This window comes from Coffea eugenioides, chromosome 6 (assembly GCF_003713205.1).
Source record: "Coffea eugenioides isolate CCC68of chromosome 6, Ceug_1.0, whole genome shotgun sequence".
Classification (NCBI taxonomy): Eukaryota; Viridiplantae; Streptophyta; class Magnoliopsida; order Gentianales; family Rubiaceae; genus Coffea; species Coffea eugenioides.
Genome location: NC_040040.1, coordinates 43,478,709 through 43,543,518, shown reverse-complemented (window position 1 = coordinate 43,543,518; position 64,810 = coordinate 43,478,709). Strand labels below are relative to the sequence as shown.

Sequence of the window (64,810 nt, the reverse complement as noted above, 5' to 3'; positions counted from 1 at the left end):
TTACATAACTAAATGGTTATCCAATGAAACCTCAAGAAGCCGTTGGAGATTACACGGCAATGGGATCTTTTGAAGCGTTATATTCAATCGCAACAATAGGGAGTTACTATTTCTCTTTATCTTGATTTTCCTTTTTACACATTGAGGACAATGTGTATGTTAAGTGTGGGGGGAGAATTGAGATTATATATATTGTATGTGATTGACTTATTAGTTGCAAATATTGGACTTGTGTTAAAATTCAAAATTTTTCTAACATCTTGTCCAAAATTGCAAATTTGCCCCAAAAATTTTAAATTTTAAATTTCATCCAAAGGGGTAACAAAGTTCCATACCATTAGTAGTTCAAATTCCTTCTACATTTGAGATAAATATATATGATTTGGAAACTTCTTTTCTCATTTAACTTGGAAATGACTATTATGTGATTATAATTTTGCATTTGTAGGAAAATATATCTTGTGAAGTGGAGAAAATTATGCCTATATTTTTTTGCATATTTGATGAAATTTCTTCTCTTTATTGGATTTTATAAGTTAAGTGATAAATATGGTCAATAAGTGCAATACTCTTCTCATGATTATTTTTTTAGAAAATTATTATTCCCTTTGCTATTAAAAAAAAAGAAAAAAAAGAAAAAAATGATGAAAAATGAAAAAAAATGAAGAAAAAGAGAAAAACAAAAAACAAAAGAAAAAAGAAAATAAATAAAAATTCTTCTACTACAATGATTCTTGTACTTAGTAACCGGAGTTCTTTCATCTACAAATGTCGACTTCGCGTAAAACGGTAACTGTGGATTAAGAGTATGCAAAGCACTGAGTATGTGAAGTGTTCGAGTAACCGGTGATCTTCATCTAAAAATTGTCGATTCTCCGCGTCAAAAGGCATCTCCAACGTCTTAAGTATATTTTAGATTGTAATATTAATAATATCTTTTTAACAGAATTAAAAGATGATCATGGGTTTAGGAAGCATATTATTGACCATATGAGTTACTTACTTGTAAGATTGGGTAAGGATGAAAAATTGATTTGAATTTGTTATAATGACGGTATAATTGGCTCTCCTTTACTTGATATTATGAGTACTTGAACTTAATTGAATAATTGCATAATGGTTATTTACTTTGTTTTGAGGAAATGAAGTTGAAATGCTACATATGTTTATTTTCAAATTTTGGATCATTGTTGGTTTGTATTTTTATTGCTTGAGGACAAGCAATGGTTCAAGTGTGGGGGTATTTGATAAGAGTTTATTTTACGTATTTTTTGTGTGTTTTATTAGTTAATTTTGGTTTGATTATTTAGTTAAATAACTAAGGTTTTGGTAAAAACTAAATTTTTACTGTTAAAATGGCTAAACATTGCCATTTTATGGATTTTTATGGTAAAAACTTCATAGTTTGTAGGTTTAATGATTCAATCATCAAATGAAGTGCATTGAGAAGATATTTGGATGATTGAAGATGGATTAAAGTGGTGAAAATAAAATATGAAGTGTAAAAAGGAAAAATGCAATTTGAATCAAGAAAAGTCAGGTTTTGACAACTCTGACACGTTTTGGTATTTTGACTATATATGGAGCTACACTGATCGGATCAAGGTGATCTTAGTACCATTTTGAAGCTAAGAGATATATCTACATTTGGTATGAAGACATCAAAGTCCAATTCAGCCGTTTTCATAGTCCAAAAGTTGAAATACCGAAATTCAACTCAGCTGTCCAAAGTGGAAAACAGAGTTCTGACCAGTCTTTAGTATTTTGGTCATATCTCAGGCTAAAAAGCTCCGATCTGGATGATTTTTAGAGCATTGGAAAGCTAACTCAAAGGGCTACAACTTTGATGTTTTTCACAAAAGCCAGTTCAGCCTTTATGATAGAGAAAATTGCAGTTGAAGTAAGGACAAAGTGAATACGCGAGTACACAAAACGTGACTTGTAACCGCGTTTTGTGTAGGCGCGTTTTCTGGCCGCAATTCTGCAATTTGCTCAGTCAATTCTCTTGTGCTCTGACTACTTTCCATCTATAAGTTGCAAGAGAATTCGGTGCACATGCTTTAGAAGACAAAAGGGCAAGAAAGTTGGCATATTTTCAAGTCAAAAACAATGGCTATTGACTATCTTAACAATTTCAGATTTGGAAAACAAATGCAGCAAATTTGGACCAATGGAAAAGGAGCTTTTGGAGCAGTTTATATAGGGAGCAACCAGGACATTGAGAAAGATACGGGAGAAGCTTGAAGAGTGCAGAAATGTAGTTCTTCCATTTCCTTAGTGTAGGATAGTGTAGTAAGTGTAGTTCATCCATTCTTGTATAATGACTAGATTAGGATGAAAATGGAGATGAAGAAAGAGAAGTTGAAGCTCAAGTGACATGGGTTATCTCTTCTCCAACTCTTTATCTTTTGTATTGGATTCTTAAATATAGTTAATATGCAAGTTCTGGAATTTATGTCTATTATGTGTCTCTAAAGTTTATGCCTTGGGTTTGGTTGAACTTTCTATGATTGTTAGTGTTTATCATTTGGCTATTTAACTGCTATGATTTGAGCAAGTTATTTAGCACTTTAGCTCTTTAAATCATGATTAATTTGGTACCATTAATTGTGATTATCTAAGGTGTTATTTCTGCAATGAAAATTGAGATTTAACATTAGTTCAAGAAGTGCTAACATAGGGAGTACACTCACGAGAGAGAGGTGCACCTATGTGGTTTTTAGTGATTCATTTCATGTAATTTCACTGAAGAAATGAACTTGTAGCTAATTTCATAACCATGAGAATAGGTATGGATTAGTTATAAGTATAATTGATTCACTACGAAAGTAGGATTCAAATGCATAAGGAAATTACACCATAATTAGCCTAGATGTAGTACTCAATGATCCAAATATAGCACTTGCATGAGTAGCTAGGGATACCACAACCTAAGGAGCATTTATTTGTTAATTTCTTGTATAATTTCAGTAGGTTAAATTTGTTATAATTCATTGATAGTCTAAATAATAGAGAAGCTTTAGTAATACCGGTAATTGTTCACTCTTCCCTGTGGGATCGACCCGATATATACCCTAAACTACTAGTTGATCTGTATACTTGCAGTGAACGGGTGTAATTCGGTATTTTTTAGCTTGCACGTATGTAAAATACCCGTCAAGTTTTTGATACGAACGTCGCCAACCTTGTGACGAAACCCGTAAAAGATTAGATTCAGGATCGACAAGAGGACACCAAGTTTGGAGCGGATGACCTCAACCCGTTAATCACGTGGTTAACGAACCTTGGTATAATGGTAGAAGACGCCACAACCTAGTGCGATTCTAGATTGATAAGTCACGAACACCTAGAGAAATTCTAAGGTATTCAAGAAGCCTTGGAGAAACCAAGAAAACTCTCAAAATCTGATTTATTCATTGAATGCCAAAACCATTGGAAGTGTAGGCTATTTATAACCTTACATAGAGATGAACAACTAAATGTGGAACTAGTCTAGAGTTGTGGTCTTGGCTAAGACTAACAATTGTAGGCTTGACTATTTCCATAAGACTAAGAATGAGGTCATCCCTTAGGTAAACAACCTTATGAGGTCATCCCTTAGCTAAACAACCTTATGAGGTCATCGCTTAGGTAAATAACCTTATGAGGTCATCGCTTAGGTAAATAACCTTATGAGGTCATCGCTTAGGTAAATAAGCAATGCTATGGACCATTAAGCCCTTATTACAATGACTTAATTAAAACAGCAAATGTGACTAGAGAAGGGTCACACATGGTTCTCTTTGACGTGCACTACATGGATGGCTTTCATTCCTTCATGCTCAAGTCCCTCAATGACCTTGGGGACAATTTCTTGGCCTTGTATCTCATGAACAAGTCCTTGGAGTTCCTCCCTCATCTTCTTAGCTCGTGCTCGAGTTACGGGTCCTAGGGGAACTCGAATAGTTCGCAATGGTGTCTCTTGGTTCGTATCAGTTGGTAATCAGAGCTAGTTAAGAGGTATCACGTTATATCCCTTTATTTATTTCCTTTCGAGTCAAGTTGTCCAAAATTCTGTTTTCGTGTTCTAAGTTTGCTATCCGCAATTTCCAGATTTGTTGCATCGTGTTCTTGCGTTATTTTTCCAGATTTGTTGCATCATAAACTTGCGTCTAGTTGTTGTTAATTGCTGTGGTTAGCCTTGTTTGGTCCAGCCTTTTTTTTTGTGTCTTATTCTTGATTCTTTGTTTGTGTTTGTGTCTTGTTTCTATCCTGTTATATCCATTCAATTCCAGTCTTTTGTTCTATTTGATCATTCGAGGTTACTGTTCATCCGAAAAAAAAATCAGTTTGTAGCAAGGGTTTTAGAGTCCTATCTAGTTATTACCTTGTGTTCTTGTTTACATACAAAAAAAAAAATATAGCTGGCTAACCTTACAAAAATTCCTGGAAATCTGTCTTGATCAAAACTTGGGTTTCTTGAAGTTCCTGATTGTTTAAAACCACAATCTTGAAGTTCTTGGAACTTTAGTTGGGATTCTTGAAGCCAACCAAAATCTGTCTTGATCAAATCGTGAAATCTTGGATTGTTTGGGGAGGAAATCATCTTCAATTTTGTGTTTCTTGAATTCTGGAAATTAACATCTTGAATTCTTGAAAGAATCTTGAAGTTTCTGGGTTTTGGGAACCAAATCTTGGTAAACAACAAGGCTGCAAAATTTCAGCTGCCAAAATCCTTGTGTTCACTACAACAATCTTCTTTCTTGACTAAGAACATTTTAGCCACGAAATTTGACTCTTCTTGGCTGATTAGAAAACAAAAACAAAGGAAGAAGAAGAATATTCAGCCTATTCAAGTCAAATTTCCCAACCTATTCAAGTCAAATTTTCCAACCTGTTCAAAGTCAAATTTTCCACCCTTGTTCCCAAAAACAACCAAATCAGTTCCAATCTTGAACTTGACCTTAGAATTTATGGGAACCAGCAAATAGGAAGACTAATCCTTGTTTCCAAAGGATTAAGGAAGAAAAGTCAGCCTTGGGTTTCCAAAACAGTCCTACCGCAACACAAATTCATCTTCCATTCGGATTCCATCTTTGCAACCATTGGGGAATTTCTGTCCAATCATTAATTCTGGAAATTTTTGTGCATCATTAGGTCAGTTTTAAGTGTCATTCTGAATCCTCTAAGTGTCCATTTACCTACCAAAACACTGACCAGAAATGCAGCAACCAGCAGCTCAAAATTCCAGTTTTGGGTAGAGTTTTGTCTAGGATCCTTAAAATTCAACTCTGAGTCATTCATTGAGTCGTGGTCAGTCTCTTCATCTTTTGTTTTTTTTCGTTCAAAGTGCTACAATCTTGTGACCCTGGTTGGTAAGTCGATCCACACTAGAAGGAGTTCTAACTTCTTCGAGGAGTTGACCGAGGAGCCTTGAAAATACCTTGGTGAGTTCATTAGAGTGTTCAAACACGAGAGCGAGAGTAAACACGTGAGGAAGTGTGCGAGATAAACTTTGCTTCTTTCCATTATTATTTTTTTTACCCTACCATGGCTAACGAGGGGGGAGCAAGCTCCCAAGCTTTTGATCTTAAACTTTTCACAGAAGCAATCAAAGGCGAATTGGGACGCATGATGGACCAAAAACTTGAACTAATGCATCAACGCATTGACAGCTTAGAGTTGTCTCATGGAAGCTCCAAAGGCAGCCGTGGAAAGGCTTATGCACATGAGTCTACCGACTCTAACTCAGACAACAACTATGAGCATAAGCAAAGTAGGTCCAAGCGTGAAGCTAGGCCTTCAAATGACCACATTCCGGGCATAAAGATGAAAATTCCGCCTTTCCAAGGACGATCAGACCCCGATGCCTACTTAGAGTGGGAGAAGCGGATTGAACTTGTCTTCGATTGCAATACTTACTCGGAGGAGCAAAAGGTCAAGTTGGCCGTGGTCGAATTCACCGACTACGCCGTTGTGTGGTGGGATCAACTCTCTACTAGTCGAAGGAGGAGTCGTGAACCTACCATACAAACTTGGACGGAGCTAAGACGACTAATGAGGAAGCGTTTCGTACCAAGTCACTACTACCGTGACTTGTACCAAAAGCTTCAAACCCTCAACCAAGGAGCACGAAGTGTCGAGGACTATCACAAGGAAATGGAAATACTCATGCTACGGGCAGACATCATGGAGGATCGAGAAGCAACAATGGCACGCTTCTTGAACGGATTAAGGCCCGAAATTGCTGATCAAGTGGAGTTACACCACTATGTGGAACTTGGGGACTTGGTGGAGAAGGCCATCAAGATTGAAAGGAGGATTAAGAGGAAGGGTTCAACTCGGAGTTACTCCAACTTTTCACCCTCTTATCCCCGAACTACACCACCAAAGAAAGAGGATAAAGGGCCGAGTAATTCCATCCCTTCAAGACCGAGGCCGGATACGACTAAGTGGGAGTCTAAAGCAACACCAAAGACTGCCATTGAGTTGAGCTTGGGGCGAAATCGAGATACTAGATGCTTCAAATGCCAAGGCCGAGGGCATATTGCTAGCCAATGCCCGAACCAACGCACTATGATCATCTTACCCAATGGTGAGTTTCTCACTGATGATGAAGATGAGAAGGAGGAGTTGCCATTTTTAGAAGTCCTATCTAGTCATTACCTTGTGTTCTTGTTTACATACAAAAAAAAAAATCCCACCGCAACACAAATTCCTTTTCCATTCAGATTCCATCTTTGTAACCGTTGGGGAATTTCTAATTCTGGAAATTTTCGTGCATCATTAGGTCAGTTTTAAGTGTCTTTCTGAATCCTCTAAGTGTCCATTTACCTACCAAAACACTGACCAGAAATGTAGCAACCAGCAGCTCAAAATTCCAGTTTTGGGTAGAGTTTTGTCTAGGATTCTTAAAATTCAACTTTGAGTCATTCATTGAGTCGTAGTCAGTCCCTTCATCTTTTGTTTTTTTTTTTTTTTTTTTCGTTCAAAGTGCTACAATCTTGTGACCCTGGTTGGTAAGTCGATCCATACTAAAGGAGTTCTAACTTCTTCGAGGAGTTGACCGAGGAGCCTTGAAAACACCTTGGTAAGTTTTATTAGAGTGTTTTCAAGGCTCCTCGGTCAACTCCTCGAAGAAGTTAGAACTCCTTTAGTATGGATCGACTTACCAACCAGGGTCACAAGATTGTAGCACTTTGAACGAAAAAAGAACAAAAGATGAAGGGACTGACTACGACTCAATGAATGACTCAAAGTTGAATTTTAAGAATCCTAGACAAAACTCTACCCAAAACTGGAATTTTGAGCTGCTGGTTGCTACATTTCTGGTCAGTGTTTTGGTAGGTAAATGGACACTTAGAGGATTCAAAAAGACACTTAAAACTGACCTAATGATGCACGAAAATTTCCAGAATTAGAAATTCCCCAACGGTTACAAAGATGGAATCTGAATGGAAAAGGAATTTGTGTTGCGGTGGGATTTTTTTTTTGGAAACCCAAGGCTGACTTTTCTTCCTTAATTCTTTGGAAACAAGGATTAGTCTTCCTATTTGCTAGTTCCTATGAATTCTAAGGTCAAGTTCAAGATTGGAACTGATTTGGTTGTTTTTGGGAACAAGGGTGGAAAATTTGACTTGAACAGGTTAGAAAATTTGACTTGAATAGGTCACGAAATTTGACTCTTCTTGGCTGATTAGAAAACAAAAAAAAAAAAAAAAAGGCCCTTATTACAAACGACTTAACTAAAATAGCAAATGTGACTAGATGGGCAGAAGACGCATCCTTATAAAGCGTGTCTGTGCCTTATAACGTCTTTGCTGCGATGAACCTGAATGAACTGCTCGAGCTCGTGTAACCAGTCCTAGTGGGACTTGAACCTTATCCGATGGCATAGCTTGACTCGTATACTGATACGAACGTCGCCAACCTTGTGACGAAACCCGTAAAAGATTAGATTCAGGATCGACAAGAGGACACCAAGTTTGGAGCGGATGACCTCAACCCGTTAATCATGTGGTTAACGAACCTTGGTATAATGGTAGAAGACGCCACAACCTAGTGCGATTCTAGATTGATAAGTCACGAACACCTAGAGAAATTCTAAGGTATTCAAGAAGCCTTGGAGAAACCAAGAAAACTCTCAAAATCTGATTTATTGATTGAATGCCTAAAACCATTGGAAGTGTGGGCTATTTATAGCCTTACATAGAGATGAACAACTAAATGTGGAACTAGTCTAGAGTTGTGGTCTTGACTAAGACTAACAATTGTAGGCTTGACTATTTCCATAAGACTAAGAATTGTGGGCTTGACCAAACCTTATGAGGTCATCCCTTAGGTAAACAACCTTATGAGGTCATCGCTTAGGTAAATAACCTTATGAGGTCATCGCTTAGGTAATTAAAGCAAGACTATGGACCATTAAGCCCTTATTACAAACGACTTAACTAAAATAGCAAATGTGACTAGATGGGCAGACGACTTGAGCTTATAAAGCGTGCCCACACCTTATAATGACTTTGCTATGGTGAATCGATTAAATGGCAGAAGACGTATCCTTATAAAGCGTGTCTGTGCCTTATAACGTCTTTGCTGTGGTGAAGCTGAATGAACTGCTCGATCTCGTGTAACCAGTCCTAGTGGGACTTGAACCTTATCTGATGGCATAGCTTGACTCGTATCACATTGGCATTGGTTGAGTCCGATGGTTAATGAGTTCAACCAATATTACAACATATTGGTCGGCGATCATCATAGCAGGTGGAATGATGACCAGATCAAGCAACACGCACGTGAGCTATTTCATCATAATAATAACAAGCATTTTTTACATGAACATGTGTGCGTGTTGTTGAAAAATGATCCGAAGTGGAAGGTAAATACTCCTATGCAGCGTTCTTCAAAAAAGATAAGGACTGATGAAAGCGGGGGCATACACTTCTTCATCCAATACGGATTCACATTTTGACATCGATGATAATGAAGCACGTGAAGTTCGCCCACCTGGTCAAAAAGCATCAAAGAAGGGAAAGAGAAAGACAAAATCAAAGGTGAACGAGGAAAATGTGAGTGGGGAATTTGATCAAATCCGAAAAATGTTGATGAAGCAAAAAGAAGAAAAATTGCAAGCTATGGAAAACTTGGCAAATAAGTTAGAAAGTTATAATTTTCGAAGTGATTACGAAATCTTACTCAAGGATACCACGACATGACCGATCAATAGCTTCGAATTCATGAGCAAATGTGCTCCATTCTAAAAGCCAAATATAATATTTCTTAGTCTATTTTTAATTTTATTTTACCATACGGTGCAATAAGATGCAGATAAAACCATGTTGTATCATATTAATCACTTGTGTAGTACATTTATGGAGTAACTAGACACAAGCTATGAAATCCGACCATGGATTCGAAACCAAGTTATAAAATCCGGCCATGGATTTGAAACCAGGTTTTGAAATCCTACCATGGAATCGAAACCAGGTTATGAAATCCAGCCATGGATTTGAAACGAACCAGGTTATGAAATCCAGCCATGGATTCGAAATCAAACTATGAAATCCGACCATGGATTCGAAACCAAGCTAACGAAATTTTAAATTTCATCATTTTAAATTAATATAATATTCATGAATTTATAATTTATATTATATAAATATAATTATACTTAATTAAATAATTGTAATATATAATTATACTAATATTATAATAAAATATATTATATATATTCATTATACTAATATATTCATTATAATAGGTCAGAAAACTAGCCGTTGGAAAATTAGCTGTTAGAAAAATGAGCTGTTGGAAAAATAGCCGTTGGAAAACTAGCCGTCATAACACTAGCACTATATATGTATTGGCAGGATGCAATACATTGCCACCAAATACTCAACACACTCAAAAAATGTCTCAATATCCTGATATCTCTCTTATAGAAGAAATTAAAAAGTTTTTAGCCTATGAAATGATGGATGACACTGATGATCAAATTATGAAGATGTTGGAGCAATGGCAAACGCAACATACATCTTCAAGTCGTAACATCCGTCCACACAGTCGAAGATATTACAATCGAGAGCGTGGTGTCGGACATGTTTGACTTTTTAATGACTATTTCACCGACGAGCCAGTGTATCCTTCACATATATTCTGCCGACGATTTCGAATGAGAAGGGAATTATTCCTTCGAATTGTGGAGTCGATGACAAATCATTCAGAGTTTTTTCAAATGAGGGTCGATGCAACCGGCAAAAGACTTTCTCCACTTCAAAAAACTACAGCAGCTATCCAACAGTTAGCATATGGAGCACCTGCTGACCAATTGGACAAGTACATAAGGATGGGTGAATCCACTGCAATCAAATGTTTGTCACAATTTTGTCGGTGCGTGATCGATATTTATGGGGCACAATACTTGAGAAGGCCTAATATTAATGACGTTGAACGTTTACTTCAATTGCATTCTGAGCACCATGGTTTCCCTGGAATGCTAGGTAGCATTAACTGCATGCATTGGCAATGGAAGAATTGCCCAGTGGCATGGAAAGGTCAATTTACTCGAAGTGATCAAGGATCTCCCACAATAATGCTAGAAGCAGTTGTATCAGCAGATTTGTGGATATGGCATGCATTTTTTGGCGTCGCGGGGTCTAACAATGACATTAATGTACTCAATCAATCTCCACTATTTAACGACGTGTTACACGGATATGCTCCTGATATTCAATTTATGGTAAACGACACACAGTATAACAAAGGGTATTGTCTAGCAAATGGCATATATCCAGAATGGACAACATTTGTTAAAAGTTTTACATCTACTAAAGATCCAAAGAGGATCAAATTTAAGCAAATGTAGGAGGCTGCAAAAAAAGACGTCGAGCGAGCTTTTGGAGTGCTCCAATTTCATTGGGCAATTGTATGTGGCCCAGCTCGGTTTTGGCATAGAGCTAAATTGAAAGATATAATGTACACATGCATCATATTGCATACTATGATTGTCGAGGATGAGAGAGATGCAATAAGAAATTGGGATGATGATGATGAAGAACCAACGATTCCTGTGACTTAAGGTTTAGTCGAAAATTTTCACCATTATCTTCAAAGGAATGCGAAACTATGTGACCGGGAAGTACATCATCAACTTCGGTCGGATTTGGTCGAACATATTTGGGAACGATTCGGAGGCAATAATAATGAAAATTAGTATTTGTTATATTATTATTTGTATTTTATTTAATTTTAATATTATGTTGTGGAGTTAAATTTAGTAGATAGGGTATTATTAACTAATAATGGATGATTCTGATATTTTCACGTTTGAGGTGTCACGTCAATAATTTATTTTTAAAAATAACCATTTTTAAAATAATAAATTTATTTATTTATGGGTTATGAGTTGTGCATTATTAAAATAAAAGAGAGGAGAGAGTATAATAAAAGAGGAGATAGTGGAATGCTGATGTGGCATGTGGACCCATGCTATTATACTCTGTGAGTGTAATTCATTGTAGATGGGAGTGTAATAAAAAGAGGAGATAATGGAATGCTGATGTGGAATAGTGGAATGTTGATGTGACATGTGGATTACACCTTGAAGGGTGTAAACTATCGTGGATGCTCTAAGGGATTTGAATTCAAACCCAAACTAAGGGCTGATAGGGGCAAACCCATCCTAAGGCAAGATAAATAAGCGCTGTCAATTGGGCAAATCCTAGTTGGCATTTTTTTTTTTTTGGCTATCACGGTGTTGATGACTTCATGTGTCATTTAAAATTTGGCTGATAGGGGGCTCCTGCTCCAGCCCTTTGATGCCATCACTTGTTAGTCGTGGCAGTGAGGGGTTGCAGTTGGGATTAAACCAGGTGGGCTAAGGCACATATTGAATCATTTTAATTATGGTATCGTTGGGCTAATGCCCTAGCAATCCCTGTATGTTGTTATTTCAAATTCCCACTTTATTGCATTAGGCCCATCTTTTTATGCTTCCTTTAATTTAGAGAATATTTCTAATTGACACATTAGTACATAATATTTAAACACTCAGATTTAATCCACCTCTATATTTAAACACCTTTTCAAATTAGTTTCACCGTGGACAAAAAATTAGCACTTGAAACTTCTCTTAACAGGTGTTTCCAAGGTATTCCATAACCAAACCCTAATTTAAATCAACACTACCTAACGTTAACTAGTGGAGACTATAGCTAAAATAATCATGGCCTTCCTAACTCCTAGCTCGACCTTTAAATTTTCTTGTGTAATTGTTAAACAACTTTTTAGTCAATGGGAGATCAGAATCTCACCCAAAATCGGTCGGCTCATTGGTGGTTCAGTGGCAACAGTTACCGTTGGCCAATGTGGGGTGAATATAAGAATTATAAGGTATAGGTCAGAGCATGAAGGAGGATAAAAAGAAGAGGAAATAGGGTTGAAAAATGAATCAAATTACTCGGTATTCGAAATTTGGTAAAAGCTCGTTCGAGTTTGATACGCCAATTAGTTAAACCAAATTTAGATAGCATGTTATATTCGATAACATTCAAACTCGTCAACTAATCATACCAAACTTCAAACTCGATAAAAGTTCGTTCAAACTCAATTTAGCAAATAAACAAGCCAATCTTGAATAAAATTTTAATTTTGTTAAAATAATCATATAAGATTAAATATTAGAGTGTTTGATTTGATTAGTCTCGTTTAGACCCTAGGCGGAAATCAAAAAGTTGATAATAAATTTGATACTAAAAGAAAATGTACAAATATTTAGTAGCCTATGTGGAGAAAAATAAACTATCCTGGGTGGGTAGACCCATTTGGCCCATTCCTTATAAAAGCCGAACCAATCTCAGCCAATCACGAGCGGGCATAGCTTCAACATGGGATTCGTAGGCTCTTTAAACCAAAATTAAACATGGGATTTGGCATCATTTTCCCATATATTCTTTGGATTCTAATGGTATCAAGACATATATCAGACTCCTCAATCGCTATTTGTATCTTTTGAAATGTTAAATACTCGTAAAAGTGTCTGAAATTCAGACATAAAACTATCTAATATAAAAATAAAGAAACAAAATAATGATAGATTTGAAATTTTTTTGTAGTTAAAGAGTGATTTTCAAAATCAGCGTCTCTAGCATTTCTATTTTTCATATTCTTTTTTGCACCCTTCTGGGATGCTTTTCTACCATAGGTTATGGAAGTAGGGTTCTTTTCAAATCCAAGTATTGCATACCATCAAATTGAATTCTTAAAAGAGGCACAAGTTATGGAAGTAGAGTTCTTTTTAAATCCATGTATTGCATACCCATCAAATTGAATTCTTAAAAGATTGTCTTTTAAATGTTCAAATCTTACGTCAGATCAATTGTCACTAATACATGACTTCCACTAAATTGAAAGAATATGCAACAATGCACCCCTTTGGATTACAGATGGGAATAAATCTCCCTAATTCCCTTGGTCCAATTGAACCCTCTGTTAAATAAGTTAAAGTAAGAGTAAAAATAGAATTAGTGTAGAAGTTGATGATTGTCTCTAAATAGGCTAAATTAGAAATAGAAGTAAGATTAATGTAGAAGTCGTTGATTGAAAAAAAAAAAAAGAAGATTGATGTAATATATGGTAAGAGTAGAAGTAGGGTTAATGTAGAAGTTGCGGATTGAAAAAAAAAAAAATGGGCGATTGACGCAGGATACATGGTACATAGTACTATTTCAAGTTGAAAAGCTAGCAAATTTTGGACAAATTCAAACAACTCCCAAAAGGGACAGATGTGGTGATGCAATTCCATCAGTCAATAACTGAAAACCAATAATCACTTTGCACTGAATTCAAAGCAAATGCTTAGCGACGGGGGAAGAAAGAGTGCCAAACAAACGGGCCAAAATGAAGGGGCCACCGCTAAAAAAGCCAAAGCTGGCCAACCTCGGAAAGTGAAAGCTTACGCTGCATGACAAATCCCATTAAGGTATTGCTTTTTCCTTTTTGCCAATTAAAAAAAGGCAAAAAAGAGAAAAATTCTGCTAATTCTAGTTTTCTGGATCTTGAACTTAGATTATCAGTATTAATTGCACCATAAAATATATGCAATGATGCACTAAATCCATCAAATATAGACCTGTTTGGATTGCAATTTTTTGGAGTTTTTTTTATAGAAAATGTACTACAATGATTTAATATGTGTAAGATAAAAAAGTAATTGAAAAATATATTTAAAAAAAGGTCAAAATTTTTTGAAGAAAGATGGCTTTCGAAACAAGGCCTTAGTGCAAAAATGCAATGAATGTATCACTCATAAAAAATTTTGATATTTAAAATGGTACAAATTCAAATTAAGCCTATGTAGCCATCAATTATGTGGTACAGTTACTCTAACAATTATAGAGAACCCCACTCCCTAATTTTGTATCCAAGAAGGTCAACATCCCATCCAATGCGAACATTATTGTTGTCAAATATAACAAGTGCTATTACGTAATCTGAGGTATAATTTTTGTCATGAGATAATACTTAGCTAATCTTTTTCTATTAGGTACATACTCAAAAATTTGTAAATCTTAAATGTATAAATGTAAATTCAATTTCATAAATAACATGAAAATTGCAACTTGTTTGGCCCTAAATCCTAATCCATAGTCCACTAGCTTTACCTCTTAAGGTTGCACTAAAATCCCCTTTCTTTTTCATTTTCTTCCATCTTCCATCTATAGTACTCATTATATTGAGTACTATAGAACGGACATTCAACTACTGAGTTGCCAACCAAAGTGACAACACTCATCCACCTTATAAAATTCCACCACGTTCCTTGACAAATCTAGAACAAGTCTGAAAAGGAGAAATCCACATTAGCAAAATCTAGTCCTGTACGTCCACTGATGTCAATAGTTAAAGAAACATGCAAGACTAGATGATGTACAATAGAGGTCAAGAGAATAAATAAAGGGTTCTCTTCAGTAAGCATCTTTCCTTTTGTTTTTTTGCTTTTCTATTGGGTGGCTCATCAGTCGAATCAGTCCAACTGGAAGAGACCTTTAGAGCTTAAAAGCAATAGTATAATTTAGCAACATTGTGTCCACACCCCATATGAAAATATTGTCGGCTTATGAAGTAATTATGGCAGTTAAAAGTGGTATAGCTCACAAGTGTGGCACAGAGTTTCATGTCTTCATCTGTGCTAGCAATAGATGAATTGTTATTTCTCACAACTCTTGTTCAGAGAAGGCTCTCTGAGTTTACTAGAAAGATTCAGGGGTTTTGTCTCCATAGACACATGACATTTATTGCTTGAGAGTGAAAGGAAGATAGAAAGATGAGAATGAGTGAGTGCTGATGAATTTTTTGACTATTGTGTGGAAGATGTGGTAGGTTGATATGATTATGGTCAGCCTTTGTTTCTAAGCTACTTAGGAAGTTGGGATGTTGGAACTGTAGTTTATTTCTTCATTTGAAGGAAATGAAGGTTAAACTTACTTCACCAAGGAAAATTGGAGATTAACATTTGGCTTCTGTTTCTCAGTATAGAGGTTAGCCTTCTATCAGCTTCAAATTTTCATTTCAGTTGTTTCTTTTGTTTATAATGCAGACAAGATAGATTAGTCCCGTTCAGCATATGTAATTGTTGTAGTTAAGTAGATATCAAGAAAATCATTTGAGAACCAAAGAGTAGCAAGTGAAGGTGAATAATTTTTTATACCTTCAGGTATCCATGATGAAACAATAACTTGCTCCTTTTCCTATTGTCCCTTTTGTGCTTTCAACTGTTCCGCTGTTGCAAAAGTTGAGTTTTGAAGATGTTAGTGATTCATGTGTGGAAACAAGTGAATACTTAAGCTTTGAATTAGTCAACTCTGTTTGTGGGATCTCTTGTTCTGTTGTTCTGCAGGATGGGAAAAGAGGTAGGCCATGCAGCGCTGGTTCTGTTTTTTGCATTGTCAGTCTTAGTTGGCCATTCAGAAAAATTGCAGTCATCCCAGGCACAAACTCTTTTAAGGATTCAACAGTTTTTGAATTTTCCTGTGTCTTTGAATGGCTGGAAGAATGATACAGATTTCTGCAATTCAGAACCAAGGTCCACTCTTACAGTAGTCTGCTATGAGGAAAGCATAACTCAGCTGCATATAATTGGGGAGAAAGAGACTAATAAGCTTTCTAAGAACTTCTCTATTGATTCATTTGTTACTACACTGGTTAAACTTCCCAATTTGAAGGTCCTCAGGTTGGTTTCTTTGGGTTTATGGGGGGCATTACCAGATAAACTTTCCCGCTTGTCATCTCTGGAAATATTGGACATAAGTTCGAATTTCTTTTACGGTACCATACCTCGAGGAATATTGTCATTAACAGGTCTCCAAGCTCTCATACTTGATGGCAATATGTTTAATGGTAGATTTCCTGATGAGCTGGGATCACTATCAGTTTTGACAGTTTTGAGTATGAGAAATAATTCTTGTAGTGGATCTCTGCCCGATTCCCTAGGAAGTTTGGAAAATCTAAGAATCCTTGCCTTATCCAATAACAATTTCTCTGGAGAAGTGCCTGATCTTAGAAAGTTGGAAAACCTTCAGGTTCTAGACTTGGAAAACAATTCTCTTGGACCTCAATTTCCTCCAGTTAATAAAAAAATTGTAAGCCTTGTACTGAGGAAAAATAAATTTACCTATGGCATTCCAGATGAAGTGAAATCCTTCTATCAGCTTGATCACCTAGATGTGTCATCCAACAAATTTGTGGGGCCATTTCCATCATATCTTCTGTCCATGCCATCAATTACATACCTGGATATTTCAGCTAATAGATTTACTGGAATGCTTTTCGAAGATGTGTCTTGCAATACTGAACTTAAGTTTGTGAATTTGTCTGCTAATCTGTTGACTGGGAGGGTGCCTAGCTGTCTACTGTCCAATTCAAGAAACAGGATTTTTCAATATGCTGCAAATTGTTTGGCAACGAAGGATGTAACTCAACAACCGAACTCATATTGTCAGAATCAAGCTTTGGCTGTGGGAATCCTGCCTCATCATAGAAGGCAAAAGGAAGCTTCAAAAATAATCCTGGCCTTGAGCATATCTGGAAGTACTATAGGTGCAGTTCTACTACTCGCTCTAGCTTTTGTTCTTGCAAGAAAATTTCTTGCAAAGAATGAAGCACAAAAGCTTCCTGTTAGAATAATAGAAGAAAATGCCTCAACAGGGTACACTTCAAAAATACTTTCAGATGCAAGTAAGTCCTCAATCTTTTCATCTGCTAATGGGAAGTTTATTTGCTGGTGTGAAATGTGATTTTTACTTATAATAATGGAATTTGCTCTTTTTAAATTCACAAAATATTGTGCTCAATGGACTGTGCTTACAAAGTACAAGTTTTGCACATTCTTGAATTTTCCTTTCATTGGCATTCACCATACCTGACAGGTAATCTCAATGGACCAAATCCAGGACTGGTTTACTGGTTATGTAATGTGTGATCAATCTTGCATAGAAAAGCACAAGTTTTTGTAAATTCTTCATTGTACATTGAAGCTGTTGTAACGGCACACTCAATTTCAAGCTTCTGCAGTGGCAAGAGCTGAGTTTAAGGAAACAAAATTCTTTATCTTTGACCCTAAAGCCCAAAAAGGTGAAAGCACAACGACAACGTCACAAATTTGGCTTTAAATTTGCCTCTCTCTCCCTCATCCGATAGTCTGCACCCACCTTACAGGTTGATTAAACTGAATAACCATCTGGTCTCAGAAAGAGATGAAGTGATTCAACTTAAGAAAGAGAATGTAACAATCGTACTAATTGATTGCAGTTCTCTTGTTTTAACAATATTTCTTGGATCCATGAATATTCAGTCTAGAATGGAAATATATCTAGTCTTCTGGATATCTTTGATCCTAAAGCAGCTATGAAGCATTAATGAGAGTCTTAACAACTAATCAGCAAGTTCTCCAGGATATATTACACAAGCAATGAAGCTTGGAGCAATTGGTCTTCCAGCCTACAGGACCTTTTCACTGGAAGAGCTTGAGGAGGCAACTAACAACTTTGACACATCATCCTTCATAGGGGAAGGCTCTTGTGGTCAGGTAAATGTGTTATTCATAACAATTTCCCAATGCAAATTGAATTGTTGTACTAGCATCAATATGTTGGCTTTCAGTGTCTTCACTTCATCTTAGGGTTCTCCCGAACCGTTTATGAGAAGACAGTTGAAGAAAATATGAAACTGAAATTATTTGAGTATGAGACGGTGGAGTAATTCCCTCCAATTGATATTTCTTACTAGTATTCAACTCATTGTTTGTCTTTACAGTCGCCATTTTTATCTTACCCTCCATACTTTGTGATGATGAAGCCAATTGTGTAGAAAAGTTTAAGTTCACTTGTATAAACCCTATCTGCCAAAAATGCTAAGATCAATACTCTTCGTTCCATTGCTTTGTGTCTGCTGTATAGACAACTCTTCTCCTGAAGCAAAATCTACTTCCCTTCTATGCGAGTTAGGGGTGAATCCTTGCCATTGTCATCTGTAACCACAAGTTCTATCCTCTGAGCTACATTCTGATCTCACACTGATTTCTTCCTGAACATAGCTCAGTAAAAAGACCCACGTCTCACCAATCATTTCAGGTTAATTTGTAACAGATATTTTATCTAATCGGTAATCAACTTTCTGCAGGTTGTGAAGTTGGAGAGAATGGTTTTTTGGATATAATCGTAAAGAATTAGATATTTAATCTTCATGTTTTATATTCTAAGAACTGGTAAAAATAAAAGGTACAATTGGTATATATATTAATGCGTGGTTAATGAAACCTGAATCTGAAAGTTATATGCATACACCAACTTTGCTTCTGGTATAAATTGACTATGGTATGGCTGTAACCTGTTCTTCACATGTGGAAATTAGTCATATAGACTAATTCAAAATTACAGAAACTGTTTGCTGTGACACCTGCCGCCTATTGTGTTTTTGGGATAGTTCTTCCCAAAATATGAAGCCATAGACTACTTAAATGACTATGCAGTATGGCTGTAACCTGTTCTTCACATGTGGAAATTAGTCATATAGACTAATTCAAAATTACAGAAACTGTTTGCTGTGACACCTGCCGCCTATTGTGTTTTTGGGACAGTTCTTCCCAAAATATGAAGCCATAGACTACTTAAATGACTATGCAGTATGGCTGTAACCTGTTCTTCACATGTGGAAATGAGTCATATAGACTAATTCAAAATCACAGAAACTTTTTGCTGTGACACATGCTGCCTATTGTGTTTTTGGGATAGTTCTTCCCAAAATATGAAGCCATAGACTACTTAAATGACTATAGCTGAAATTTTCTTTGCCATTGACTCAGATGTACAGAGGCCAGATGACGGATGGTACCTACGTTGCTATTAGATGCCTGAAAATGAAAAGAAGGCACAGCACTCAAGATTTCTTGCATCACATTGAATTAATATCGAAACTAAGACATCAGCATCTGGTCAGTGCTCTTGGCCACTGCTTCGAGTGTTACTTGGATGATTCAAGTGTGAGCAGAATATTCCTTGTCTTTGAATATGTTCCAAATGGGACATTGAGGAGCTGGATATCAGGTATTCCAAATGTTTTATGATATCAGGATGCATATTCAAATCATGTTCTTTCATGAAAAAAGATTTGGCTGGATGCAGTAGATAACATCTTATAAGCCGACATCTCTTTAAAAGAATATCACTTGCATTAGTAGCATGTATAATTTTCTGATTTCAGTGAGTCATCCACCTAGAGGATTCACCATCAGCTAACTTTTAAAACTCTTTTAAGAAAAGCACGCTGTCTAATCAAATTACGAATTAGTTGATTATCTATGCTATTCAACTTGCAAACTGTTTTGATTTTCTGTTCTTTTACAATTTTAAGTGGATCTCATTGTTATATGACAGATAGACGTGCCGGATCGAAACTTAATTGGACACAACGTATTGCAGCTGCAATTGGGGTAGCAAAGGGTATACAATTCCTGCATACAGGAATAGTGCCTGGTATCTTTCCAAATTATTTGAAAATAACAGATATTCTATTGGATCAGAACCTTGTTGCAAAAGTTAGTAGCTATAACCTGCCTTTGCTAGCAGAGCATATGGGAAAGGTATAAACTTGAATGAAGAATTTTAAATTCTAGGATTGTAAGATGTTATTCTTGCACAAGATAGATGTTGAAGCTACTTAATTTTACAGGATGATGTTCATAGTTCGAATACATCTACACAGTTGAAGAACCTAAGGTTTGTTCTTGTCCAACTTTCAGCATTCTGGTCTCTGCTTAACGAGACGAATAGTTAACAACACAGGACTTCCTTTACTTGCAAGATTTCTGGTTACTGCTATTCATCAATAGCCAAATTCATACCTTTACACTATAAGCCTTTACTTGAAAACCTTGTGCTCAAATTGATCTGGGAATTTAACTTTCTCAGCAACTTTTTCTGCTGCATCTACTGTTTTTGACTAACCATTCATCTTTTGTATTGTCTTCCACATATATTTTCATTGGCATTTACTCAATATTCATTTTTTTTTAATTTTTGGAAGTCAAATACTTGAGAAAAATCTGCAAACTATCAGTTGTTACAAGTCCTCTACCTTTTGTATAAAGTCACAAGTGCTTGGACTTGTACCATCAATTACATAACTGATACCAAATAGGTGGTGCACTTCTTAAAATTTCGATAAGAAATGCTTAAACTACACTCTTGGTTCACAGGGTAATGCATCAAGAAAAGTTCGATATCTATGACTTTGGGATAATATTGCTGAAGATCATCTCTGGAAGGCCAATAATTTCCGAGAGAGAAGTGGTGGTTCTCAAAGATCAGGTATATAAATGTAACTTTATCAGATCTAACTTGTCTTTGGAGCCAACGCTCAGGTTTGGACTAGTTACAGATACTACTCAGCATCAATATTGCGAAATTTTCTTTTCTTTGTTCTCAATTTGCATAGTGTTGGAGTTCCATGTTTTGTTTGTTCTCAATTAGCAAACTCCACTTTGCAGAATGTTCTTCTTCTTTTCTTTTCTTTGAATTTTTTTGGGAGTTATATGATACAGAATCCAATTCTGCTGAAATCTAATAGTGAAATGCTAAATTTAAAGGAAATTTAGAAGCTGTAGACAGGTAAAAATGCTCCATAGGTCCTGAGGTTAATGAGACTTGTGCTCTCTCTATTGTCCGGTGCTGCTGGCTTTAAGTATATTGCTTTGCCCTTGAGACATTAACTCATATAATCATATCATACATAGGAAAAAGAGAATAATACAAAGCTGCTATTTTGCTTTGAATTAGAAGCTATAGACAGGTACAAATACATTGCTTTCCCTTTTTTGACAATAATTCCTATGATACACCAATTAGGCAGGAATAGTTGGCTAGTTCAACCTTTGTTGAAGGTTGACAATGATTGGCCCAGAAGAAAAAAAATGCAAGATTAAGATCATGTGGTGTCCATCCTTTTTAACACCATACGTCTGGTCCATAAAAATTAATCCAAAATTACCTTCTATTCAAAGTCATTTGCATTCTGAAAAAATCAACTTATATTTTGTTGAAATGAACAAAATCTTTCCGGAACAGTTGCATTTCCCCCCTCCCTGTCACACTTAAGGGAAAAAAGAACAAAACAAAACTGCAATTTTGTAATGACAGTGAAGACAATATAGTCATGAAGTCCCTGCAAGTTGTAAGACCTTCAATTAGGGTAATCATATTTGCATTTAGCAATATATGGCATCTCAAAAGGATCTTAATAGGAGTGCCTAGGCCAGGACATGCCATGCAATCTCTAATATCTGTAATCTGATAAACAAACATGAGACCTTCACCTAATCAAATTTAAGCATTTTTGTTCCACTTATTGTGCGTGTGCGGCCGCATGAGAGAGAGAGAGCGATGCATCATCCTAATAGGTTTCTGGATATCTTGGGGAGATTTTCTTTATTTTGAATCCACAAGTTGGCATTTATAGAAAAGCAGAATCTGTGAGCCTGACTGATAATTATTGGCTTCATCAGTTATAGGTGTACAGAACTGAGTGTTCTACCAAAGTTGTTCTCAACACCCATGAATGAAAAGAATTTGTTTTTTCCTGTCATGCAGCTACAAGCAGTCATTACAGCAGATGATGCATCCAGAAAGAGAGTGGTCGATCCGGCTGTTAGTGATGCATGTTCAGACGAATCACTGAAAACTATGATCGAGATTTGCTGCAAATGTTTGCTCCAGAATCCTGCAGATAGACCTTCAGTTGAGGATATCCTCTGGAATTTGCAATTTGCTGCTCAGGTTCAGGATGGATGGAGAGGGGAGTCCTTCCACAGCAGTGACGGCTCTCCAGTTTCATCCTTCAAACCTCCACACCAACGACTCACAATTCCTTGGCATTAGCATTTAGTACTACTATTTTGTAAAAATCAAGTGTTCTAATATGGAGTCATTGGACATAAATCAAACTCTTAACTCAATTAGAAGATAGCATAAACCTGCTTTTTGGATTTTAATTTGGATCTTTTACAAAGGCAACTTTACAAAATTCAAAAGCAATAGAGAACTGGTCACATCATCTCAAAACACAAAATCTCGTTTTAGTCTGATCATGCTTACTTGCCTAAAACCAAACGATACCAATTTTATAAATATTAACACTTGATATTACAAGAGTTAATTACAAAAAGGGGTAACTACTCCCATATCCTTTCTAGCTAGTTCTGATAACCAAAATGGGAATGCTCCCTCCCATTCAATCATCCTAACTGACTTAACTGCAAATTGAGCCATAGCATGGCTACAACTATTAGCAGTTCTGGGAACAAACAAAAACAAACAGCTTTCAAAGTAGTTCTTCTTCAAGTCTTCAATGTCTTCCAGGATTGTTTGTACCTTACAATCCTGCACATTGCTTGAGTTGATTAGGCTCACCACAAATTTGCAATCAGATTGGACCTCTATTGTAGTCCACCCTGCAGTTGTGGCCTAAAAGTTCTATTCATGCTTGATAGCTTTCACAGTTCCAGCTTATGTGTTTAAACAGTCTAAGTGAACCAAATACAAGACTAGTTTACTGGTGCCATCCTATTCTTTATATAGATTACCTAATCAGAAATGGTAAAACTGGTCAACTTTATTTAAAGAAAAATAAAAATAAAAATTCCCGCCGTCATAATTAATATGGTTATCTTAGAATTGGACTAAACATCCACTTATCCATGTCTACAACTGCACCTATTCACACTGCCGCAATAATCACAATTGCAAAATGTCCACCTCTCCATCTTTGCACTCCATACCCTTTACCATGCATAATTCTTTTTTTCCTTCCTTAATTTACTCTAATCATCTATTTATGACGAATATAAATAGTCAATACTGTACTTAAATGGCTGGAAAATAGACTAAAAACACTGCTTTTGCCACCAACAAATCCAAATAAATAGAAATATTGACCCTTAAACAAAAAACTCAAACAGGATGGTTGAAAATTGCCTTATACAAGAAACAACAAATGTCATTAAGAAAAAGGAGCCAAAATTGCACAATCTCCACCCAACAATAATTTGTAGCCTGAAGAGTTTAAGATAATATTGCTCCACCTTAAACTCTTAACTTCTGAAGAATATATCTTAATCAATTTAGCATAGGCAAAAATTGGTAGAACGTACAGAAGACAAACTCAAAAAAAAAATTAGAAAGGCAAATGCTCCTGAGGGATTCTTTTGTCAACTTTACCAACTCTTTGGGGAGGCCAGACAATATGTGTGACCCTTCCATGAACCAAACCCAAAGGAATCTGGAAGTAAACCATCAAGAAATTCATTAGCTAACAAAGCCTTTTTCTACAAATGCAGGCATACAGAGACTTAATCCAGCAATAACCATTTATGTCAAAAGCAGGAATCTCAAACATTTATTTTGGACTAAAAATGTTTTCACAACTTGTTGCCCTACTGTGGTCAGCAAACATGTATTATCATATGCATTCAACATCTTTTTTTGGGTAACTACATGCATTTAACTTTTGTCCGTTCAATGATCTCAAACATCCAGTACAACAGCATTTCCAGACATGACATAATCTAAGCAGGCACTTTGAATTGTAAAAGAGCATGATTATTGATAATTAAATGCTACGAACAAACCATCAACAATTTAACAAACACAGACGCAAATCCCGTGGAAATACACATAAATATAGGTGAATAAACACAAAGAGGGCATCTTTTTTTCTTTTCTTGTTAGTACTCTACATACTCCTTAAACTGAATTCAAAAGTACAGTGAAGAATGTCTATACCGGTCCAAAGGATCTTGAGTCCAAACTAAACACTGAATTGTCACCCTCAACCCAGCAATGCCCTTTCGGGACCACAATAGCATCGTAAGAGTGAGGAGTACTGATCCAGTCACCAGGTAGGGCAGTTATTCTCTTTATATGCATTTCCCTATGATTACTAGGAGAGCTGCACAAAGCCATGATTAAAAAAAAATCACTATCAACAACATTCCATGAGATTAACTCCACTAAGCTAAATTTTTAAAGGCAAACACAGAATGCACCATAACATCTAAAATTAGGCCGCCAACTCATTTATCAAGTCTAAGCTTGGCATCAAATCATGATTTTTAACTGCAAATTGAGTCCCAAGAAATTTTTGGTCTACAGATCATCTATAATAAATTATGCTTTGTATCCATGCAATGTTCTCCATTCCATCTATAGTTTTGTTTATCCACTAAGCCTCAAAGTAATATTCTTTTAACCAATTACCATTATAAGTCACTCAACAAGTTTGTGCATATTCACAACGTAAAACTGCTTTTCTAAGTTTATGTATCAGCTTAAGCATAGCTCAAAAATCATGTGGCTCAAGCACATATTTACACCAGCAGGAAATAAGAGGGAGAAATTCTCTCATCCAGAAGTAGCAAAAAGGAACCTACCAGAAGACCACCACATCACCACATGAGAACTTGTACTTTTCGAGGCAAAATTTCTCCACAAGGACACGGTCATCTACAATAGACTTATCATTAACATTAAAAGTTAAGCATATAAGTGCAAAACTTAGTGCATTAGCATACTTGTTCAGAAGACAACAAAGAAGATGAGAAAGTTACCAGTCAAGGATCCTGTAGAACTGCTGATTTGGGGATTAAAAGTAGGAGACATTGAATAACCTCGAACAGGAACAATGCTAAAATACCGGTCAGATACCGTAAGGCCTATGAGGCCAATGGTGAAAAACTTCTTAGCCGAGTTCCATAAAAAATTTCGAGTCCCCATATGTGCACCAAAATCACCTAAGCCCAGAAACCATATCTGAAATACATTCACCAAAGGAATAAGACTCTGCAATGAAAGGGGGAAAAAATCAGAGAAAAAGTATTGCTCCATTATTTGGTGGACGCATTTTATTCGGACTGAGTCGACTCCGGAACTCAAAAGAGCGGCCAAGTCTACCGAGTAACGGAGGCTTTCACCATGATTTTCAAAGAAAAAAAATTACCCGTGTCCAATTTGTGAGAAATTGCACAGAAAGACAGAAATAGCAAATCAATCTTCAACCCAAAATGCTCTCTTTGCAGACTCTTCACCAAACAGTAGATGGGTGGCAGAGGTTCAAGAGAAGGAGGAACAAAAATAAAAGGGCGAAGAAGACAAGGAGGCTCTCATATCATACGCAAGGCGGCGGGCGGTGGTGAAATTTGGAAAGGAGAAGGAGGAAAGAAGAATGAAAGGCAGACTCGGGGGAGAAGACGGCTACGCCTACGGTATAGGTCAAAGTCAAGCACGGTGACATAAGGGGATAATTTCAGAAACCTCCCTGAGGCTTCTAACATATCACTTGGCACCTTTAAACTTTGAAAAATGTCACTTGCCTCCCTTATTTTGGAATTTTTTTTTCTAACTTGTGCAACCCACATCAAAATATAATAATTAGAAAACTCATTTTAGAATAGATAATATAATCTCATTCTATATTTACCCTTTTCTTGTGGAATCTTAATTGTCATATCACATTAATTTTATTTCTCAATTTTTATCAACTTGGTCAATATGATTCTTTAATTGAAATTAAAAAGTCGATAATGGGCTCGAAAGACTCTTAATATTGTTTTATGTCACGAGTTCGAACAATAAATATTAAGATATTTAAAATTATAGATAATTTACAATACTTGTAAAAATAACTTGCAAATTTTATAGTAATGAAAATAATCTTTTTTGGAAACATCACAAACAAGTTTATATATAATTTTTAGCATTTTTTTTTATTATTCTAGTTTGCAAGCTATTGACTTGGATTAAAAAAAATTAGAAAACTTAGAAAATGTGAACTATTTATAAAACTCTTTAAATTAACTCAATACACTTTACGGTAAAGAAAATAATACTTTTGTAACTTGGAAAGTCTTCAAATACACTTTGAAATATTTACTCTTTGTGTTTTAAAAGCGCACTATATTTTATCCCGTTAGAATTAAAATTTCATGCTTTTGGATTTTGTTTTTAAATTATCATTAATATACTCAAGTTTTTTAAATTATTATATACGTTAAGGAGTAGCACTCCTTTTTTATTTGGCTTTTTTTTAATCCCCATGTACTGAAAACTTTGGTCTATTCCCCCACAGTCCTTGGTTTAAAAAATTTTTTATACTAAAAAGTAAGATAACAAAAGGGTAAATTCAGAATAAAATTATATTCTCTCTCCCAAAATGAGTTCTTTAAAATTATATTTTGAAATAGATTTCAAATGCTACAAAAAAACTTAAATTAAGAGAGACAAGTGAGATATTTAAAAATTGCTGCCAAGTGATTCTATTAGAAACCTCGGTAGAGGTTTATGAAATTATTCCAAAGATAAAATTATATGTCTCTAATTTGCAAGTAATGGATGAATTGAATTAAGTAAACAATAGAATTAATAAACGACTTGGGCCTTTTTTCGCTATGTGTCATGGTGTAAGGGTGGCAATGGATCGTGTCGTGTACTTGTTGTGTTTTGTCATTATCATTTTCATCTCAGAAAAATCTCAACCCTAACCCAACCCATTAGACTTTCATTTTGTGCTATGTCATGATCTATTTGTTAACGAGTTGATTCAAACCAACTCGCGTAACTCGTTAAATACTCTACACTTATCGTGTCGTGTCGTTATCGTGTTTATGTTAGAAAATCTCAACCCTCATCCAACCAATTAGACTTTCATGTCGTGTCATGACCTGTTTGTTAACAGGTTGATCCAACCCAACTTGCATAACCTATTAAATACTCTATACGATTAAAATAGTTTTGATGTGATGCATTATTTTGCCAAATCAACCTATTGAGCTATGCAAGAAGCACTCTAGCATTTTAATCACTTATTTTAACCCATTTGATCATGTAATCGACCAATGTTACTGTTGTTAAAACTCACTGTAAATTTTTTGAAATACATAGTCAACATAAAATTTAAAGTTTTCAAAACATTACAAAAATGATAGATGATGAAGCTTCCCAAGCATAATATAAGTTACAAAGTCAACCTTATTTGGATTGCTATTTTTGAAAATTTCTCCACTTTTTGTGAATATTCCTTCTATACATATTTCAATCACCCTTTATCTCACATATATAACATCCTATAAGAAGTGTTAAAGTAATTTTTCTCAAAAAACTCTCTAGAAAGTGAGATCCAATTAACCTTTTAGAAACATGGTAGGATATTTCCATAAATGAGAAGATACAAAATATGAGTTTTTAAAACATCTAATTGAAATGTTCAAGCCAAGTTTGATCGTTCTTAGTTTTTACAAAATACTCAAAATGGCTTCTATAGTGTTAATTATTATTATAAAATAAGCACCTTATCGGGTTAGTGTGTCAACCCGCTGGTTGACCCAACTCACTTACATTCATGTCACTAACAAGTTGACCCACTAATGATCCATTAAAATTCAGGTCGTGCTAAAACCTATTAATTACGGATCGTGTTCCAGTCGTATTGTTGTGTCGTGCCAGAAATTGCCATCCCGATCGTTGGATGTCTCTACTGGATAATGATTGCCTGAAAACTCATATATATAGAGTGGCAACAAAAAAAGAAAAATAATTTTAAACCAAAAAATTTTTGTTTATAGCACAACACAAAATCAAGTATTGAATTAATTACATTTACCTCTCTATTTTGACCAAACTACCAATACCTCTTGAGGTTCAGAAGTAACAGTCATCCCATTTGACTTAACAATTGGTAGATGGCGTTAAGCATTTTAAAAAACTAGTATAAATACCTGTGCTACGCACAGCAGATTACATTTTTGAAAAAAATTACAATCTATGGAGGAATTTAAAAATAGTAAAATATTATAATCACGGGCACATGAAAGTATATTTAAAAAAATGAAACATTGTAACAATAGTTCAATATATGATAAAAACATCTCCATTATTTATAAACTATCACTTTGATGAAGGTTGGATCCTGAAAAAAAAATAGAAATCTATATCATAAATTGAGCGACATAAGGGTCCAATTAAATATAATTGAATATTTAATTTGATAAGTAAATAAAATACTTACAAACATTTTGCCTTTGATTTGATAATCTTCTACGAAGGTGTGAACATTCTTCACACCAATCAACTCTGAGTACGAACGCCAGTATTGGGGGTTTAATTAATTCTGTTGATTTTTGTGGAGTTCGTACTATAAATAAGAATGCATGATTTTTGCATGAATTAATGTGTGGTCATACAATGCACCTCCATTTTCCTGACAATTAAAAGCATACATAATTCAAAATTATCTTTTGTTTTAGACAGTTTGTAAATAATATTGTATAAAAATATATACATATAAATAATGTATACCTTTGTTTTTAAATTTCTAAGATAAGAAGTATCACAACGAAACATGAATCATGCATGCCTGTCTTGAAGAACGAGGTATAGGTTACCACTGGAATCTCTAACTTCTATGTTAACATTGTATCTGTTAAGAAGAAATTGTGATATATGATGCAAAAAATTATATTAAAATTTAAAATATATGAAAATAATTACCTGACAATAGTGTCGACTACGTCATTACAATGGATACACACCATTTTTGCAAAATGAGATCGACATGATTGTCCACAATTTTTGCATAACTCATGGAACATATTGTCTATGTTGATACTTTAAATGTAAGCAAGTATCCGAAAATATTTAATCTAAAACCATCCAAAGAATGTATAGATTACATTAATTCAAAACTACACGTAGATACTCGTTCATTACTTAATTAATTGAGAGGAATTGTACCGTAGGTATAATTGCATATTCGGATATCCATATTCTCTTAGCATTTGATATCAACAATGCTTGGGACATTGTAAAATTGCATGACCGCAACCATGCACTAATTTCTGAGCATATTTATCATTCTCAAACCTGCAAATTTTTCAAATACATATTCATAAGGGTATGAAATATTATTAATAATTTAATATTTTGGTATTTGTAAAACTTACCAACTGTGTAGGTATTGAGCAAAATTCAAGTAGCAATTGACATACAATTTGCTTGCTCGAATAGTATAAAGTGACGGTCGTGCACAATGTGTTATATTTATTGATAAACTATAAAAATTAAATAAAATAAAGTGAAAATAAATTGAATTACCTTTATAATTTCTCACACAAATACCACAGGCTAGCAAAACATTATTTTTTGTAACAGTTTGACGCAAGTGTTCACCATCATCAGTTGCAAATTTATCACATAAAGTCAACTGAACTACTGTCAAACTTCATTTAGAGAATTTTGGTAAGTATAAATCAAAATTTGTAGAATATAAAATATTTTAAAGATATTGAATCTATTAACTAACCTTTTGTCAAGTAAAAGTATGTCACACTTAGTTTTATCATTGATAGATGTTTGATAGTGTGAACCAACAGATACAACTAAACCAATTACATCTGCAAAAGATCAAAAAGTATAAGTAATACCAGTTCAAATATACAACTTAAATAGAAATATGGTTAATTATGAATGAAATACCTATCAATTGCAAATCATTGTCCATGTGCTGTTCTGTATCTCTTAGTTTGACCAAATTAAACTTGAAACATGGTATGGTTCCACAATCATCTAAAATATTCACTATCTTCGTATCGTTTCCAAATGATAATTGGTACTGATGTGGTGCAAGCCGATATTTAAGATCTGTCGGAATTATACATATATATATATATTTTGAAACCAGTATACCTTGCCTTCATGGAGATGATCTACGAAAATGTTTATCATATTACTGCCTCTTATAACCTCCCTGCATGACAAATTTCTGATAGTTTTCAACAGATTAGTAAATATTCAATATTCTATATTCAATATAATAAATAACATACGCTCTTAATTATTACCTGATCATCTACAAAAAGCATCTTGATACATCCCGAACGTTGAAGCACTCCATATATGGTCGTATCTATTAATCGAAACAATCTAACCTTTACATTCCATCTTGTTTCGAAACATTATTGTAGCTGATACTGTTGCTTCTCTCCTACCTTTAGAAACAATCGGTAATGTTTGTCGAAAATCACCGCCCAAAACAACTAATTTTCCTCTGAAAATACGATCCTCAGAATCATTTTCACTCAACTTTAAGATATCCTTTAAAGTTCTATCCACCGCTTCAAATCCATGTCGATGTGTCATTGGAGTTTCGTCCCAAATTATCAAAGATGTCTCTCTAATTAATTTGGCTAAGTCAAAATTTTTATTGATTGAACAACTTGATGACTTATCCAAATTAATAGGAATTTTGAAATGTGAATGCGCTGTCCTTCCACCCAGTAAGAGTATTGTAGCAATGCCTGATGATGCAACTGAAAGAACAATTTTTCTTTGCGATCTAACTCGAGCAATCAATGTTCTCCATAAATAAGTTTTACCTATCCCACCACTTCCATACACAAAAAATAGTCCTCCGTGATTATGTGTGTATGATTCCATAATAAGATCATATGCTTTCAATTGATCCTCATTCAAACTAGCATATAAATTATCAAATAATTGCTGCTCTGATGTAAAATCATAATCAAGCTCTTCTCTTACAAGTCTATTCATGGAAAACTGAGCATTTTCAAATGACGGCAATGGCATTGGTGAAAAATCTAATAAAGATTGACAATTTTTATTCAAAATGAGTTCGAGTTCAACTAATTCCAAATTTTGTAACTCATCATCTTCAATGCGTATTTGAGAGTTTCCCATATCCCTTCTGATCTGATATTGCAAATCATCTGTCATACTTTTCCAGTGACGCTACCATATATCAGAAGGGTTAGTTACTTCATAATGCATAAGTATTATACAATACATGCTTCGTAATTTTTTGGCAGATGCCCATGTAGATGCTTCAGCTAAAGCTTCATTCCACTCATTAGCATCATCTCGAAGACCAAGGGCTGCACATGCAGCTTTGAATGTTGGATGCACAACTCCATCAATAGTTCTCACATGTTCAAAACTTCGTCCATCACGAATTTTATGCAGCAACATTCTCAAATAGTATCGCTCACCAGAATGAGGATGTGCATATGGTAGCCTTGCAATCTGGACTCTCATAGACGTTTATTTTGGTTCCAAGTCCACTTACTCGGAAAACTCCATAAACATCAAGTTTCTAGCTGAAACATCACTCTGATTTATTTCAAACCATTTCGTCAGCATTGTGTCATGTATGTGATCACGATCAAGAACGTCATAAAGATGATTATCATCGTTAAATATCATAAATTGATGATCAGGAAGATGATACTGCAATCTAATCACTGATGGATACTGTCTGTGCATTTCGAAATCAACTATCATTCAACATGATTCAATTGGCGATAAATATCGACAATCTAAGTACTGTTTAATCTCATCAACGCTTCTGTAACGACGATGACCACTTTTGTGAGGACTCACAAAATTCTTCTTATTTTCTTAAAATATCCTTTTATTTTGATTAAATTATTTTATAATATCTTTACTACTCATTTACTCCCTCAATAGTTACAATAAATCATAGAATCAAGGGTTGTACCTTTAGTTTTATAGTTAGCGTAAATTAGGATTTTCGCGTATTTTGGCCGTGTGATTACTTGGTGAGCTGTGTGTACTAAATTTGATGGATAAGAATGAGTATTAGGTAAGGGAAAGTATGCGATTAGAAGTGATAATAATAAACTAGTGAACCATAAGTAAAAACACAAGTATGTGCGAGTTAAGGAAAAACAACTCGAACCGACGTGCACCGTTTGCTACCGAGTGAGTACACTACTTGAACACTATTTTATTACCTTAATTACCTTGCTTTTATTTCAGCTAATCACCCCTAAAATATCCTATAAAGAAGCCACCATTTTTGACCAAAGGAAAGGAAAGAAAAGAAAAAAACAAAGAAAGGAAATCTTGGCTTGACAAGTGCCAAGGATCCAACCAACTTTGACCAAATTAATTTCCTATCTTCTTATCTTTCTCTTGGTTTCATTTTTTCTCCATTTCCTTCACCTTGGCCAAAATTCTAGGGAAAGAAAAGAGAGAAAAACTTCCAAAAATTTCATCTTGATAGCTTGCTTGATTCTTGAGAAAAGTAAAGTGAAACTTGAATCCACTCCGATTAATCTTTAGGGAAGCTTGGAGGTGAGCTTGGTGCAATTTTTGGGAGGAAGAAAGTCCTTGTATCACAACTTATTTTGGGGGTTTTGAGGTATTATACTAGAAACCTCTCTTTTTCTTTCTTATTTTGCAATTGAAGTAATACATGGCTTGATAGTGATGGATTTTATGGAAGATTTCATGGTCTTGCTTATTAGCTTATAATTTTCAGCTAGTTTGTAATTTTCAGTTGTGATTAAGGTTGTTTATCTAGTATATGATGTTTATGAGTTCGGATAGGAACTTGGGGTAATGATTAAAGGCATGAGTGTTAGTTTTAAGCATTGAAACATCAAATTTCCAGCATTAATGATGAATCTGCCCTGTTTTTGACCTGCATATTCGTCCATGTTAGAGGCCGAATCAGGTCTAGGTCAAAACATGAAAGTTGTAGGGAATGGAGTTAACTATCTGCCTATAAAATTTCATCTCAATCTGAGTATTGTAACATGTGAAATTATTAAAATACCCCTGACTGCCAAAAGCTCTATTTCACAGGCAGCTTTCTGTTTTCTCTGAGATTGCATATTTTGACCCTAAAAATGCACGAACTGAGTGTCGATATCTTCATAGGAAATGTAGGTCTATGTCTTAGCTTTGAAACACCATAAAATTTACCCCAATCCGATAAGCGTAGCGTCAAATGTGATTAAAACGCCGGAAGATGTCAACCTGCTACTTAGCCATTCGTCTTCAAAACTGGTTTCCAACTTTGATTTTTATGATTGCATTGCTAGAATTGCCTTCTATTTGGATGACATTGAGCGTAGTTGAAGGGCTATTGTGTTAAGATTTCTTATGTGTGAATTTGGGCTGAGTTGAGGAAAAAAATGAAGGCATAAATGGCTGAAAAATAGCAAAATACAAAGGGCATGCTGCCCAAATTTCTATTACTTGCTTTTATGAATATTAGTGAGATGTAAGGTTTGAGTTTAGGGTTAGTTGGATCTTAAGTTACATATGTATCCTTGAATGCATTTCAATAGTAATATATGAGTTGTTTTGACCAAGTTTTGGTATCAACTAAGATGAAAAGTGCTAGTTTTCTTTCGAAAACTTTGAATTACTTTTGCTCACTTCAATTTGGGATTGGTTATTCTTAGGGTTTGTCGGTGATCAAGGGCATAATTTGGAAGGAAACTTTTGACGTTATTTTGCTTAAATTGATAAGTGTTCTTTGTAGGTTATGCTTCAAATGACTATGTAGATTGTTGTGAATGTTTGATTAAATGTTAAATGTTTTCAATGATTGCTAAAATGAATTTTTGCTAAGCGAGTGTGTAGTTTATCGCACTCGACCTAAATGAATGTGAAATTTTCAATGATTAAATGATTAAATGCTACTTGTGCATGAATGTAAGACTTTTGGTTGAACTGGACCCTTGCCCTTCGTTGCCAGTCGACTCGAGTCAGAAGTGGATTCGGTCGGGCGATTGGTGACCCTGGGATAATGTTTGGTATACTCGAGTATGACTACGAAAATTGGTGGAGACTAGCCAATGAATTGGCTAGTGGCGGGAAATGAAATGAATGAATGAATGTCAAAAACATTGGAGGAGTTTTCACTTGCAAATGTTTTCTAATGTTGGAGGAATAAGGAAAATGGTTGGCGAACGAATGAACGAATGGCTCCACGTGAGCATGTATCCTTTTAATGAGTGGGTTATTATTGCTTTTATATGTTAAATACTTTTTGGATTATTTGCTATTAAATGATTAATGTCCTGGATTTAATTGTTCGATTATGTGTATGGAACCTCATTGGGCTTTTAGTTCATTCTTTTAGTTTTGTTTTTCTTACAAGGGATACGAGCGAGGCGTGAGACTTGTACAGGCTAGCGTAGTCTAATTTTTTTGGATTTTACAATTGTACTCGCGCTAGTGCTCGACTAGGGTTGGTTGCACCTGGATTGTAAACACCTTGATATATTTGGGTGTGTATAAGTCTTGTAATTGGATTTGAGCATCGATGTATATGTTAAGTTTGGAATCGTTGTTTTATTTCTTTTCTATGGTTGTAAGTTCTTTTCTTGAGTTAAACGTGAGTGAGTCCCGACTAGAGTTGGGCAGACGACTACCTAAACCCTAGGGTACGCTCTAGGGGGAGGTGGGATCATCACAACTTCCATTTGCAAGTACAACGTTATTCTCAATCTGAACATTTGCTCTATCAACCCCTTTACTCATGTACTTGTATAGATATTTAGTGATTTCCGGACATGCAACTTTGGTCACATTGATATGACCATCAAACATCACAATCAAATCTCGATTATGAGAAACAACCCATCTGTTGTCAAATGTAAAACCATTAATAGTTACCCTCTTATTTGGATCATCTCTACGTCTGTATGATACAAATCCATTTTCATCAATAGTGGTTCACTACAAAAATTTTTTGGATAGTGTTTAGAGCACTTTTCATTCACCATACACGGAGCATTTGGATAAGTATCACCACAGGGTCCGTGTAACATGCACCTGATGACCGTATCATAAGCTAGTGTGTCAGCATTTTTGTCAGGTATTTCAGCACAAATGATATCACCAATTTGCTATGGAGTAAGGGGCTTATCATCCGCAGCTAATGTTAGAGTGATATGAGTATGTGATAAACCATGTTTTTGAAATTCAACGAGAGAGATGTCTGCACATTATGGAAGTAATCTTAGTGTATAGCATAATATAGGGATTCGAAAAAAGAAATTAATGATTTAAATAAAGTAAAATTTGTACCTGCAAGCACTTTTCCAAATTGTTATTCTTGATTTTGATGATCACAAAAGCACTTTGAAATGTTTATCTAATTCTTTTCAAATATAAGTGTTTTGCTTTTTAGAGAATCAGGTACAAAGGTGTCAAGGAAAGAAAATCAACCAAAAGAAGAAGCAAAAACAGGGCACTCATGTCGGACGTCCGAAAGGAAGCTGTAGGACGTCCGAAAGGATGAAGAACATCAAGAAGGAAACTCTGTCGGACGCTCGTAAAGAAGCATCGGACGTCCTGAAGGATCGGACGCATGCTTCGGACGTACATCAATCTCATCGGACGTCCTAAAAATTCCACAAAGCTTTGATAACTCTCTGGACGACGTTCGGACACAGAAGCTCGGACGATAAAATCCCATCGGACGTCCGAACAACAACTTGATTGATTTTCGGACGATGGGATCGGACGATGACTAAGCTGTCGGACGTCCGACAGCCCCTACGTCTAGCTGACTCTTCATCTGCCTTCTATCCGTTGGAAGCATTAATGAAGCCCATTTTTGGTCCCCTTCAAATACAAACGATTCTGAACGAGAAAGTGACTTTTGCACACTTTGTTTACAAGATCTCAAGAGATATTTTAGCTAGAAAATAGTCTCCAAGACTAGATTTGTTCTCCAAGTGGTGTGAATTTCCTGTGAGCATTTCTCTTGTGGTTGAAAGTTTCTTTAGTGTAGCTTTGTTGAGGGTTATCTGAGTGATTGTAAAACTTCTTAGCTTGACTAAGTGAGACTTAGGGCAAGGAGGAAGTGCTCCCTCCATTGTACATCTAGTTGATCATCTTTCATCAAAGAGAAGTTGCTCAACCTAGTGATTGGTCTTCAAGTTTGAGGAAAGCTTGGTAGACAATCGATTTGATATTCTATCTTATTCTTTTTTGTTTAATAAAATTCTCATTGCTTATCTATACTTGTTTTTCGAATCTATATTGCTTTCTTCTTCTAATCTACTTGATTGATCATTACTAGAAAAGAAGGTAAATTTTTATTAAGCAAAAAATTGCATAAATTTGATTAAGATTTTAATCAACCTAATTCACCCCCTCTTAGGTTGTCTTTGGGCCTTACAATTGGTATCAGAGCTTGGTTTCCTAGAGATTAAGCTCAAACGGCTTGGAGTAAAGATGACAACCAGTCATGCTATGTTTGTTGAGGGGCAATCTGTTACTAGGCCTCCCATGTTCAGTAGCTCCAATTATGTTAGCTGGAAAGAAAGGATGATTATCTTTTTGCAATCTATTGATATTGAGCTATGGTTTATTGTGAGTGAAGGATCGCATGAAGCTAACTTTCTTGATGCAGATACAGGGTTGCTTCGGCCAAAAAGAAGAGCTGAAATGAATGCTCAAGATAGGACTAATCTCACATTGAATGCCAAAGCCATGAATGTTCTTTATAGTGCCTTAGATTCAAATGAATCAATTAGAGTAAAAGGTTGTAAATCGGCCAAAGAAATGTGGGATAAGCTAAGAGAAATCCATGAGGGTGGTGACAACGTGAGAGAACAGAAAAAGGCTATCTTGGTCACAAAGTATGAATCATTTAAAATTGAACCTCTTGAGGATATTGACAAAATGTATTGCAGGTTCAATGACTTGATCAAAGATCTCGAGGTGTTGGGCAAAGAGTACACCTTGGGAGAGAAGAACAGAAAAATTCTCAATGCATTGGGCAAAGAATGGGAAAATAAAGTGACTGCAATAGAGGAGGCTAAGGATTTAAATTCTGTGCCTATTGAATCTCTCATTAACTCACTAACCTCTTATGAGTTGAAATTGAAATCTAAAGTGCAGGAGGAAGAGGATGCTAGAGCAAAGAGAAACATTGCTCTAAAGACTACTCAAGGTGAAGATGATCCAGCTCACTTGGATGATGAAGACTCGGATGGTGATGATAATGATCTTGCTCTCATGACAAGAGGTTTCAAGAGAATCTTGAATAAAAGAAAGTTTAGAAGGGGAGGACCTAGCAATCAATTTCAAAATTATTCATCAAATGCAAGGAAAAGGAAAACAAGAATTCAACAAGAAGCTAGTGGACAAATGCTATGAATGTGGACAGCCTGGACACTATGCAAATGAATGTCCCATGAAGAAAATGAAAGATGGGAAAGCTGATCGAAAGCCAAGATTCAACAACTTCCAGATTACTTGGAATGAATGCAACTCCGAAGGGGAAGTTGAAGAAGAGGAAGAATCAGCTCAAATGGCCTTCATGGCTATTGGAGATAATGATGTAACTTCCATACACTCTCAATCTGATAGTGATGATGAAGATGATGATGATCTTGAATCCTTTGTTGAAAAATTGCATAATGCCTTAAAGGAATCTTATGATAAAAACAAGCAGCTAAAACAGAAAGTTGTGTTTCTCATTCAAGAAAATGCAAGTCTTTTTCAACAAAATAAACAACTAAAGGCTGACAATGAGTGTCTTGTAAGAGCCGGATTTGATGTTCAAAATGAACTTGATAGAAAGACAAGTATTTGGGAAATGCTAAAGAAAAGACATGGTGACTTGAATAAAAGGATGGACAGTTTGGATGAGACTTTAACAGCTAGAAAACAAGATTATCTCAAAAAGAACATGTCAACCACCTCTCTTACTGCTCATGAAAGAACATTAGCACACAACAAAAATGCATATGGTTTCACAACATATAGAAGGAGTGGATTGAGATTTATCAAATCATTACATGTTAAAGACTCTTCCATTATGTGTAGTTTTTGCTGTCAAAGAGGGCATTTGAAAGGAGATTGTTATGTAAAAAGAAATCTGAACAGAGGAATGAGATGCATGTGGTTAGTTAGACACAATTCTAACTATTGTGGACACCACACTTTTTACTAAGCAAGTGTTAAATGATCCTCTTATTGTGCATATATATAATATTATTTTTGGTGCTACTAATGAGTATCTATGCAAGGATTTTTCCACCATTATGCAAAGTGAATTTGAAATGAGTATGATGGGAGAATTAAATTTCTTCCTTGGATTTCAAATACATCAAGCACTAGAGAAAATTTTTATAAATCAAGCAAAATACACCAAGGAATTGCTGAAAAGATTTGGCATGGAGGACTTAAAGCAAGTTGGAACTCCAATGTGCACTTCTACAAAACTTGACAAAAATAAAGAAGGTAAACATGTGGATGAAAAGCATATAGAGGTATGATTGGAAGCCTACTCTATTTAACCGCAAGTAGACCCGACATTATGTTTGCTGTTTGCTTGTGTGCTAGATTTCAATTTTGTCCAAAAGAATCACATTTGAACGCTGTTAAAAGAATTTTTAGGTATTTGAAAGGTACATTAGACCATGGTCTTTGGTATGTTAGATCTTGTGAATTTGCTCTATATGGATATTCGGATGCAGATTTTGGTGGTTGTCGTGTGGATAGAAAAAGTACTAGTGGAACTTGTCACTTTCTTGTTCAAAAAGTACTAGTGAAGTTTGTGTGAATTATGTTTGCTCTAAAGATCAAATTGCTGATATTCTTACAAAATCTTTGCCATTGGATTAATTCATTCATCTAAGATCAAAATTAGGGATAATAGTAAAATCATCTTAAAATTTTTCGGTTAACTTTCGGACATCCTAAAGCAGATGAACGGACGTCCGATGATGTTCTTCAGCTATTTTCCCAGAAAACATCTGTTCGGACGAAACTGTCGGACGAACGACTACGTTCGGCCGTCCGACAGTGCAACGGTACACTTTTTAAAGTGACTTCCCTCCTCATTTGCTTCAGAACTCTTTTCTTCTCTTCTCATTCGGACGGAAACCTCTACTCTTCTCACACTCAATTCGTGCTTTTCTGAAGCACTCATTCCAAAATTGACTCAACCAAAAACTTTCCCTGATCATTGCAAGTTCAATTTTCGGATCTGTTCACCAAATCTCATCACATTTCGAAAATTCCCAAATTTCCCTCAAAACCCTACTTTCTCATAACCGCTCTGGTCAATCATCTTCAAGGCTTCTTTAACTCAAAATTCTTGTGTGATTCACTCCCATACTACTGTGTACATCATTAGCATCATACATCTCACGCATTTCACACAATGGTGAAACTAAGAGGAGGAAAGGTGACTGCCGGACGCAAACACACACTCAGGGATGAAGATGCTGATTCTCCTAGTGCCAAAAGATCATCCAAACGTGTCAAAAAGGGGGCAGTAAAGGCTCAAATTTCCTAGCCTTCCGCTCAGCCAGAATCCGGACAAGGAACTTCTTATCAACCGACCTCCAAATCAACCACTGTCTCCCCATTCTTTGATGACGCTGCCAAAGAAAAAACACTCCTGGATATCCCAAAAAGGTTTCATTCCTCAACGTTCAGTAAATCCCTCTGAGTTTCGTAAAATAGGTTTAGAGTCCATTCTGCGTCTCTTTGAATTTCAGAAATGGTCACATATCATTTCCATGCCTAACGTTTATTTCCCTGAAATGCTATATCAATTCTTTGCCAATTTTAGGAAAGGCACTGATCACACTGAAATTATGTCCAGGGTAAATGGGGTAGATTTAGTGTTTGATCCTGAGATTGTGAATGCTGTTTTAAATACTGTTATTGAACCAGGATGCAAAAGTAAAATTACCAATTTCTTTTCTTATGAAGAGCATCCCACTGCTGATAATCACTTTGATAGTGCTAAGATGATGTCTTATTTTCAAAAGAAGTTTTCTGCCCTTGCTGATGCAAAACTGAATGACCTTGCTCCTGTGAATCTTATTACTTTCTCAATCATTTCAAATGTGCTTGTGCCTACTGACGGTCATAGAACAGATGCAAATAAAATGGAGCTGTATTTGTTTTATTGTTTTCGAGAAAAAATTCGCATTGACTTTGGCTTTGTCATGTGCAAGTTTTTACTTCGCTATACCACTGATTCTCGTAGAAAACTGTCCTATGGAAAATTCCTTCAAAAGGTTTTTAAATTTTACAAAGTACCTATCCTTGGTGTTTGTCCCAAAGAAACATTTTCCTCTGCCTTCACTAAGGCTTATTTTGAGCGCAAAAATCTTGTCTTAAGGGATAATCTGTGGGCGTATAAGGGGGCTACTTCTAATGAACCTAGATCTAAGGCTACACATGATCCACTTCACACTCCATCCTCTGTTGCACTGACCTCTATTCATCCTAGGAAGACTGCCACTAAGGCATCTTCTTCTTCAAATTCTGAGGTGGTTGAGCTCCTTCGAGACCTTAAGCAACATGTTCTGCTTCTTGAACATGGTCTCATGTTCACCATGTCATCCCAGCAACAAGCTGACTTCCTAGATAAAAAGAATCTTATTTTTTCCCCACCTGTGGTTGAGGAAGTCCCTCCTGGCAAGGAGCCACGCTCCAATGATCCAAGTTCATCAGCTCTTGATCGCTCTATGAGTCTTGCTCCTATCGACCTCACCTCTACTCCCGTGGCACCACATGATCCTTTCACATCTGATAAAGGCAAGAAACCAGTTGGTGAAGATGTTGAAGATGATGAAGACACTGAGGAAGAGGATCTCTCTCAGTATCAGTTTACTCGAAGGAAGTCTGGATCCTCTTAGCTTATCATTTAGGATCACTAGTCCTATCAGGAGCATTTGCATTCTGTTTGACTGTTTTTATTTACTGAATGTTAGATAGTTGCCTTGAACTCTTTTTATCTATTGAATTCTGGTGCTTGGTGTCATTTGGTGTTTTGTAATGTCCAAAACTGGACATATGTTTGTAATGTTTGTGAATGATTGAATCTTTACATTTTGCTTGGTTGAATGGTTGGACATATGGATGTAAGATCATTTTGAATATATGGATACGGATAATAAGTAGCCAAGTGAGGGGGAGTTCTACGATTGAGGGGGAGCTATTTTTTGTTCCACAATTGAGTGAGAAAGGGGGAGCCTATTTGAAGTCATAAAATTTCATTTCAAACTTTTGTTTTGTCATCATCAAAAAGGGGGAGAATGTTATTCTTGATTTTGATGATCACAAAAACACTTTGAAATGTTTATCTAATTCTTTCCAAATATAAAAGTTTTGTTTTTTAGAGAATCAGGTACAAAGGAATCAAGGAAAGAAAATCAACCAAAAGAAGAAGCAAAAACAGGGTACTCATACCGGACGTCCAAAAGGAATCTGTCGGACGACCGAAAGGATGAAGAACATCAAGAAGGAAACTCTGTCGGACGCTCGTAAGGAAGCATCGGACGTCCTGAAGGATCGGACGCATGCTTCGGACGCACATCAATCTCATCGGACATCCTAAAAATTCCACAAAGCTTTGATAACTCTCTGGACGACGTTCGGACACAGAAGCTCGGACGATAAAATCCCATCGGACGTCCGAACAACAACTTGACTGATTTTCGGATGATGGGATCGGACGATGACTAAGCTGTCGGACGTCCGACAGCCCCAACGGCTAGCTGACTCTTCATCTGCCTTCTATCCGTTGGAAGCATTAATGAAGCCCATTTTTGGTCCCCTTCAAATACAAACGATTCTGAACGAAGAATGGGACTTTTGCACACTTTGTTTACAAGATCTCAAGAGATATTTTAGCTAGAAAATAGTCTCCAAAGCTAGATTTGTTCTCCAAGTGGTGTGAATTTCCTGTGAGCATTTCTCTTGTGGTTGAAAGTTTCTTTAGTGTAGCTTTGTTGAGGGTTATCTGAGTGATTGTAAAACTTCTTAGCTTGACTAAGTGAGGCTTAGGGCAAGGAGGAAGTGCTCCCTATGTACATCTAGTTGATCATCTTTCATCAAAGAGAAGTTGCTCAACTTAGTGATTGGTTTTCAAGTTTGAGGAAAGCTTGGTAGACAATCGGTTTGATATTCTATCTTATTCTTTTTTGTTTAATAAAATTCTCATTGCTTAGCTATACTTGTTTTTCGAATCTATATTGCTCTCTTCTTCTAATCTACTTGATTGATCATTATTAGAAAAGAAGGTAAATTTTTATTAAGCAAAAAATTGCATAAATTTGATTAAGATTTTAATCAACCTAATTCACCCCCCTCTTAGGTTGTCTTTGGGCCTTACACAAATAGTTTGGTATTTTTTAAAGCATCCATCAATTTTTTTTGTCTTATCCGAAAAACTCGAGCCGTAATATCGGGTCTGTCCTCAACTTTCTGTCCCTATATTCTTGTCAACTCTTGTTTAATTTATGGCCAACTGGGATTGCAAGTAAATGTAATGAAAAGATCTGAATTTTCAATTGTCCTACAAATTGCCATCGCATCCTGAAAATGTTATACCATATTTCGGGATCTACCCGAAAATGAAGATGGTTGAACAAATCTCCTTCCAACTACTGATGCATCTGTACCTCCAGCAAGTACAACATCTTCTAAACCTTGATATACATCAGCATGTAATACAGATTGATGGGTTTTCATAAAATTTAATCTGTAGTGTTCAATAGCCGCATAACAATCAACAATGAATTGTTGAAATAGTTTGGCACCTTTCAAAAGTGTGTGGCCTTTATTTTGTCGAAATTGTATACGATACGCATAGAATTCGCGCATCGACACGAATTCTCTCTTCCTAACGGCAGATGGTGAAAATCTTATTGCACAATGCCATCCGTCTGTTCCATATGGAAATAGTAAAGGGTATTGAAGTGGCATGTATGATGGATGTGTCTCACTGATTCTTTTCAAATTTCCATCTCGTATCACGGTGTGTGACATGACTAGTATCTTCACCGACAATCAAAGCAGCAACTTCATTTGCTGTTGGTTGGATATATTGTCTGTCACCTCGAGCACTAATTATCTGTACTTGCAGATTGACAATATTTTGATTTCGAAGCATGGCTCTTGCACTTCGAAAAACTTATACATATGGATTTATTTCATCTAACATATTTTGCAATCCTTCAACTATTGATGCATCAATCCCAATTGGATTGCCATCATGACTGTTCAGAAGATTCATACGATTCTGTAACTCATTATCAGTATCATGAATGTATAATTGTATGAATCTACTTAATTCTCCAAGAGGTGGCAAAAACGATCTGATTAGATGATAATTTTCTCCACTAATTCGAAATGAATATGGTCCGACAGAATTGACTACAGAATGATCTATTTTGCCTCCCATGGATGTAAACCCATAGTGCATTCAACAATCGAATCTTCTCTTTCAATGTTGGAGTGGTAAATATATGTTGTAAAACTTGGGGAGTTTGAGGCAATAACGGTAAAACAACATTCTCATCTTTACAACATAAATTGAATCTTGGATTTTGTTTTGTACTACTTTGAATTCTTTCTTCCACCCTTATTAGAGATTGACATTTGTGACAGATTACTGTTCTTGGACCAAATGTCCATTTTCTTGTGATTCGACGTCGCCGTCGCATTCGGCCTATTTGATCTAATTCATTGATAAAATAAGTATACTAAGGTACATACCTAAAACTATCACTGTATGAAAGACATAATGTAAAGTTGTTGTATGAAAATAAAACACATAATATTTGTATGCCTAAGAACATATAGCAAGAAATATTAATTATGGTAACATGAGAAAAGTATTAGTAGATTACCGATTTGTTCTGCTCCAGCTGTGTTAGTAGGCATAATGTCTTGTGTAGCAGGAACAAATTCTTCGGATGAGCCTGTATGTATAATGGATTTTTAGAAGTCAAATGCAAAAAATGAATTGGAAGAAATTGAATTGCATAAATAATAATTGATTACTTAGTCAAGATATATGAGAAAACTTGGACTTACCATCATCGAGACCATTAGATGATGACATAGGTGTAATAGGAAATTCAGTAGTTGGTGAGTCATTATGTAATTCATCTACCATTATGTAATATAGAAAGTTAATATAATAATGTAGCGCGTTAAAAAAAATTAATGGTTAAGCATGAATTTGAAATTGCGGATAAATTTGGAGTTACCATGATCATGGAGAATCGCGGCTGCAGTCGATGGATGTTGAAGTTGAAAAGATGTTGAGTAATCATTTGTTTGATCTAAAAGTATATTAAAATAATCTATATCTATATAAATTTGAGAAGGGATTTTTAGCAACAAGCCTTCACAAACCTTCCCACCCTCAACTCTATTTTTCTAGCATTTAAATTTAATTTATTTCGTAAAAAATATCATGGGCACATTACGCCCCCACGTTTCCCTTAAACAAGAAGTTAACTCCAACTAATACTCCCACATTTCCCTCAAACAAGAAGTTAACTCCAACTAACACTCCTTACACACCTTACTCCAACTAACACTCCTCACACACCTTCCCACTACAATTAAAACTCTTCCAATTCCATGATAAGATTGCAATTAAAACTCTTCCAATCAAGAATTTCACTTACATTAAAACTCTTCCAATTCCATGATAAGATTGCACAAGATCTCTTTCCACTTGCTGTTGGTATCCTTATTAGCCCTCAAGTTAAATTTCACTCCACACAGACCTTCCCACTACAATTAAAACCCTTCCAATCAAGAATTTGCGAATTTGCCAATGCCATATATTGCCGTTTCTACTCTTCCAATGCCATATATTGTCCTTTCTACTCTGCTACTGCCATAATAAGATTGCAACCTTGCAAGTACTCTTTCCACTTTATGCTGGTATCGTGAGTAGCTCTCAAATTAATTTCACAATGGAACATGGCCGTTTACAGGCATGTCAACAACGCCTAAATTTCAAACTCGCAAGATTGCAAAGGAGAAAACATTTGCTAACAAAATGAAATGTACTCCACAATGATCCCGCACAAGAATTGGAAAACTTTGCATCGACAAAAGAGAAATCTCACATCAACTACGATGGATAAAATCTCGACTACATTGATTCAAACATCGCGTCCATCGAATTAGAAGTTTCGGTACTATTTATTCTTTAAATATTGGCATTTTCATTGTATTTTCAATTATTAATAATATTCCCAATATTATAATATTATTGTTGTTTCTATTGTTTATAAGAATCAAGTTAGAAGTTTCGATACTATTCATTCTTTAAATATTCTCCTTCTTCACATGTTACTGATCCTTGCTGGCTAAATCAACAAAGTGTGGTACTATGGCTTTTCTATGAGTTTAGACATTTAGACATATAGTTCTCATTGTATTAGTAATTAGTCAGATTAGTCCCGGAACATGGTCATAGCTTTGATTAGAGAAAAAATATTTTTTCATGAAATGTCTCTTTTATGAAATAGTCCCGTGACTGTTTTATGAATAGTGGGCATAAGGGAAACAAAGGAGATGAAGTGGGGAATTGGCGGGCAAATGCCAAATGGGAGAATGAAGGTTGAGAGAGAACATGATGGCAGACTTTGGTTTAGCCAAGAAGAGTCATGAGCCTTGCAATTTAATGCCCGGCAAGGACCTTTAATGGAGCTTCCAATTCCCAGTAGTATAAACTAGAAGTACGATCCTCAGTATAAACTAGATGGCATCTTATGGATGAAACCTAGATGTATAATACAATTGTGTGTATACAATACATTATAAAGGAAATTATAATTAAATGTAATAATACTCAAAAGAAATGTATTATTTCTACGCACAAAGGATTTTGTGCGTTAAAAATCTTGGATTACAAACGGAAAGGTGAAAGGTGACGTCAAGAACACCCCAAACTCAGACGACAATGAGTAACAATTTTACCTCCATTTCACATGCATCTGCATAAACTAGAGGATTCCAAGAAACAACAAAAAATTTTGCCTTTCCAGTTAAATTGAGGTAATATTTAACTTAAGGATTGACTAAAATAACCTGGAGTCCAAGTGATGGAGTTCGTAAAACATTAAGCTAAAAGTAGATTACACAATAATTGGGTAGGTAGATAGATAAAAATCCGTGGCTTGGTCATATATCTGCCATGCTCCCATGCCATAGCTTACACATTATAATATTTAGACAATTTAGATTTATCATAAAGTATCTGAAGAACTCAGTTATTTTGGGTGGTCAAGTTTAGAAGTTAGAGGTGAGGAAAGTACTTAGACAATTTAGATTATGCCAACATCTCAGTCTTCAAAAAGCCTACCAGTACCATCCAGCAAGCCCCTTTACATTTGCACATACTTTCAATCAATAGACCTCCAAAAGATGATAGTGTTGCAAAAGTGTTCTACTTAAGGTTCAGCATATTACAAGTTAGCAAAGTATTGAACAACATGATTATTACGAAATTGTTCAAGACCTTTTGAACAGAATTAAGTAGGTATATAAGCTATCAAAAGAGTATTGCTTACTCATTACAAAATTTAGTTATGCAATCATGATGACAGGAAGTCAACGTCAACATTGAGAACACTTGTCATAGGAATTTTCTTTTTGCAAGGATTTACAAAAAGTTTGACTCATTATATCTGTAAAAAAATGTGGGAGCTGAAACCTAAGAAAACAAACCTTCAAAATCCATAATTGATTATTCTTTCAAATTAAACTTTGTGCAAAATCACATACTAATATTTATGAAAGGTGCCATCGACATATAAGCTCATGAGAATGAGATGGTTGAGCATAAGAAGTATAAAAGACAGTTTGGTGGTGCTTTGAATGATATCCATTTTCAGAGATTCAAAAATTATAAGACTTTCAAACTCAGAGGATACTATTTGACAGAATCACCTGAAAAAAAACATATCCTAAGAATCTTTAACACTAGCCCATGAATTCTTGCAAAAAATTGTTTACAAGAACATATGAGACAATAGCACCTAAAAATTAACATATTTCCTAGATGTAATCTTATGGACAGTAATCTTATGTATCAAATTAGAAGTTTCGGTACTATTTATTCTTTAAATATTGACATTTTCATTGTAATTTCAATTATTAATAATATTCCCAATATTATAATATTATTGTTGTTTCCATTGTTTATAACAATTAAGTTAGAAGTTTCGGTACTATTTATTCTATAAAGATTGGCATTTTCATTGTAATTACAATTATTAATAATATTTCCAATATTATACTATTATTGCTGTTTCTATTGTTTATAAGAATCAAGTTAGAAGTTTCGGCACTATTTATTCTTTAATTATTGGCGTTTTCACTGTAATTTCAAGTATTAATAATATTTCCAATATTATAATATTATTGTTGTTTCCATTGTTTATAAGAATCAAGTTAGAAGTTTCGGTACTATTTATTCTTTAAATATTAGCGTTTTCATTGTAATTTCAAGTATTAATAATATTTCCAATATTATAATATTATTGTTGTTTTCATTGTTTATAAGAATCAAGTTATAAATTTTGGTATTATTTATTCTTTAAATATTGGCATTTTCATTGTACTTCTAAGTATTAATAATATTTCGAATATTATAATATTATTATTGTTTTCATTGTTTATAAGAATGTGAAAAGAGTACCAATTGCTTATAAGCACTTTAATAAATACTACCGAAAGCTACCCAATTGCTTTGTTAAAATGTTACATGTTAACAAATAGTACTAAAAACTATTATTGCATGTGTAGTAGTCAACCATAATGAATAGGTTCGAAAGTCATTTACTACATAGTAATGTGCGAAAGTACCAGGTGACCAGTATTTGAGAGGGGGGGTATGGACAGTAAAGCTGCAACCGTGAGGTTGTATGATTCATGCTAAAACTGAACACTAAAGATGCAATCGATAGATTATAAACTTTAATCTTTCTTCAAATCACTGCAATCTTATCTTGAAGTTATAAAAGATAACCTTTCTTTGAATCACTACAATCTTATCTAATATCATAGGTTCACATAAATATATCACCGCTTCTACTACCAAAATTGCCAATTTGTTTGGATCAATAATTAACATAATAAAAAATATTTTTTACTATTCTAAATGTTTAATTACATACCATAAAAAATATAGTGACTCAAAACTCTTAATTTTCTCAATCAAGCTTCACATTGTACATCAATTTCACCCACTAAATAATTTCTCAAACATAAAACATTACCAACTACTATCATAAACATTACCAAATTAAGGATAAATTTCCACAAATCTTACTATTAAATACACATATTATCATTCATTAATTAAAAAAATATTTTTTCAATCTAAAATACTTCTTTTCGATATTTCTAATCTTTGCACATAAAGTAATTTGTGTTAACAAATATTGCTATGTTCATCAGATCTTGCTATGGTTTTACATCAGACTACTCATGTTCCTTTATAATATTCATACAGTATATTAGATCATTACATTTTTTATGAGTATTACATTAATAATTGTAACTTAATTTAATACGTCTTTTAATACAATTATTTTAATATACTTTTAGATCAAACAAATGATTACTCAACATCTTTCAACTTCAACATCCATCGACTGCAGCCGCAATTCACCATGATCATGTTAACTCCAAATTTATCCACAATTTCAAATTCATGCTTAACCATTAATTTTTTTAACACGCTACATTATTATATTAACTTTCTATATTACATAACGGTAGATGAATTGCATAATGACTCACCAACTACTGAAGTTCCTATTACACCTACGTCATCATCTAATGGTCTCGATGATGGTAAGTCCAAGTTTTTTCATGTATCTTGACTAAGTAATCAATTATTATTTATGCAATTCAATTTCTTCCAATTCATTTTTTGCATTTGACTTCTAAAATCCATTATACATACAGGCTCATCCGAAGAATTTGTTCCTGCTACACAAGACATTATGTCTACTAGCACAACTGGAGCAGAACAAATCGGTAATCTACTAATACTTTTCTCATGTTACCATAATTAATATTTCTTACTATATGTTCTTAGGCATACAAATATTATGTGCTTTATTTTCATACAACAACTTTACATTATGTCTTTCATACTTAGTTTTATTAGTTTTAGGTATGTACTTTATTATACTTATTTCATCAATCAATTAGACCAAATAGGCCGAACGCGACGACGATGTCGAATCACAAGAAGATGCACATTTGGTCTAAGAACAGTAATCTGTCACAAATGTCAATCTCTAATGTGGGTGGAGGAAAGAATTCAAAGCAGTACAAAACAAAATCCAAGATTTAATTTATATTGTCAAGATGGGAATGTTGTTTTACCGTTATTGCCTCAAACTCCCCAAGTTTTACAACATATATTTACCACTCCAACATTAAAAGAGAAGATTCGATTGTTGAATGCACTATTCAGGTTTACATCCACGGGAGGCAAAATAGATCATTCTGTAGTCAATTCTGTCGGACCATATTCATTTCGAATTAGTGGAGAAAATTATCATCAAATCGGATAGCCTTTGCCACCTCTTGGAGAATTAGGTAGATTCATACAATTATACTTTCATGATACCGATAATGAGTTGCAGAATCGTATGAATCTTCTAAACAGTCATGATGGCAATCCAATTGGGATTGATGCATCAATAGTTGAAGGATTGCAAAATATGTTAGATGAAATAAATCCATATGTACAAGTTTTTCGAAGTGCAAGAGACATGCTTCGAAATCAAAATATTGTCAATCTGCAAGTATAGATAATTAGTGCTCGAGGTGACAGACAATATATCCAACCAACTGCAAATGAAGTTGATGCTTTGATTGTCGGTGAAGATACTGGAGATGTCACACACCGTAATATTGTGCCTGTCACTCGAGATGAAAATTTGAAAAGAATCAGTGAGACACATCTATCATACATGCCACTTCAATTCCCTTTACTATTTTCATATGGAATAGACGGATGGCATTGTGCAATAAGATTTTCACCCTCTGCCGTTAGGAAGAGAGAATTTGTGTCGATGCGCGAATTTTATGCATATCGTATACAATTTCGACAAAATGAAGGCCACACACTTTTGAAAGGTGCCAAACTATTTCAACAATTCGTTGTTGATTGTTATGCAGCTATTGAACACTACAGATTAAATTTTATGAAAACCCATCAATTTGTATTACATGCTGATGTATATCAAGGTTTAGAAGATGCTGTACTTGCTGGAGGTACAGATGCATCAGCAGTTGGAAGGAGATTTGTTCAACCATCTTCATTTTTGGGTAGATCCCGAAATATGGTACAACATTTTCAGGATGCGATGGCAATTTGTAGGACAATTGAAAATTCAGATCTTTTCATTGTATTTACTTGCAATCCCAGTTAGCCAGAAATTAAACAAGAGTTGACAAGAATATCGGGACAGAAAGTTGAGGACAGACCTGATATACGGCTCGAGTTTTTCGGATAAGACAAAAAAAATTGATGGATGTTTTAAAAAATACCAAACTATTTGGAAAAGTGCTTGCAGGTACAAATTTTACTTTATTTAAATCATTAGTTTCTTTTTTCCAATCCCTATATTCTGCTATACACTAAGATTACTTCCATAATATGCAGACATCTCTCTCATTGAATTTCAAAAACGTGGTTTATCACATACTCATATCACTCTAACATTAGCTGCGGATGATAAGCCCCTTACTTCAGAGCAAATTGATGATATCATTTGTGCTGAAATACCTGACAAAAATGCTGACACACTAGCTTATGATACGGTCATCAGGTGCATGTTACACGGACCCTGTGGTGATACTTATCCAAATGCTCCGTGTATGGTGAATGGAAAGTGCTCTAAACACTATCCAAAAAAATTTTGTAGTGAAACCACTTTTGATGAAGATGGATTTGTATCATACAGACATAGAGATGATCCAAGTAAGAGGGTAACTTTAATGGTTTTGCATTTGACAACAGATGGGTTGTTTCTTACAATCGAGATTTGATTGTGATCTTTGATGGTCATATCAATGTGACCAAAGTTGCATGTCCGAAAATCACTAAATATCTGTACAAGTACATGAGTAAGGGGGTTGATAGAACAAATGTTCAAATTGAGAATAGCATTGTACTTGCAAATGAAAGTGGTCATCGTCGTTACAGAAGCATTGATGAGATTAAATAGTACTTAGATTGTCGATATTTATCGCCAATTGAGTCATGTTGGAAGATATTTGATTTCGAAATGCAGAGACCATATCCATCAGTGATTAGATTGCAGTATCATCTTCCTGATCATCAATTTGTGATATTTAATGATGATAATCATCTTTATGACGTTCTTGATCGTGATCACATACATGACACAATGCTGACGAAATGGTTTGAAAGAAATCAGAGCGATGTTTCAGCTAGAAACTTGATGTTTGCGGAGTTTCCGAGTAAGTGGACTTGGAACCAAAATAAACGTCAATGGGAGTCCAGATTGCAAGGTAGGTGTATTGGAAGGCTACCATATGCACATCCTCATTCTAGTGAGCGATACTATTTGAGAATGTTGCTGCATAAAATTCGTGGTGCACGAAGTTTTGAACATTTGAGAACTATTGATGGAGTTGTGCATCCAACATTCAAAGCTACATGTGTAGCACTTGGTCTTCTAGATGATGATAATGAGTGGAACGAAACTTTTGCTGAAACATCTACATGGGCATCTGCCAAAAAATTACGAAGCATGTATTGTACAATACTTATGCATTCTGAGATAACTAACCCTTCTGATATATGGCAGCGTCACTGGAAAAGTATAACAGATGATTTGCAATATCAGATCAGAAGGGATATTGGAAACTCTCAAATACGCATTGATGATGATAAGTTAGAAAATTTGGGATTAGTCGAACTCGAACTCATTTTGAATAAAAATGGTCGATCTTTATGAGATTTTTCACCAATGCCATTGCTGTCATTTGAAAATGCTGAGTTTTTCATGAATAGACTTATAAGAGAAGAGTTTGATTACGATTTTACATCAGAGCAGCAATTATTTGATAATTTATATGCAGGTTTGAATAAGGATCAATTGAAAGCATATGATCTTATTATGGAATCATACACACATAATCACGGAGGACTATTTTTTATGTATGGTAGCGGTGGGATGGGTAAAACTTATTTATGGAGAACATTGATTGCTCGAGTTAGATCATAGGAAAAAATTGGTCTTTCAGTTGCATCATCAGGCATTGCTGCAATACTCTTACCGGTGGAAGGACAACACATTCACGTTTCAAAATTCCTATTAATTTGGATGAGTCATCAAGTTGTTCAATCAATAAAAATTCTGACTTAGCCAAATTAATTAGAGAGACATCTTTGATAATTTGGGACGAAACTCCAATGATACATCGGCATGGATTTGAAGCGGTGGATAGAAGTTTAAAGGATATCTTAAAGTTGAGTGAAAATAATTCTGAGGATCGTATTTTCGGAGAAAAATTGATTGTTTTGGGCGGTGATTTTCGACAAATATTACTGATTGTTTCTAAAGGTAGGAGAGAAGCAACAGTATCAGCTACAATAAAAGAATCAACGATTTGGGATCACTGTAAAGTACTGCATCTTAAAATAAATATGCGCGTAATGAATTTACGTCTTCCTGAAAATATGCGTCAGCAATTGACAGATTTTGCAAATTGGTTGCTGTCTATTGGTGAAGGAAAGGTTTCAGCAATTTCACTTACTGAATTTGGGGAATCAAATTGGATTCAGATGCCATCGCAATTTCTCATAAAAAATGACAATCAATCTTTGATGCGATTAATAGATTCTGTCTATCCAAATTTGAGAAATTCATAGAAAAATAGCACTTACCTCAAGGAATATGCTATTTTGGCTCCAAAAAATGGTGATGTTGACAAGTTGAATGATAAGATGCTATTAATTCTTCCTGGACAATCACGTACCTACATGAGGGCTGATACTTTTTGCAATACTGAAGGTGACATTGTTGAAAATATGAATCCTCCTGAAATGTTGCATTCTTTGAATTTTCCTGGACTTCCAAATCATTTTTTGGAACTTAAAGAAAGAACTCCTATAATTCTTTTGAGAAATCTCAATCAGTCAGAAGGTCTTTGCAATGGAACACGACTTGTCGTTACCATAATGGGGGATAAAGTCCTCGAGGCAGAAGTCATAACAGGATCTAAAATTGGAGATTTAGTACTCATACCTCGGATCTCTTTAACACCGCAGAGCGCATAGATTCCTTTTTCAATTAAAAGGAGACAATTTCCTGTGAAAGTGGCATTTGCAATGACTATCAACAAAAGTTAAGGCCAAACATTAAAAAATGTTGGCGTTTACCTTCCTGAACATGTGTTTTCACATAGTCAACTTTATGCTGCTCTGTCCCGTGCTACTTCACCAGTTGGATTGAAAATACTCATTGTTAATAGAGATAATGATCCATGGGATTACACAAAAAATATTGTGTATCGTGAGATTTTTGACTCCCTTTGATAAATTGTGGACATCGTTTTGTTTAAAAAAATAGTATATTTAGTTCATATTATATGTACTACATATGCTTCACACTTTGACATTTTTTTTGTACTTCTTTGAATTTGTGTTACTTGCTGTCTCAACTATAGTGTTTAAATAATTAACCTTCATGCTATATTATAATAATTTACAGATATTTGATATACACCTTTACTCTATCGAGATCCTTGCGGATACAGATGGAATGTAAAGGTTAGATTGTTTCAATTAATAAATATGACCATATATGGAGTGCTTCAACGTTCGGGATGTATCAAGATGCTTTTTGTAGATGATCAGGTAATAATTAAGAGCGTATGTTATTTATTATATTGAATATTGAATATTTACTAATCTGTTGAAAACTATCAGAAATTTGTCATGCAGGGAGTTATAAGAGGCAGTAATCTGATAAATATTTTCACAGATCATCTCCATGAAGGCAAGGTATACTGGTTTCAAAATATATATGTAATTTCGGCAGATCTTAAATATCGGCTTGCATCACATCAGTACCAATTATCATTTGGAAACGATACGAAGATAGTGAATATTTTAGATGATTGTGGAACCATACCCCGTTTCAAGTTTAATCTGGTCAAACTAAGAGATACAGAACAACACATGGACAATGATTTGCAATTGATAGGTATTTCATTCATAATTAACCATACTTCTATTTAGAGCAAATTATCCGGTTGGCCATTAAACTTTTGCGATCGTTGAATTTTGGTCACTCAACTTTTAAAGATCTGGTTTTGGCCACTAAATTATATAAAGGTAAGACTTCTGTTACATTTAGCTGTTAAGTTCTTTGATCTGTCCGTTAGTGTGATTTTCAAGACAAAAGACAGGGTCTTTTTAGGAAGTTCAAAATAGCATTCAATGCTTTTTCAAAAATTGAAAAATGTGGAAAAGAGAAGGAAATGAAAGAAGCCCAGCTTGGAGAGCGGAACTCCGGCGATCTGGTCCCGGCGATTGACATAATGCAGTGTAACATTTGGAGCTCAAGGCCCATGACCTCGTTCGCATCTGCTACAGGGACTATTTCTCTAGATCAAAGACATCGTTGTCATCATCAGCTGGATTCAAGACCCTGCCTTCAAACAAGGACTCTAAAGGCCCATGGGATTTGACAAGAAAGAAATCATAGGTGTAAATAGATAGGGAAAACCAACTTTCAAAAAAAAAAAAATCCCATCTCTTCGCTGCCTCATTCTTCATAGAGCTAAAATTTCAATGAATCCATAATAGCAGGCAGTACTAGCAAGCCAAAAATAAGCAACAGTAAAGAAGGTTGACTCAGATCTATTCTTTTGATCAGAGGAAGGAGGACGCCACAATGGCTGCAAAAACCTAATTACATGCAAGTGAGAAAGAACCCATTTTCGAATCCTTCTCATCTCACACATGATTCAGGTTGCCCTGCCAAGACATGGGCCGGCTTTTCCTAGATGTCACAGATAAAGAAAACATCATCATCATAGCCAATTACTTGAACAAGAGAAGACGCGCTGTTGCTTTATAAGGCATCCCCTTCTTTTCTACCAGGGTTGTTAGTTCCATCCATCTTTAACTGATGGTGAATAATGAAATTGTTGGCATCCAGATGGGCCACCTCCTTAACAAATTCCCATCCTCTACAGCGGAGGCGTAGACGAAGGAGACGCAGCGGAGCTGGTGGGGTCTGATGGTGACTTCTACCAACCACCAGATAGTGAGATCGAGTGAGGGTCTGAGGGAAGAAAAGCCCTCTAGTTAAAAAAAAAAAAAATAGAGCAGCTATTTTGAACTTCCTAAAAAGACCTTGCCTTTTGTCTTGAAAATCGTGCTAACGGACAGATCAAAGAACTTAACGGCTAAATGTAACAGAATGACCTCGCGTCTTACCTTTATATAATTTAGTGGCCAAAACCAAACCTTTAAAAGTTGAGTGACCAAAACTAGACGATCGCAAAAGTTTAATGGCCAACCGGATAATTTGCTCCTTCTATTTAAGTTGTATATTTGAACTGGTATTACTTATACTTTTTGATCTTTTGCAGATGTAATTGGTTTAGTTGTACCTGTTGGTTCAGACTATCAAACATATATCAATGATAAAACTAAGTGTGACATACTTTTACTTGACAAAAGGTTAGTTAATAGATTCAATATCTTTAAAATATTTTATATTCTACAAATTTTGATTTATATTTTTTTAAACTAAAAGTTTATTTTTATTTAATTAGCAAAACCCAATGGGAAGAGGAGTACTACTCTTTTACATGCTGGAGACGAAAATATGGAAACTACTGAGCATCTAATGCCGAGATGCCCTTTACATTTGGTGGTAGAGTGGACGTGTCGTAGGTGGCGGATTGGCCTCCCATGGCCGCGTGCTTCGCCAGTGCATCCGCCGCTGAGTTGAGCTCACGGTAACAAAGCTCCAAGGTAACGGGAGCTGTGGTAAGGAGCTGGCGCACACGTCTGATGGTGGTGTCGAGCTTCCAAGGTGTCACAGAGGTTTGTTGCACCATACAAAGCAATTGCTTGGAGTCCATCTGAACTATTAGCTGCGGCAGCCCCAGAGTTAGGCACTGGCGGAGACCCTCCAGGAGCGCCTTGGCCTTCGCCTCCATATTGGTGCAGAATCCGTAGAAGAAAGAGAAGGCCATTAGGACGCGGCCAGTGTGATCCCCTAGAATACCTCCATCTCCTGAGGAGCCCGGGTTCCCCAGGAAGGAGCCATCAACGTTCAGCTTCGCATCAAGGTAAGGAGGTAAGGACCAAATAAGGGTGAAACACTTTGTCCTCCATAGGCGACTTGCCGGTACATTCAATCCCAATAGGCGCAAGGGAGACTCTTGCGAAGCTGAAGAAGGAAAGGGGTGAGCGTTTACAATGTCGTTCAGCAAACCCACTATTCGATGGCGAATTTGAGCAGGGGAAGCCCTCAAGTCCTCATACACCGCCTTGTTCCGAGCCTTCCACAGCTCACAGCAGATGAGCGCGGACAGCAAATGGAAGAGGGTACCCCTGAGACTGCCTGAGGAGTGCATCCACCACCCCTGTAACTTCAGCAGAAGCCCGTTCGCATCTCTAGCCGGCAGACCGAGAGTCCGCTCAAACCAGCTCCACACCTGATCTGCAACCTGGCAACTAACGAAGCCGTGGTCCAGGGTGTCCTCGTTGGGGCAGAACGGACACTTCGACGGCATGTGCAGACCAAACTGGCGCAGGACGTCAGGAAAGGGAAGCAAAGTGTTGAGCAAACGCCACATGAAGATTGAAATTTTGACTGGTATCCGGCGGTCCCAGATTAGTTGGCGAGAGACTAAAGAGTTGGTAGCTACACGACGCCTCTCCAGTGCTGAGAAAACTTTGAAGGAACTAGATGTCGAGGGCTTTCAAATTATGCGGTCTTTGTCATGCGAGGGTACAATCTGGCAGGCTAGGATGCGCTGCCAATCCTCCACCGTGAGGTCGCTCCCAACGGGATCCAAGCTCCACTCCCCATCTACCAGCTATGGGGTAGCGTGATGGATTGCTTGGCACGTGCCAGAGGCCCCCTTCCTAACCAGTTCTCGAACCAAAAGGAGGCGCTGCCATCATGGATCAGTAGTTGCATGTTCTCCTCCATGAAGGCGCGGACCTTTGTCAGTCTTCGCCAGACCCTCGAACTCGAGGGGTGCAGCGGCGCTGTCGTGATGTGTTCGTGAGCTGCTACGTGTTTGGAGAGGATGTAGCTAGCCCAGAGCGTGTCGCCCTTGCGTAGCTTCCACCAGAGCTTACAGCCGAAAGCCTCCATCACGTCTTCAAACCTATGAAGTCCGAGTCCATCGTGCTGCGTTGGAGAGCAAAGCGAATCCCGGGAGCGCCAGTGCCGTTTCCCTCGCCCCTCTACCTTTCCCCAAAAGAACCTGGACATCATCTGTTTGATCTGGTGGAGGACAGCTTTCGAAGGTTCCTGAACCGCAAGAATGTGTAAAGGCATCGCTGCCAGAACATGTTTGATCAGGATTAATCGCCCACCGACGGAGAGCGTTTTGGTCTTCCAACCCGCAAATTTGCGATGCATCTTCCCTATCACAGCTTGGAAGAACTCCCTCTTGGTTCTTCCCTTGTAGAGTTAACAACCTAGATACGTAAACGGAAGAGGTTTCTGCTGAAAGCCCGTGAGTCTGGGTATTAGACGTCTCCTAGCCGACGAGCATCTAGCCGACAGCACAAAGAAGCTCTTGTCTGGGTTAACCTTCTGCCCGGAGCCATGTTGGTAAACCTGCAGAAAACCCATCAGGTTCCGCAATGTCCGTCGGTTCCCCCTGGTGAAGATGACAACGTCGTCCGCAAAAGCCAGGTGAGATATCGGCTCAGTGCCGTATGGCTGTGCGTAGGCCTGAAGCTTTCCTAAGGCGAGGAGATTCCGTAGGCCACGACTCAGCACCTCCGACACCAAAATGAACAAAAAGGGTGACAGGGGGTCGCCCTGCTGGGAAGAACCCATGCGGCTGCCCATTGGTAAGAACTGAGAACCTAGAGGAGCGCAAATTATTTTCGATCAAGGCCACGAACCGGGGATGAAAGCCAAAATCGAGGAGTAAGCGGGATAAGAACTCCCAGGAGACGCGATCGAAAGCCTTCATCATATCTAGTTTGAAGACAATGTTATGCCCGTGAGCCCTCCTGTCCAGGCCAGCGACCAAGTCTTGGGCTAACAAGATATTGTCCGAGATCTCCATGCCGCGGACAAAAGCCGACTGTTCCGGGGAGATGACCAAGGGGATGAGGGGCTTTAGGCGGTTGCTAAGTATCCTGGTGAAGATTTTGTTGGTAAAAGTGCATAAGCTGATAGGACGAAAGTCCGAGAATGTCTGTGGCGAGTCGATCTTGGGGATAAGAGCAACGAGTGTGCTCAATATGCTTTTCGGGATTGGCACGCAACACAAATTCTTTTTGCAGCCTGATAAACATCATCCCCGATAATATCCCAACAATGCGTGAAGAACATCCCAGAAAATCCATCCACCCCTGCCGTGCTTTGGCCATCTAGTTGGAAAATGGCTTGCTTCACTTTGTCAAAGGTTAGCTCCCGAACAAGGCAGTCATTTTCTGGCCGAGGTATCAAGGCAGGGATGTTTTCCGGCAGCCCCTTCATCGCTACCTCGTCCAGTTTCGCTGGAGCAGACAAGAGATCTCGGAAAAATGTGACAGCTTGCATGCCTATTGCCCCTTCCTCAGTGAGAAGGGAGCCATGCGCATTCTTAACTTGACGGATAGCGAGTTTGACTCTCTTGTCCAGCACCATAGAATGATAAAATCTGGTATTAGAGTCTCCCTCTCGCAGCCACTTCACCCGACTCTTTTGCCTCCAATAAATTTCTTCCACTGCTAAGCACTTATTTAAAACAGCCGTGGCCTCGTTTCACTGTATCCTAACTTCTTCCAAATCATCCGCTTCAAGGCGCAGCTCCGCTTGGCGGAGGTCTTCTTCTGCCACTAACGTCTTGTCGAAGATGTTACCAAATATAGTCCTGTTCCATTCACTGAGCGTCTTTCGCAAGCGTTTCAACTTTTGAGCGAGTTGGAACATTCCGTAGCCCTCTATCGACTGCTCCCAACTATGCCGAACTACCGGCAAAAAACCTTGATGCTTTAACCACATGAGCTGGAACCTGAAGGACCCTCGTCCAGAACCGCGCCCCTCGTCGAGGTGCAATAGTAAGGGGCTGTGATCTGACGCTGCTCTGTTTAGGTGGTGAAGCGTCGAAGCAGGGAAACGATTCTGCCAGTGCTTATTTATCAGCACCTGGTCGAGGCACTTCCACACGCAGTGGCCCTGGCAAATACCTGTCCAAGTGAACCGGCTCCCTTGCGACGTCATTATTTTCATCCCACTGCTTGAAATACATTCGGCAAACTCATTGAGAGTTGCCAAATTTTGGCGTGCAGGGCCCAAGTATTTTTCTATGGTGGCAATGGTGTTGAAATCTCCACCTACCAGCCACGGCTTAGAGGCCAAAGAGCCGAAAGCGCGAGCAAACTGGACCAAAGTTGCCGCCTCCCTGTTTGGGTACAATTAGCGTACACAAAGGAGCAAAAAGTCTCTCCCTTCCCTGATGCATGAGTGACTGCTAAGTGAATGAATTAATCCTCGTTGACCAGCACGTGGACAGCAAATTCAGCTTTCTAGAGGATCCATATTTTATTAGTGGCATTACACACCGCAAGACGGAAATCAAACCTATTTTTAAACACTTCCAGCTGGAACGGATCCACCATCGGCTCCAAAATAACTAAGAAGAAGACAGCGTGTAGCCTTAACAGTTTCTTCAGACGTCTAACCGAAGGGCGGCCTGCCACCCCGCAGATATTCCATATGAGCGTATTAATCATCAACACGGTCAGGAGGCCCATGAGCAGAGGCCGTTTTACACAACTGTCGAGTCACCACCGTCTTCGGCAAGTTTAAGAATCGCCGTTTTCGTCCCCTCTTCGCCCCTGTCTCGAGAAGTGGGAAGATGCGGTCTATCTTCTGTCTAAGCAGGGCGAATTCCTCCATCACTTGAGCCCTTGGTTTCCCTTGAGGGACGTCCTCCGTGTCCGAGAGAGAACTTTGGCCCTGCAGGCGGCGTTTGGTGATGAGGCACTGGTCGTCCAAGATCTTTGGACCAAATTGTTTGATGTTGATATGGCTGTGTCGACGTCAGGATGTCCTGACTTTGTACCAACGTCCCTATCTGAGGCCATTGGGGGGCTACTACAGGCTAGCCCCTGAGCAGCATCCCGTGCATGTTCTTGCGGGGGACGTTGATCTTGTTCCTTCTTATGAGGCGATAGTCCCAACGTGCCTGGCAAGGCTGCTTTACCCAAGTCCCCCATATTCTGTGTGCTCAATCTAGCAACTCAGTGCTTGTCTGGTTTGCCCCCCGAAGGTCCTCTGGAGGGGCCAGTTGATTGGGAGACGTCTGGGCAGTGTCTGCATTTCCCCACAACATGGCAAAGCTTGTGGCAATAGGTGCAAAACTCCGGGAGGTTGTCGTACTGAACTGGTTGCTAAAACCCAGAGCTGCCATTCCCTATGCAGACTTTGTCCGAGAGGTCTCCTAGGATATTGACTTCGACGCAACAACGGGCTACCCCCGGTCGAGTCAGTGCTGCTGTTGAGGCATCAATTTTGAGGGGCTTGCCTATGAGGCGGCCAATGGAGAACAGCGGGCCTTTGTCGAAAAGGTGGACCGGAAGGTGCGGGAGTGATATCCAAACTGGGACGAAAGGTGACTCCGAGTTAAGATTGAAGGAAGGCGTCCACTTGAAGATGCGCATAGGAAAGCCTTGGAAGTTCCAACCCCCCCGCAGCTAGTAGCGAAGGTAATCCTCTTCGCGGTCAAAACGGAGCAGAACATGGCGGGGGTCGTCGCCCTTGAAGCCTATTGTGCTAAAGTCCTTTCTTAGAGACTCCAGGTTCGGCCGCCCTTTAGAGAATTTCCCTACGATGGCAAATTGAAAGGGTGTTGACAGGGTGTGGATGTCTTCATCCGTGAAGAAAACGGCGGGCCTACCCTTGTACGTGGTTGGTTCATGCACAATAGAGGGCCGATCTGGTGGGAAGGAGCGGTGGTGGTGGGTAGTTGGAGTCGGCTGAGGGTGGTGGCGGAGGATATCCGTAAAGGATTTAGATGGGGTAGGGGCAACAGCCCCAGCCAGCGGCTGAGGGGCCGCCATGGCGGCACACTTGTGAAGCAAGAAAGGGCGGAACTCCAGAGAACCCTACGGAGAGAATTCGGAGAGAACTTTACTTCTGATTACCAAAATTCTCTAAATGAAGTTTGACAGTAGTTCGGTTGACTTTATGTGACAGATTTGCAATTGATGATGGTGAACACTTGCGTCAAACTGTTACAAAAAATAATGTTTTGCTAGCCTGTGGTATTTGTGTGAGAAATTATAAAGGTAATTCAATTTATTTTCACTTTATTTTATTTAATTTTTATAGTTTATCAATAAATATAGCACATTGTGCAGGACCGTCACTTTATACTATTCGAGCAAGCAAATTGTATGTCAATTGCTACTTGGATTTTGCTCAATACCTACACAGTTGGTAAGTTTTACAAATACCAAAATATTAAATTATTAATAATATTTCATACCCTTACGAATATGTATTTGAAAAATTTGCAGGTTTGGGAATGATAAATGTGCTCAGAAATTAGTGATGTGGTTGCGGTCATGCAATTTTACAATGTCCCAAGCATTGTTGATATCAAATGCTAAGAGAATATGGATATCCGAATATGCAGTTATACCTACGGTACAATTTGTGAAAACCCGAGAAAAATTTTGTGTAAGTTTTGAATGTATTACTTTCATTTTGTCATTAGAAGTATTATATATAACAACTAATAGATTAATTAAGTGTTTAAATTTAAATTTTACAAAAATTATATGAATCAAATAAACATCTAGTATGCACACCGTAATTTGTGTAATTTGAATATATTATTGTTGAATAAGTTACATGTCTAGCTAATTTTCTTTAAAACCAAATATATGAGAATCTACGAGATCAAGGAAATACAATTAAGGTTGGGAGTTAATGTGTGAATTAATAAAAATTGCAGCCCTTAGTAAGCGAATAAGTGGATATCAAATGACCTAACTAACCTCTCATCCTAGCTAATCTACCATGCGACCACCTAGTATTAGAACCTTAGAAACAAGACCGAGTGGAGAAACTTTGGTTCTATCAACCACCGACTGAAGAGGGAGTTGGAGTGATTAGCTACTTTGGTATTATCAACCGAGAGGAAACTAATGAAAGAAAACAGAGAACGAAGCTTTCTTTCTTCTTCATACCCGAAACTGTGAGAAAGAGTGGGAGTGAAGGAGCATTTCTGGTTCCTTCCAACCACAACCGAGTGAGTAAGAGAACTAAGTGAGTGATAAGAGGAGGAAGCTAACTTACAACTTCACATATCAGCTACCATAGTGAGGAGGAACTGAAGCTAGGAGTAGGAGCAATCTGCCACTATTAAAACTTAACAGAAAAAAATAAGAATCTTGTAACCACCCTTTCATTTCTTGAATATAACTGAATATATGGGCTGCATGTTAGTTTTTAGCAAGGAATAATAAGTTTTAACCGAAGGGAAATCTGATAAAGAAGAAAAATTGGAACTGGATTGACGTTGTAGGAACCGAGAGTAAATTACTTGAGTAGCAGCCTGTTAGCATTGTAAAATGGAAACTAATGTAAGAAATGCATGCAATGTGGTTATCTCAGGTATTATAAGAGGTTTAGTTGAAGAAACTTGGGGGAAAAGTTGGAATTTTGGGTTGAGACCGTAGGAAGAAAACCTGCTAGAATTTTCCAGCTTCATCCAAGAGAGGGAAATGAAGAGGTTTCTAGCAGTCCTCATGAATTTTGGCATTGAATTTCTATGTTAAGTGTAATATATATATTGCATAATAGTTTGGTCTGAACATGCATGTGAGATTGGGTATAAAATGAAGAGATTATTGGAGAATTTTCTTGTTTTAAAAGCTGTTGGCTGCCAAAGCCTTTCTAATATGGCCGAGGGAGGGAAACAAAGCTTTGTTTAATATTAACTTCGAATCTTTGGTTGAAAATATTATCTTGCATCTTAAAATACTCTGTGATAAGTTAATCATTCCTTGCATGTTGTGTTGGAGTTAAAACTGAAGAAAATGTGAAGAAAGAACCAAATCTTTAAACTGTCTTATGGCTGAAAGTTATAGTTAGCAGATGACAGAATTATTTTGAGGTTCATGGTGGAATTACTTGCTGAAATAGTGGGTTATCTGCTATAGTTTAGGCTGGTCAGATAATATGTTGAGTGTTTAGTGTTTAAACAAGTAGACCATGGAGCTTTGTTGAACATCTTGAATTGATATTGCTGGAAATCTTGCTTGATGGCCGAAACAATGAAGAGTTGAGTTTTCCATGAAGTTTTCGAAAAATTCTAGGATAGTTTGTTGTAATCATATATATATATATATATATATATATATATAACAGTTTATACCATCTTGACCTTGTTTTGAATACTTTAAAGAACTTAAAACCTGAAGGGCTAGTGAAGTGGAACAAATAGGAATAGTATGCAGACTAGAGACTAGTTTAGTCTAAAAGGGAAGAAATAAAAGTTCCACCAGCTTTAATTATTAGGATTAGAATGAAATGATTTAATCTTAGCTCAAATGTTTTATAAGATCTTAAAATTTGGTATATGTGTGCATTAACCTTGTTTTATAAGCTTAGGAACTTGGGTATTAGTTATTTAAATCTTAAATTGGTATAAGATGAGTGGCTGTATATAAATTGGATATTTACTTTAGAATTATTAACTTGTCCAGGAAGTAGCTGTGAACCAAGAAACCGACTCGAGACTTGAGAGTAGTTCTTTTGGATAATTGGTGAGTGTTGTCGAATGTATATGCTTAACTGATTATGTTTCTTTAAATGAATTTATGTGAGAAATGTGCTTGTTATGAATATTACTAGTGATTTATTGTGGTGTGTATATCAATGGATTCTCGCCTTCTAAGTCGGGAGTGTACTTTATTGCACTCGGCTTAGTTGAGTTCGAAGATTGATTATTGATTGAATGATATTGTAAATGTGCATTAATGTAAGCCTTTGGCTGAACTGGGCTCCTAAACTCTCTGTTCAACTAACTATTTGAGCCAGCAAGGGGTTTGGTCGGATAGGACGATAGCTTTGGATAAATGTTTTGGTATACTCGAGTACTACCTGGAAGTTGGGAGATTACTGAATTGATTGTTGAATGTAAGGGATTGTTTATTATTTCGGAGGACATAAGGGGGTGAATTGGCGGTGTAAATGCAATGATATTGAAATGATTGTCTCGTGACTCTGAAATGACATTTCAATGACATTGAAATGGCTCCCAGGTGGAATGCGTATCCTTTTGAATGTGATTGTCCAGTGAAATGTGCACCGTTTGTTTAATTGCAATGATTTAAGTGTTTATTAACTGTTACTTGCTCGACAAACCTCACTGAGCTTTAGCTCAACCTTTTAGCTTTGTTT

General features: G+C 36.5%; 3 protein-coding genes and 1 pseudogene across 5 annotated transcripts; 2 read left to right on the top strand and 2 right to left on the bottom strand.

Annotated features, from left to right (window-relative positions):
* Positions 1–5,529: 5,529 nt before the first annotated feature.
* Positions 5,530–11,191, top strand: LOC113774202 (annotated as a pseudogene).
* A 3,856-nt stretch (positions 11,192–15,047) lies between these two features.
* LOC113776458 (probable inactive leucine-rich repeat receptor-like protein kinase At3g03770) lies at positions 15,048–22,596 on the top strand. Of its 2 annotated transcripts, none has more exons than XM_027321632.1 (8): positions 15,048–15,515; positions 15,875–17,211; positions 17,928–18,061; positions 19,337–19,577; positions 19,908–20,113; positions 20,203–20,249; positions 20,729–20,840; positions 22,119–22,596. In XM_027321632.1, the coding sequence occupies exons 2-8, from the start codon at positions 15,876–15,878 to the stop codon at positions 22,404–22,406; spliced, it is 2,364 nt and encodes a 787-aa protein (XP_027177433.1). In that variant the 5' UTR covers positions 15,048–15,515; position 15,875; the 3' UTR covers positions 22,407–22,596. The 2 variants fall into 2 exon arrangements, with proteins under 2 accessions (XP_027177433.1, XP_027177431.1); XM_027321630.1 differs by having other exon boundaries at positions 15,692–17,211.
* An 878-nt stretch (positions 22,597–23,474) lies between these two features.
* On the bottom strand, positions 23,475–25,764 carry LOC113776459 (mitochondrial inner membrane protease subunit 2). 2 transcript variants are annotated; one of them, XM_027321633.1, is made up of 5 exons: positions 25,522–25,764; positions 25,133–25,364; positions 24,956–25,028; positions 24,309–24,474; positions 23,475–23,805 (listed from the first exon to the last, which is right to left on the bottom strand). In XM_027321633.1, exons 2-5 carry the CDS (start codon positions 25,296–25,298, stop codon positions 23,701–23,703), a joined length of 510 nt encoding a protein of 169 aa, XP_027177434.1. In that variant the 5' UTR covers positions 25,299–25,364; positions 25,522–25,764; the 3' UTR covers positions 23,475–23,700. The 2 variants fall into 2 exon arrangements, with proteins under 2 accessions (XP_027177434.1, XP_027177435.1); XM_027321634.1 differs by having other exon boundaries at positions 25,133–25,334.
* A 3,595-nt stretch (positions 25,765–29,359) lies between these two features.
* LOC113774200 lies at positions 29,360–31,625 on the bottom strand. Its single transcript, XM_027318762.1, has 4 exons — positions 31,404–31,625; positions 30,503–31,322; positions 29,878–29,968; positions 29,360–29,438 (listed from the first exon to the last, which is right to left on the bottom strand). Exons 1-4 carry the CDS (start codon positions 31,623–31,625, stop codon positions 29,360–29,362), a joined length of 1,212 nt encoding a protein of 403 aa, XP_027174563.1.
* Between the last annotated feature and the right edge of the window lie 33,185 nt (positions 31,626–64,810).

Excerpts from the sequence above, each read along its gene's own strand:
- LOC113776458 (XM_027321632.1), top strand. The coding sequence starts at position 15,876 with ATGGGAAAAGAGGTAGGCCATGCAGCGCTGGTTCTGTTTTTTGCATTG. Across the intron at positions 17,212-17,927 it reads AAAAATACTTTCAGATGCAA|GATATATTACACAAGCAATG; the intron begins GTAAGTCCTCAA and ends CAAGTTCTCCAG. Across the intron at positions 20,841-22,118 it reads TGGTGGTTCTCAAAGATCAG|CTACAAGCAGTCATTACAGC; the intron begins GTATATAAATGT and ends CCTGTCATGCAG.
- LOC113776459 (XM_027321633.1), bottom strand. The coding sequence starts at position 25,298 with ATGGGGACTCGAAATTTTTTATGGAACTCGGCTAAGAAGTTTTTCACC. Across the intron at positions 24,475-24,955 it reads GGTGATGTGGTGGTCTTCTG|CTCTCCTAGTAATCATAGGG; the intron begins GTAGGTTCCTTT and ends GGCTTTGTGCAG. Across the intron at positions 23,806-24,308 it reads ACTCAAGATCCTTTGGACCG|ATTCCTTTGGGTTTGGTTCA; the intron begins GTATAGACATTC and ends GTTTACTTCCAG.
- LOC113774200 (XM_027318762.1), bottom strand. The coding sequence starts at position 31,625 with ATGAGAGTCCAGATTGCAAGGCTACCATATGCACATCCTCATTCTGGT. Across the intron at positions 31,323-31,403 it reads TAGCTGAAGCATCTACATGG|CGTCACTGGAAAAGTATGAC; the intron begins GCATCTGCCAAA and ends GATATATGGTAG. Across the intron at positions 29,969-30,502 it reads AAACAAGATGGAATGTAAAG|ATGTAATTGGTTTAGTTGTA; the intron begins GTTAGATTGTTT and ends GATCTTTTGCAG.